The following is a 61794-nucleotide window of genomic DNA, read 5'->3' on the forward strand; positions in this document are numbered from 1 at the left end:
TTTAGTAAAAGTAATGATAATAGTACCATTAGTTTTGATTAACTTATTAAAATATACAAATTTTATTGCACACAGTATAAATCAGTATTGCATATATATATAGTACATTTATCATTTGTTGTGGTATAAATATTACTTTCCAAAAGTAAATGATACAAAATCCTACTAATGTGCATCATTTTGTTTTTGGTGAAAACTAAAAGTATGAGCTTAAGTAAAAATATTGTCTTTTCATATATACTTAACGTTAATTGCTAAAAAAATATAGTTATTTATGAGGAAGACTTTGTCTTTAACTTGAAAAGATTGCTTACATCCGAACTTCATTTCAGAGCCAAAATCTCAAGTTCCTCAAGTATTTAATCTATTTTATTTTATTTGCACCCCCTAACACTCAATATATATAGTGGTCCTGAAATTAAATTTTTGATGTATGTTGGTACAATATTATTGGTATACGGATTTTCTAATATAACAAAAAAATGGGTCTCAATCAATCAAAAAAAGTTTCAAATACAGATAGCAAAACACAAATAGCAAAACGACCAAGTTGTTGTAAAGTGAAACATATGACTAGATCTAGGAGTTAATCGGATGATATGTGTTCGGAAAAACATGCCACTACATCTAGGAGTTCATCGAATGATATGTGTTTGGAAAAATCCGCATCAAGTTCGGATATTGATGATATGGGCATGACACTGGGGGGAAGATAAGCCGACCCAGATGAAGAAACGTTGCCAGGTACGACCGTCGACGGTTTACTGGTAGCTCCGGTGGCGGCTCCGGTAGGTTTTCTTTGAACTGGTTGTCGATGGTAGTGGTGGTTTTGGATGGGTGGTGTTGATGATGTTATGACTGAATAAGATGATTAGGGCTTGATGATGATGATGTAGATGAAAAAAGAAAGATAGATCCAGGGGTGATAAATGTATAGATTAGGTGTGAGAGATGGAGTAGGTTGTATTTGTTTTTTTTGTTACATTAGAATATTACACAATCAGATTTGTTTTGTGGTTCAGTATTTTGTGGTCCAACATCTAAATATATTGTAAAGAGAGGTGCAAATAATTATAAGGTCTATTTAATCTATCTATTTATAGTTAGTTTATTATAAAAATATTAAATAAATATTCATTGAGTCAGAAGTCAATACTTATAATTAGAGTAAGCAAAAACCGAACCAGAAAACCGAAAAACTTAAACCACCAAAACCAAATGAAATCGACTGCTTTGGTTTTTTGTTCTTTCATAACTAGATGGATTGGGTTGGGTTTTAGTTTTATGTGCAAAATACCAATCAAACACCAAATTGAATCGATGCAAATATATTTTAATTTATGTTATATTATATCATATTACATTTATATTTATTGCTTATAGCTAGGCCAGACGGTATGCCATGGGGAGGAGATAAGCAATAAATAAGTACCAGAAGAAATACCACTCCGCCCATCTGGCACCGGCTAGGTGGTAAGACAAATCGTGAGGGTCGTGCCTATTATGCTCGCTTTTTTACCGTTATAGTTCCTCTTTTGTCTTTAACATCATCATGAAACTTTATAAAGTTGCACTTTTAACAGTGAGAAGAAGTTGCAGGTATATAGGAAAATTACGACGACTTCTATATTCTTGTTTTTTATTCTTTTCTATTAGAATATAGGTAGGATTTATAATTTTTTTAATATAGGAATAAACTAGATTTTAGACCCGTGTCCAACACTGGACATGAGATTTACGATATTAACAATATTAGATCTTCATACATTTAAGTCGTAAAAGCTTACAATTTTAAAAAAACACGGTTTTAAGTGTTATATTTTGCAAGTTGTAGTACAATAATCATAGGTACCTCACTGTCATTATTAGCCTAGACATATTGATGAAATTGTTTGTCGTAGTCATTCCACAAGGCACATGCTATATATAATAATTTATCCATTATAATATATTTTGAAACAGATGTACTCATAATGTGATATTATTAGGAAAAATAATTAAGAATTAATATATAAATATATGTATTTAATCATGATGCACGTTCATAACACGCATATGTTTATTTTCAATCACTTGTTCTATGATAATATGATAACAATTAGGATTATTTTTATATTATTTGATAACAATTATGACTCTTCTAATATTTGTTAATAAGTTATTAGGTTTTCAAATAACTTTTTGTAGAAAATATTCCATATGTTAAATTTATTTAATTTAATTAAATGATTGTAAATTTTAAAAAATTCTCTCAAGTTGATGGCTAAAAATAAATATAATTAAGTATTTAGGGCTAAAAAATGTAAATTATTGATGGAAAATAAAAAAATGTAAATTAATGAGACTTTTTTTACAAACTAATATAAATATTAATATAATAATATATTTGGATAATAATTATTAGGATTTTTAATTTGTAGTTTATCTAAATGATGACATCAAACAATGGTGACATCATCAAAAGTCAATTTGATGAAATCAAACAATGTAATTGTTTAATTAATCATTAGTTCAACTATCTTATAGTATATATTAAGATTAAGATTAAAATTAAGATTAAGATAACATCATTCATAAAAACTTGAAAAACACATCAAAATACGAAGACCCGACATTGACAAATAGGAAGGCGACTCATACACATTAGTTTAATAAACACTTTCTTACAACAGGAAAATTCGTAGAGTCCCTATACTACCAATAACACCTTTATAAGATTTTGCCTTTTCTATACAAAACGTCATATACGTTTTCATCTGAATAGAGTTCAACCTTGACCTACTTGTCATCCATTAATAACTTTATACTTTAATTTTTTTTCCGACACAACGGTAGACCATCTAACTTTTTCCTTATTTTTTTTTTCCTAATTAAGATTTAGTTGATCAATTAAAGTTATATTTATGTAAATGGATAAAAAATTATTGATTAACAACATTGATATTCTTAAAATTATTCACTTGTTATCTTAGAGTTTTAGTATTAGACTTTGACTAATAGCTACAAGCCTACAACTATATTATTATAGCTTTTAGTAATTCTTTACTCACTAAATCAAATTAGACAGTGTGGTTATGTTCAAATTGAGCTCAAAAAAAATTCTAATTGTATTAGACAGTGTGTGAAAAGAAATACAGTAAAATATCTGCCAAAATGAGTTATGAATTAGTATATGAATAAAGTTGCATGCTACTATATCCTTGTTAAAAGTTCATTATATTTTAACATTAATGGCCCTGTTGAGGTTGTTCCTTAAATAAGATGCAACTCAAAGATATGTTCTTGCAAATAGCCTCTATAAGAGGGTACCCAATGGTTAGTCCCTTGGTTCGTTTGAGGTGGACGGACGAGTCCACACCATTGGGTGGGACTAGTCCTCCACTCGTCCGTCTCACTAGTCCCTGTAGGGACGAGTCTTGTGTGTGTGTGTTTTTTTTTTAAATTTTTAATCCTATATACAAAGAAGAAGACAAAAAAATTAGTGGGTCCAAGACTAGTCCTTGAGGAATGAGTGCATTGGGTGTATTTTGGGGGATTAGTCTTTGGAGTGTTTTTTTGCTAATGTGGTGCTAACAGGGACTAGTCTTTGGAGGATAGTGGTCACCATTAGGTACCCTCTAAGATTCGAGCTTATCAAGTAGCGTCAAAAGCGTTGGATCTCTCTCATCAGTGATTATTTATGGCTCGATGCTCGGATGAAACTTTGTTGTGTAACTTTGCTAATATCTCGTCGCTTTGTCCCGTGCTGATTTTCCCCCTTAACTTCTGGCCGCTGATGCAACCCTTGCGTGTATCTGTCAGGAGATCAATATAATATGACAAAAATAAATTTCTAACAAGTAACAAATGTTAGTGATTTGTGATTGTTTGGTCATTTTGACTTGCAGCACTCAAATCCCCATGTACACCTGTACAGGCATAACGAGTAAAGTTGGTTGTTTGCTGAATCAAAATATCTAGAAAATATGTATTGACACTTTGACAGCAAAGGTGGCTAGATAGAATGATATTAAACTACTTCAAGATGTATTGTGGCCCTTTTAACTTTCTGTTAATGTAAAACATTCATATTGTAAGCAGAGGTTAGAGACCACACATAAGTGACAACTTCCAATATACAACCCATATGCAACATTTACCAAAATTTAGCAAAAACCTACTAATAAATTAACAAATTTAGAACAGTGAGCCTAAGTTCAGATAGAAAGCCAGGCATCTAGTTTCCACTGGAGTTATCATGTGGTGCTCCACGTTCACTGAACATCTGATATGCAGATCTTAGAACCCCATGAGGCTCACCTGGCATAGGACCTCCAGATCTTATCTCTGGTTCACCTGCAGGGTTGTTACCCGGCCTTCCCCGACGCATGTCCCCCATAATGCCTATCTCTGGTTCACCTGCAGGGTTGTTACCCGGCCATCCTCGACGCATGCCCCCCATAATGCCTATCTCTTGTTCACTTGCAGAGTTACCCGGCCTTCCTCGACGCATGTCCCCCATAATGCCTGGCAAATCAAAAGGATCTGGCAGAGTGTTCCTAAACAGACTGTAAGGGTGAATCGGACTCCATGCACCCTCACTTGTTTCCATCCATGAGCCTGAACTCTGATACAAATTTAGTAAGCACCAATCAGTATCAATGAAACAGAAGACAAATCTTCAAAGTGGTAAAAATGCAGAACCAAAGAAACAGAAGATAAATACTTGTCAACCCACTACAACCAACCATAGAGAGGGGGGCATTTGATATTTTGATCGACATAGTTTTTGACTAAAGGAATAAACTTGTCAAAGAAATTAAAATGAAACTGAATCTAGTTGACTCCTTGTTGGTTCGATAGGACTGCAATACAACTCATGGTGAATTCATGCTTGGTTTGCAGATGCATTTTTATAATTGACGTGTTAATGCTGCCTTCCAAGTTATGTAGAATAACAAATTAATGATAACAGTAATAAAACTAAGCGGGTTAGGGTCATTAAAAGGTCAACATGACTAACACATTAGATAAATGAATTGATTTTGGGTTGGCATTCCAAATCCAAACCCGTTCACCACCCGTCAGCCCATTTACCAGTAAGAAAGTTGGATATTATTACTTCATTTGTCTACTCCCAAAAACTGTGATATATCATGTCCTGAATAGGCTATGCTATTTCTCACCAACGGAACTGATTTATCCAAAACAGCTATTGTGGCAACAATGTCCTGAATAGGATATCTAAGATTAAGATAATTAGCATTCATGTATATGCCAACCATGATTTTATTTGTGTTGGAGTTTGTATCAGATAATAGTTCAGCTTAAGTTTACAAGTCTGATTCGTAAGAAGGTTTAAAATAATGCAGAATCTAAAAACATCAAAATTGGCAAGTATGTCCTTAACAGTTAGTTACATTTCAAATTCGAACATATTTTCTTGCAAACCAAACATATGATAGGATTTCAAATACCGGATCCCTGAGATTATATATCCACAAACCAAACGCCACCTTAAAGATAAGACATCTTTCATTTGTCAATAACTTTGTATATTTGCTTCAGGAACCAAAAAGAAGTGTATGGTGTATACAACATTATTCAAAGAGCAAGTGTCCTTGTTATGAACTTTAAGTGTTGATAATTTTGCTAAAAGTACACCATAAAAAGCAGAAGTCAATTTTGAAGAATGTGGTTTTCGTTACCTGGCCGTGCCCTTCTAGGAGTTTCTGCCCAGCCACCTACAAATATCGAGAGAATATAAAGCTCATATGACACCGGTGAAATATAGCATCCACAAAAGGATAACTATAAAATCAAACAAAAGGATGAACCAACCGCAATATTTCGCTTTATAGATTCATTATTTGGATCCAATTCCAAGGCTACAGAAAACCCATAAGTAAAGTAAACTTGTCAGCAAGTTCATTAGCTGAAACCATGACAAAAACCATTTTCATGGTAGCTTATGTTTACTATATTCATAAATTCTATGAAAATCTTATTCAACATAATAACTGAAAAAGTCATTGATATAATACTTTACAAACCTTTCATATATCCTTTATCGACGGCGTCTAAGTATTTCCCTTGAGCATTGTAAATAAACCCTAGACGACTATAAGCCTTGCTGTAGTTTGGGTCGATTGCAATTGCTTTACGACAATCCTGGATTGCTTCTGTGTACTGAGTGATCTGGGTGTAAGCAGCTGCCCTGAAAGAGTTCCCATTCACCATAAGTTGAATACAAGATTAAAGTTTTAAGGCATAAAAAATATCAAAAATAATGTCCAACAACTAAGTAAATAAAGTTACCTGTTGCAATAGTAAACAGCATTATCGTTAGAAATTGCTATAGCAACAGTGTAAAGCTCAATTGCCTCAGTGTACAACTTTGATTGCATAGCCTTGTTACCTAGATACAAACAAATTAAATACATGAACATAGTAGATAGATTCTTTACCATTATTACTTTTTTTCTTAATTATCTTAAAATATTTTAATTAATAGTATTTGAAGTGTCATTTTACAAAAGATGAATTGATGTTAAGACATGGATGATTGGAGATGGACATTTAAGACATACAATATTTACAATTTAATATGAACCTTGATGGGCCGGGCCATTGGGGGCAGGTTTATAAACGACAGAAAAAGAAAAAGAAACAGAGTCAGGAAGTCCAGGGGTGTTAAGTGTTTTATTTTATTAATTATGTCATTACGTGTTCACCAAGTTAGGTTAATTAGGACAGCTTGGTTAAATAAGGCCTGCATGCCATTACTTTTATTTTAAGAGTTTATTATTATTGTTCTGTGGAACTTGGTGAGTTACTGGAGCTCGAATCCAACCTTTTATTGAATAGCCGACTTATATCGGCTATTGATTGTGTTTATCTCTTTGTGTTTTGTTTTTCTTGCTGGGATTCGGGTTAAATACCTATCACAATTCAAAAGGTTTGACTAAAGATTACCTTGTAATTTAAAGTTATCAGCCAATGTTTTAAGATCAAATTCCTCGCCTCCGGATTTTTTCATTTCCTTGAATAAAAGAAGTGTAGATCAGAACATATAAACAAAACAGCAGTAAGTTACAACAAAATGCTTCACCAGAATATATAACAATAGTGATAAGATAAAATTCCTTCTAAAATCAGAACCCCGCTCATAACCTCTTAGCATAAAGTGTGGAATGTTGTACTTACACAAATTTGATACAGGTAAAATTTTCACAATCAGAACTATATATAACTAGTGAGTAATGTTTTGGCAGAACAGAGCATCTTGTTCACATAATCACGTCTCTTCCAAGTTCCAAGAAAGCCTTTTTTTTGTCAAAAGGTAAAGTGTCTGAATGGATCAATATTATATGAAAAGTAGTCATATAATTCAAATAAAACTAGTTTGTCATTGACCTTCAAACATGAAAGGCACCATCAAACTTCAGAACTAGCATGAGTTTTTCACTTTGCCAATCTCAAAGAAGTATTCTACAACATCATTATACTGTGACAGATAAAACAGTATAGTACTTTCCAAGAAGACTAAAAAATGAATATTTTTAATTAAGAATATATGTAACAACCATGTAATTTACCAATGATGACAACATTAAACTCAATATGCACAACTTCTTTGTATTGAACACATTCTTTGAAAACACAGCAAATTGAGAAAAGCTGTTATTGTAAATATATTTTAAACTTGATTAATCACTGGTAATACATGTATCCTACTACAATTCAAATTCACATTTTACCAAAAATTATGGCATTTGCGAACTTAAAAGAAAGAAATAAACAGAAGTCCGGGTCAAACTTGACGGAAAACACAAGTGTTGATAGCAGTCGCTTGATAAGTCATAATTGATGATATAAATCTTCTCACAGAAAAATATGAACGCGTAGAGTTTCCCTTAGAAACTAAAGACACCATATAGTTTGTATCACTTCTCAAGGATGAGAGGATCCATACACAATTGGTGGTATTTAGTTTGTGGCAAAAAGAAAATTCACGGTAACCAAGCGAATTTACCAACATAATGACATTACAGCCCATGATAAAATATTTGAAGTTGATATCATACCGTCAATGCTTTGTGAAACAAGTCTGTAGCTCTATCCAGCGCCTGCTCATCATCTCCATTGGCTGTAGTCCCAAAATAATGAGTCTTTTCAAGGGCCCCGAAAAATTGACCAAATAGTTCATCCTCAGGTACCCCTGTCAATCATGCAGTATACGTTAAGTTGGTCATTTCTGGGGAACAATTTTACTAGTAAAGAAAATTAAATTTGTAGAAGTACATGTGTCCAACGCAAAATTTTATAAAATATGGACTAAGATGGTACCATCACGGGGATTTAATTCTAAGTTTAGACCATCCTTAACCCTTCACCCTTTTCACCTACACTCATGCCACATCAGCATCACCTTCTTACCACACACACCTTCTCTTTTTCCCCTTAACCCTTCACCTTCTAACTTAATATCCCACTATGTGTCTATACCCCACAATATCGTACAATACACCCAATCATAATAAAATAAAACATAAAAGAATAAAATAAACCAATTCACCTATCCCTTTTCACCTCTCTATTTCACCTACACCCCTTAACCCTTCACTTTCTCACCACCCTTATTTACCCACCCCTTTCACCCTACCCTTAACAACGGTCTTATAGATCTAATCGTCAAAAAGCTCACTACAAAGTACAAACAACCGTCCTTTAATGCCACATACAAGGCATATGATGTGGATATCTTTGAAACTATCAAGTTAGAAAACAAGACATTGCGACCTTCTCAACTTGAAATATGATAAAAGTTGATGTCTTCATGACAGCAATATTTGTCAACTTGAATCTACCATCTAAGATTATAAATTCTGAACTGTTGACATAGTTATATCTCTTTCTTTCTGTGTAGAACTATGTCGTTTCACTATACTTTGTTGAAACCTTGAAAAATAGGGCCTTATTGTACTGTAGGATGTATAGCAAATGACACACATCTACTGTAACATAATACAATGACCACATAATCAAGCTAATTAAACTTTTCTCACTGCGGCTCGTTATCAAACTTTTTATTACCGCAAAAGACATTGAAGATTAATATGCACACTAATTCTAAATTTAGGCTAAATATTATTTTTGAAGGCCGCCATTCTATTATATATTCAAAATGTATATTTAAAAGAAAATAGTATATAACATATATGCTAATACAGAAAACAATCTCGAAATAACGACATTATACATAAAAAGGAATCAACCTGTGGTTGGAGTATCTGCGAGAGTTCTATCATCAGCTACATTATCAGTACAAGATAATGCACGGGGCGTATCAGGTCGAGATTCGCCATGGATCCGATCTGAATTTATCTCACTATTCTTTCCTTTCTGTGAGCTGAAAAGCTCAACCAGAGAATCAGATTTCGGCACACTCGAAGTAGACGATGAACCGATCTTAAAAGCCTCTGATAAACAGTCTCTTGCAACCTCGAGACTTTCGACATCACTAACAGAACTAGGTTCAACTGTAACACAGATTTTACAAAAATTTAAGCCTCTAATTTTAACATACAATTATTAGCCTAATTTTCAGTTAATACAATTTCTATAAATTTAATAAAAAAGGAAAACCCTAATTCACCAAATTGAAATTAATACTCATAAAAGATACCGAATTTTACATTGACATTAAACAAGATATATAGATATAGAAATATATATATAAATAGTGAGAGAAAGAGAGGCGAACGAACCAGAATTAAGAAAATCAAGAAAAGAAAGGACGATGCGACGACAAAGAGGAGAATCCGCCTTCAAATTCGCCATTTTTATCAATCACCTTTTTTACACATACAAACAAACAAAACAAAAATTGGGCAAGTACTGTATATAAAATGCCTGCTGGGTTTGGCTCGGCTTGGCTTGGCTTTTTAGGAAGGAGTGTTTGGCTCCCTTTTTACTCTTTTCTTTTTGTGGTTATGTAAATGAAATCATGGTTTTAAGTTTTAAAACTTGTTTTTTATATGTATTTCTAGTTAGAGTAACAAATCTTTTATCGATTTATTGCCCGCTCGTGACTACTCAATCAATATCTTTAAAATATTTGACCGGTATTGGCTTGTTATAAGATCATTCATTATTCTGATGACGATAGAAGACAAATGATTTTTTTTTTTTCATTAAAAAATTTGTGAGTTATAGATTAATGATGTGTTAATTGTGCATTTGAGATGTTAGGCTATATCCAATGGTATCCTCATGTCAGTTTGCAAACTTGTGGGCTAACCAAGATCCAGTTTGTCTCTGTTGTAGCTCCAGTTTGTTTGTCAGTTTGTAAGGTCAGTTTGTATAGAAGCAAATTGATAGCAAACTGTAATGTGAGTCACATTTTTTTGTTTTGTTTTTCGTTATATCATGTGTTTTTTAATTGATATGAAATTATGAATGATGATGTAGTAGGAACAAACTGAGTTTCAATGTGTTAGGTTGAAAGCAAAATAAGTTCAATTTGTTGGTTCAGTTTAATGGAATAGTTTGCTGACCAGTTTGTTGAGCAAATTGATAATAGATTAATTATTTGATGTGTTGTTGGTGTGACACACGACAAAGACTAGTTACTCATAACTTAACAATGTTTAGAACATTGCTAGAAAAGTGCTCACAAACCTCCATTATTGATTAGTACTTAGTAGTAGGCTTGTTATTCATTGGATAATGAGTCAACATCAAGATTTGTGAGTGGGATGACAGGTTGAATATCTGGGTTTTAAAGGATGTTTTACCACCTCTGGCTCTACATTTTAAGCAAAGTTGGTCTACCGCCACCATCTTTGGGAGTCTTGATTCAAAATTTTCAGCTACAGCTCATCATAAAATTCACATCTATACTTCTACAAAACACAAACTGGATCGAAGTGCCATCCTTTCGGACCAGACATTCAGGTGTGACCAGACTTTTCAACTGAATGTAAAAGCAGGCTCGATCAAGCCTAAATGGCCTAGCCGCCTAGGTTTATTTAGCCAATCTCAGTGCATGACTGAGGACGTGTGGTCTTTGTGAAAGGACGTACATCTCTAGTTTAGATCTAAGATGTCAAAAATAAGGATTAGATCATTGGGTACCATACATTCATACCCCATATGTATCAATGTGAATTTAGAAAGTAAGGTTATCAAAATAAAAAATTCATTAGAATTCAAAATCAATACATGACAATATGCAAGTTCACAACTTCTAACAAACCGACGGTAGTAAACACATAGTTCTGTTAACACGCTTCCATTCAAAATTTTCTCCATGATTGTACATGTACTCTTTTTTGGTGGTCTTAATTATCACGATCAGCTTCACAATCTTATGCTCGTCAACCAATACAGCTTGAATACTCCTGCAAATGTCAGTAAATTAGTGATTGAATACATCTAATAAACATATCCATGTCCAACATACAAAACCTATAATCATAAATACCACAAACATCTCCAAATCTGATCCTATAAACCTACGACCATATATCACATAAAGATATCCATATCCGATAATATTTACCGACAAGACTCTACGATACAACATGTAGGTGATATCAGTACAGTTTAACCAGTTTAGAAGTATGTGAACCCATGAATAAGCATGTGTAATGATACAGTCTGTATAGGTACTGCTGATTATTGGGATAGTAAAAACAAAATGTATAGTTTTAGTCCCAATGCTGGAAATTTTATTGCAAAAAAACCTGATTTGACTTCATCGGTCAAGAAGAACTACATACATTTATAGGCAATGCCAATATATAAAAGATATATAATATATTCACTTGTTAAAATTTTAAGTACGATTATATTCACTTATGAGCTGTTGAACTTGAATGAAAAATATATGATGATGGAGTTACATGACTTCCCGAATGCATTAGGATCTATGTAAGATCAGCCTACTATTTTCCATCAAACCCAATCATATACGTTAATAACAAGAAATTATCATGACCATTTGAAACATAAAATAAGCAGCAACCAAAAAAAGTCACAAATCTAAACTAGCTTTCAACTGCACTTAAAAATCTAACTTGAAACCAAAACTTGTTCTTACAATTAGTATATGCAGTTTCCCTAATTCTATCAAAACTTTATAATTACTGAATGGTTCAAAACCAAGCCTGCTCCCTAGCACCAACCAAAGCACAACGACTTTGGCCACGATGGAGGATAAAATTCTTGGCAAAGTGGTCTTACTGGCATACAAACACCGACATACAATAGTTTAACAATCCGCATTATTAAACAGCACACTTTGCATTTAATTATTAATATATTGACTAACAAACCATCTCACCAGTGATTTCACTATGAAATACACATTATAATCACTAATAACATAACAACATGATCTCTAAATTGTTCTTCAATACATGGGTAGCTTACATGGGTAACTTCTATAGAATATCAAATGACCACAGAAGGTGGAAGTTTGGCTAAAAGTATTTGTAATTTTACTTTTCTGTTCGCAGAGCCTACAATTCTACCTCCAAAAAGCAAACTTAAATGAAGCATATTCATAAACAGGCCAATAAGTAGCTGCAAATTTCCATCAGTGTCCCTCAACTTCACAACTCCCCGCTACAGATATCACAAGTCTTTTAAACAAAAGACACAAACAGGAAACCCCTAAAATCACCGGAATTCTTATATTTAACTCCAACAAAATGATATCTAATTCTAGCAGATTCACACCATCGTTTAAGAGGCCTAAAACGTGCTATAAACCTATGAGCTATTCTTTAACTCTAAAATCAACAATAATCTTTCTCCACATGTATACTTTTAGTCCCATTACTCGAATGACTTGAAGAGACTCCTGGTTTGTTTTCGTGGGTAAGTATAAAACGTTAATGCCAAGATAAAGAAAATATATAGTTTGTCAAGAGTGAAGTACGATCTATGTTCACTTCTGAGCTCTGGAAACCGTATGAAAAATATCTGACGATGAAGCTACAAAATGACACCGATAGATGTAAAGACGATATCAACCAAACCTGAATGCCTTAACAGTAAACAATTTAATCAGTATCAATCATACACTAATAACTGGAAACCATCATGCGCCCCCAAAAAACAAGCGACAACAAAGTACTCGATTTAGGTGGGAGTCTGCCTAGAAATGTTTCTAATTTATTCCCCTCTTTACATATCCTACAATTTTACCTCCAAAACCAAACTTTTAAAGCAAAATATTCATAAAAGACTAACATGTAACTGCAGATTTCCATCCGTGTCCATTGACTTCCATTACATAAATCACAAGACTTTTCAAAACACACGATATAATCTAAGTTCTTATGTTTAACTTCAGCCAAGTACTTTCTAATTCTAAGCTATTCATGTTTGTTATCTAAAATGCCTACAATTTATCATGAACCTATGAGCTATACGAGACTCGTAAGGTGTAATGCATTTTACAAATTACGCATAAGAATAATATCATCAAAACTCATATCAAAATCAATATAATCAAAACAAAAACAACAACTCACAAATGAATTTAAAGATCATCCTGGCTCCTCAAATACTCCCCAGTATCCGCCTGCCGAATAACCACAAGTCCATTCGGGTCCATCTTCCTACAATCCTGAGTCGACTTAGCCGCAATCCCAAACCCCAACGGAACATCCGACATAGAATAAACAACAACACCATCATACGCACTAATATTATCCGTAATCCTTCCTACCCCACCTTTCACAACATCATTTCCGTACAAAAACGTCATCTCTGACGTGGGTTTTAACCAAACTTTATGTTTCGAATTAGCAGCTAACAAATTCAAAGCTTGAATAGTCAAATGAAACTTTCCACTTTTAGTAAACTTACCAATGGTGGTCCCCATGGCAACAAGGTTTTCTCGTTTAATGTTTGTCGCACGTTTGACTAGTGATTCGGAGACATAATAGACGCGGTTTTTGTGGAGACGGAAACAGTAACGACCTGGTTCGGTTCCTGGACCCTCGTGTGATGGTGCTTCTACTAAGTTTTTGAGATTGTTGCCTGTGAATTTGAAGAGCTTTTCGAATACTTGTGTTGTTTCTGATTCGTCTAGTGGTCTCATGTTTGTTTATTGGGTTGTCGGAAAAGTATAGATACAGAAATTGATTGGTATAAAAAAAAAGGTGTAGACGGCGGTGGATACAGGGGTTTTGTGTAAGTGTTTTGGGGTTTTGCTGGGAGTGAAACCTAAACCCTAGATTTTTAGATTTTTTTTTTCTCTTTTTCGATAATATAGTATCATTTTATTTGGTCTCAAAAGTAGTTTGTTTTTCTTTTTAGTCTGAAAACAATTATTTTTTTATTATTATTTTTTTTTTTACAAAAATATAAATATATATTTTTTTTTAATTTCCAGTAATGCATCAACCAATGTATGAATTTTAGAAATATAACTTTAGTTCAATGTATGAATTATCTAAATGTTATTTTGTATTTATTTTATTACATTTTAACAATGAAAAAAGCATAAAATAAACATGTCTGCATTAAAACAATATTAAAGTCAACTAACAAACTAAAATTTGTAATAAGTAGTTACCCTAATGTTTACCAACTTGGGGATGTTTGGTTTTTTAGAGCTTTTAGAAGCTTAAAGCTCTAAACTTTTAAATATAAATTAAAATGATAACTTTGTGTGAATATATTTTTGAGATAAAAACTATCACTATATCAAAAAGATTTTAAAAACTTTAAAATAAAAGTCTGTTTAAAAAGGCTTTTAAAAAAAGCTCCAACTCGTAGCCTCAGTCTCAAGCTTCTACTTTAAATTTCTAACCACATCTTCAGCTTGAAGCTTTTGTATTTGAAGTAGATTAAAGTTGTAACACCCCGTAATTTAAGGTATTATAATAATAATAATACTATTACTTTTACTATTATAAAATAATTTTGTTAGAAATTAAAATATGATAGGTGACGGTATATAGAGTCGATATTATACTATTTAATAGCGGATACTTTAAGTATCTAGACTTATGTTTTAAAGTAACGGATGTTTAAACAATTTGTATTAGAGGGATTAGGAGTGTAAATACCCGTTAAATTAGTAGATAAACATGATATAGTGGAGCTTTATGGATTATACACGTATACACCTACATACATACTTATTAGACTTCATCTAATACTCCCTCCAAAGAGAGAAACGCAGGAGAATCAAGAAGAAAAGAAAGGAGGGCTGAATTCATGTTTACTTTATCATCTTTATATTGATTTCAAGTGATATTCCTATCATTTAATTCAAGTAAGTTGTTGTTCATAATTCTTAAACAAAAAGTCTTGACTTTTGATGAGATATAGAATAAAAGAATGGAATTGAGCTAAAAGATTTTAGGGTTTTGTTTCTATGATGTTAACAAACATATAGGAACCATCAATTTTAACTATTGTAAGAATTTTTATGAAAGATGATTTTATGACCTAACTATGATTATATGAAAAATTATGGTTAGTGAAACAATAGAAGTTTTTCATAAATTAAAAGGTTTAATGAGCTTATATGATGATATTAATGTTGTTTAGTTAGTGGGTTATGGTAGAAAATTCACCAGTCAAGATTATGAGTTAACTAGTAAGTTGTACATGAAGTTTGACTTTTAAAACTCAAACTGTTCAAGTTAAGATTTGTGGTGAAATTTGTTTAAGAGAAGTTGTTATGGTTATTATAATGATGTTTATATGTTAATTGTATATGTTAATTGTATAGGTGAGTAATATGGGGATTAGACGGGTCACATGACCACATGACCCCGAGGTGTCATGTAGTCATGTGATAGTTACAGTTAGACTATATGACCCCGAGGTGTCATATAGTTCTTTGATAGTTATGTTACGTGTAATGCAATAAGAGTTGTTTGCATCATAGGGATATTCTAGCTTTATTGCTAGATTAAAGTTGTTATGTGCTAAGTTGTTATATGTGTTGCATATGCATGGATCCGTTGCAAGATAAGAGTTGTAAATCCCTATGTTTGCCATTGATAAGATGTTGATATGCTTGTTTAATTGCTTATATTGCTCACTAAGCTTTTTGCTTATTTCTTTAGTTGTTTAACTTGGTAGGTGCAAGCGGGTCATGTTTTAAGAAAGAACACTGGGAAGGAAAGGCTAGTAAGGAAGCTTAGGGTGGATTTACTTGTGCTAGTAGGTATATGAAAGTCTCTTTTTGGATTGCTGAGTTGATGTCCAACTTGAACTAAATCGCCCTTTTTTTTGAGTTAGTATGTAATGGAACGGGTCGTCCCTATTTTGATTAACCTTGTTAGTCAATGACAAATTGGAGTCTTGTTGTAAATTATGGTAGTTAAAACACTCCTACAATATTTTCAAGTAAGTTTAAAGGCCATGTAATATGGTCATGTAGTTTATGTATGTAAAAGTCTTAGTTTTACCCACTTTGCACATCATTGGGTAAAATAACCTAATTAGGTCTTCTTATGGGTCAAAAAGGATATTTTGAGTTGAATGTATTCTAATTATGGTTCAAATGAGATCTGCACTTTAGTAGGTTTATGTGTAGCCATTTGGTATAAACTTTGGTTAGTCAAAGTCATATTACGCCTAGGTTAGTACCATTGACCCGTTTGACCCGTTTGAATTAAATTTCAAGAACAAAAGGCTCCATCAGGTCACATATAGTATTTTAACTAAATCTGTAAGTTTTGGTGTCTTGAAGTTGATTTTTAGTCGATTTAGGGGTCGTTGACCATTTTGGGGGGAAATGTCAAAAATGACTTTCGGGTCAAGTTTGAAGGCCTGTATCTTTGAAATGGTTCAGTTCTGGTCAAAGTGGTTTACGGTTTTGAAAAGTAGACTTCGAGGGCTTCGAAATGGTATAAGATATGTTTAGTTTTGTCAAAAGAAAAGTAGCTAAAACTGTGTCGTAAAACAGCCACTGAGGGCTGATTGTTTTCTGATTCAGCAAGTTGCTGTATTTTTCAGCAACCTTCATGTTCCTGGGCTGTTTTTGAACTGCTGTAATTTTGTGTGTCTTGTTTTGGGTGAAACCAAAAACAGGTATTGAAAGTATGGTTGTAGCTCTTTAAACGGTACAGGTTTCATGCAATACAGATGTGTTTAAATGTGTCAAATATAAGTCACAAAACTGCTCGTGGGAACAGTTTTCTTGTAAGTCAATTGAATTTAAAATGGTTATAACTTTCAAACGGTAACTCCGTTTTTAACAAATGAGCTATCCACGGAAAGGGAAGAAGTCTACTTTTTAATGGTCTTTGTTTTAAAGTCTATATCTGATTTATATATAATATATAAGTTGTTGTCGGTTGACCGTTTCAAGTTTGTATAATAGTCGGGACCTGTTGTATACGTATGTATTGATAAGAATACACATATTTCTGTTATTAAACCATGTTTTTTTTTAAAAAAAAAGTTAGGCGTTTCAAAAGTGCCGTCCTAGAATAAAATTAGGATTGCATATCATATTGTATAATGATATATACACACCAAATTGTTTGGTACTATTAATCACCTAATTATCCACCTAATTAGACCATTTGGGCGTACACATTTTTTGGGTTCAAACTAGGGATGAGATTTTGAACCGAAAACCCGTGACCCACCAATGACCCGCCCGTGTGACGGGCCGGGTCACGGTTTTTGATTTTCGGTTCTCAGGCCGGTCCGGGTCAGAAACCGCAGTTAGCCGGTTTGACCCGGTAAAACCCGTGACACAATAACAAGTTATACAACATATGGGTTTAAGTAATACTTTGGTATTTTGGGCTAAAAGGGAGTTCTTCGGCAGATGGGGTTTTAGTGATAGTCCACTAAAAAATTGAACAGGACAATATAGATAGATACATACACAATTAAGGATTTGTAAATATCTTTATACTCTTTTTTTTCTTACGGTACATCACTACATCACACAGAGAACAAGAAACCTAACCTCCATTGGGATTGTTAAAAAAAAACCTTTTCTTCTTCTTTCACAATTCAAAACAGAAAATATTGAAGATTGATGCTTCTTGTTTGATCATATTTTGTGATTCTAAAGCTACGTCAATGTCTCAATCATCTTCTTCCATGGTAAGTATTATCTTGTCTCAAAATCAAGATTTTTTTCTTCTTCATGTAATCTTTCTTTCTTAAAAAACTGAATATTGAAACCGAAAATATTTGAAGGAATTAATTTTTTTCCATGCTTATTTATGGGATAAATTTGAAAAAATTATCTTGTTTCATGCTTATATACATCCGAAAATTTTGTAACCTAATTTTACGATCCGAAATTTTATTATTTAGATGATTATATTTCATGTTTATCAACTGATTATGAAATATGAATATATTTTTTGTAGATATGGTAACTATTAAGATCCAAAAATTATATATCTTTTTTAGAAAAGAAAAAAAAGAAGTTCATGTTTATTAGTTAAAGACTTAAAGTTAGTAGCCATCAGCCATGCATAATAGTTTTTTTTTATTATTTTTTTTCCGAACACAGTAGCATAACCAGTAGCATACTTATCTTTTTTTGATTTTGTGTTTGTATTTGGGATGGTGATGAACACGTAGATGAAGTTAACTTATCATCAGGCGAGGAAGTACCTGCAACCAATAATCCATCAACTGCCAACAAAAAAAAGATAAAAAGGAAAAGGGCCGCGAATGTGAGTCGACCAGTGAGGATCTACGTCTCAAAAAGTAAACCGCAAAGAAAGCGTAAATTGAAGGCAGAATGTTGGGATCATTTTGAACCGTATACCGATGTTGAGGACGGTTTTTTTAAAGGTCGTTGCATATACGGTCAAACATCATATAGAGCCGAAGGCTCTTCAAATGGTACGTCCAATTTAAACTGTCATATGAATAAGTGTACTTTAAACCCGAATAATGTTATTTCAAGCAATCAAAGTAACATTTGTTTTTCTAAAACGGGGAATGGGGAAGGTTCTAGTGTTCAAAAATGGGAGTATAACAAAGATAGAATTTGGAAGGCGGTCCTAAATTTGTTTGTGTTAGCCGAATTACCCTTTTCTTTAATTAGACACCCGACTATGATAGAACTCGTTGAGTCATTGCCCCCCGTTTACAAGTTGCCTTCTCGTTGGACCGCTTTAAAAGGAGTGACTAAATATTTTCTTGAAGAAAACAAATGAAATTGTTTGACTTTTTAGGCAAGACTAACCAAGGTGTGCACTTGACAACCGACACTTGGACTTCGTCCAATCAAAGAAAGAATTACATGGCCTTGACCGCACACTTTATTGATGATGATTGGGTGCTACATAAGAAAATCATTAACTTTAGGGTCGTTCATAGTCATAAAGGTGATGAAATGGGGCGGGAGATTTTAGATTGCATTAGCGAATGGAAACTAAAAAATGTGATGACCGTAAGTGTCGATAATGCCACCACTAATGATAGGGCCATTAAGTACTTGCAAGATAGGTTGCCGGAAATGTATGATAAGGGGAAACACTTTCAAGTTAGGTGTATGGCACATATACTTAATTTGATTGTGAAAGATGGATTGATTCTTCATCATAAAGCTATTGATGGTGTCCGTCCGGCCGTTAGATATATCAAGAATTTCACACAAAGAATCGATAGTTTTAAGGAATGTATCATTCAAGCAAAATGTGAGTCTAAGAGGTTCTTATGTGTAGATTGCGCAACTAGATGGAACTCAACTTTAGATATGTTGAAAACGGCATGGGAGTTGAGAGATGCATTTCCTATATATGAGCGTAAAAATTCATGAAAGTGACTTGGAACATGTGGTTAAGGGTTCGGATTGGTTGGGTCATTGAAACATTTGTTAATTTTTTTTGAGAAGTTCAAAGAATCAATGGAATTGGTCTCGGGGACATCGTATCCGGTTGCCCATCATTTTTTTATGGAAGTTATTGATGTTGATTCTCATCTTCGGGAATGGGAAAATAATGTGAAGTTTTGTGTCATGGTCGGTAAAATGAGGGAGAAGTTGAAGAAGTATTGGGAAGATTTCATGAATCTCAACATGTATACTTACTTTGCATTGATTTTAGATCCTTGTATGAAGATGCAAAGCGTTAGAAATGGGATTGAAATTTTGAAGTCTTATGATTGGAAACCGGAAATTTTGGATGATGAGTTTGATAGTATGGTTGATGATAAGAAAGGTGTAATTCAGAAGGCATTTGAGGACTTGTTTGCTCAATACAAAGCAAGAGAGGGTGAAAGTTCAAGAATTCAATCAAAGAAACCGGTAAATGAAGTTGCACCAAGTAAAAGCAAAGTTGTGAATGCTTTCTTGTTTGGAAGAGAGGGTGGGTCATATAAAGTTGCAACCGAGTTAGAGAAGTATCTAAGCGAGCCACATGAGGAACTTCATCCCGGGTTTGATATACTTCTTTGGTGGAAACTTAATGGTCAAAGATTTCCCATTTTGGCAAAGATGGCGAAAGGTAACTCTATTTAATTTTTAATATGATAAATGTATACTACTATACTTTGTTAGTTTATAATTTCTATGTACATTGTAGATATTTTAGCACTAGAAGTGTCTACCGTGGCCTCCGAATCCGCCATTTAGTACTAGTAGTCGTATCTTGGATTAGGGATGAGCAAAAAAATCGTTGACCCGCGCCCAACCCGGAACTGACCGGCCCGAAGCCCTAATGGGCCGGGTCACGGGTCAAGCTTTTGGTGATTTCGCGGGTCACGGGTTGGACGGGTTGGGTGAAGGCAAAAACTGAAAAAGTGTGAAGGAAAGCCGCGACTCGTCCGAACCTGACCCAACCCTTCATGGGCCGGGTCACGGGTCACGTTTTCATGCTCTTGGGGTCGCGGGTCGGGCCGGGTTTTGACCCGTGCTCATCCCTATCTTGGATCCATATAGGACTAGGTTGTCTACTTCTTTGGTGGAAGCTTTGATATGCACCCAAAATTGGGTTAAAAACAAGGTTGTGGTCAACATGGATGATGAAATCGTCGATTTGCAAAAGGATGCAGATGTGATTAGAGGTAATTTAAATCATAAATCAAATTTGAATTTACATATATGTTTGTTTTATAAATTTGTTTGTATGTTTGTAGAGATGGAAGAAGAAGCTAGGAGGATGACCATATCATCATACAATTTGATTGAAGATCATAGTTTGGCAATATTTTTGATGCACTACATTGTTGCACTATATTTTGATAATACAATGTAGTTTATGAATGTAGTGCATGTAATATGTATGTTTATTGGCAACTTATGTAGTGCTAAACTTTAGTTTGTAGGCTAACCACAACCTTTTGGAGTTTTGGTCGTGTGACTGATGAATATGGCATTCTGTGACTTAGAATTCTGTTCTGTAATCAATGTAATGTTACAATATATGCTGAATATTGCATTCTGTGGTTAATGGAGTTTTGCAGCCCATATTTGAAAGTATATGGCCCAACAGGTTTTTATGTTCAACAAATGACTACAGCCCAACAGGTTAATGTAGCCCAGCAGGATATGTAAACAACATTGTCGGGTCAATAGTGATAACCCGAACCCGACCCAGTTAAACCCGGGCCCGACCCAACCCGCCCGGGGGGTTGACGGGCCGGTTCTCGGTTCCAGTTTTTGTGAATTTTCGGGTTCACAGGCCGGGCCGGTTCTGGACCCGTGCTCATCCCAAACATAACCAGGTGTCCAGGTGGACCAGGTCTAACTGTCTAAAGAAAGGCTCTAATTATTATCATTTGGGCCAGTGGATTTTTTAGGCTTAACTAGGCCTAGCACATCTTATAACCGATTTGGGGCTTCTTCGTTCCAAGGCCTTTTACCCAGACCCCATCCAAACTGTCAAATTACTGAAATTAGTGAATCAAAAGTATCCACATACAAAGATTCCCTCTAATTTGTTATGTGCACTTTTTTTTAAAGAATCTAATAATAGACAATCATAAACATAATATAGAAAAGTTTTTCCGTTTTTTTTTTTCAAAACTTTCAAAACTATATAACAAACCTAAAAATTTGATGACGACACATAATAAAATCACCTCTCTCTAGTCTCCACTTTCACTGTTAATTTGACACATGTCAGCATCAAATTTTTAAGTCTCATAAATTTATCAATTTAGATAGGGGATTTGAATATAAGGCTGTTAGGTAGTTAAATTTAGGTGTGGAACACTCACATATTGTTTTTCTAATCCACAAAAATCAGGGGGGCCATGTGATTTAATTAAAATTCAACAAATATTAAAAAAATTAGTATGTGAGGGTTTCCACACCGAAGCTTAGGTGTCTGACAACCTTATATTCACTTTTCTCATTTATATATATATATATATATATACTATTTCTTTTGAAAGCCTTATATATACTCTAATAAAGCTTTCCGGGCAGCAAATGAGGACCACACCAAATCACATTATTAACATTTAGAATAAAACCAAACATACTTGAAGGCATCTAGTTGAAGGCTTGAAAATATCAAACATACTTGTTAATCTCAAACCAAATGCAAGTGTTTCCTAGCCCAACATCACTGACTTACAAAACATGAAAATGAAATCTCACTAGAATAATCACTTAGAAAATGGAAGTATCTATATAGATACATACTACAAAGAAATAGATTGAAAATGATAGCATCTTTAAAGTAATCGCCATGAAAATGAAACTTTATTTTACAAAATCTAGATAGCTGACTAATCATACGCAAACCACATGATATATATATGCATCGCTTTATACTACTCACATCTTGTAGACTGTTGTCACAAACTTCTTTGGATCCATGGAGAATTTGTACTATATTGTTCTGGTTTTTATCATCTTATACATGATTACTAGACATTTCATTCATAAGTTTCTTAAATACCCTCCAAGGCCATTTTTGTCTATACCCATAATTGGGCATTTGTATCTTGCAAAGAAGCCAATGCACCGGACCCTGGCCAAAATTTCAAACAAGTATGGTCCTGTCGTGTTTCTTGAATTTGGTTCACGCCAAGTCCTCCTTGTGTCATCTCCTTCTGTAACTGAGGAATGTTTTACAACCAACGATTTGGTCTTTGCAAATCGGCCAAAGTTGCTTGCAGGGAAGTACCTTGGTTACAATTACACTACGCTTACGTGGTCCTCATATGGACCACATTGGCGGAACTTAAAAAGAATTGTGACGCTTGAAGTCTTGTCAAATAAATGTATTCAGATGTTTACAGATATTCGTCGTGATGAGATTGTTGCTTTGATTTCTAGCTTAAGCAAACGGTCTCAAAAGGGTCAATGGGTGGTCGTGGATATGAAGTCGTGGCTTTTTAAGGTGACTTTGAATATGATAATGAGGATGATCACGGGAAACAAGGATGAACCCGAGGCAAGAAAGTTTAAAGAAATGGTGGAGGAAAGTTTTGCGTTAAGTGGAGCGTCCAATATTGTAGATTTTGTGCCAATGGTGAAGTGGATGGGTTTGAACTCGATGGAAAAGAAAATGGAGAAACTAAATCAAATGAAGGATTCTTCTGCTCAAGAACTGGTTGAATTGCATAGAAGAAACAGAGCTGGTTCTTCTTTGGAAGCAAGTACGACAATCATTGATGTTCTCTTATCCCTCCAAGAGACCGAACCAAAATACTATACTGATGAAATTATCAAAGGCTTAATTTTAGTAAGTTTCTCTCCCTTCTAGTTAAGTGTTAAATCCTACATCATGACCTGCTAACGTGAAACTATAAGGGTCCGTTTGGTTCCCAGTATTTATGGGAATCTGGTGGAATGAAATTTGAATTTTCTCCTTAATTGTCATGTTAGGTTAACATAAGAAATCTAAAATTTCATAGAAATTAAAATTAAAATTTCATTCCACCAGATTCCCATATATTCTACACTCACCAAGTTTTTTCAATTTTGTTTGCATAGGTCATGATATCAGCAGGGACCGATACTACAGAAGGAACGCTAGAATGGGCTTTATCGCTACTATTGAACCATCCAGATTCTCTAAAAAAGATGAGTAATGAAATTGACAACAACGTTAGTTCATCAAGACTTATGAACGATTCTGATCTTTCTAATCTTCCATACCTTAATGGAGTTATAAACGAAACACTCCGTATGTGCCCAGCTGCTGCACTCATTCCACCTCACGAATCTAAAGAAGAATGCACAGTAGGTGGTTATCGTGTCCCATCAGGAACTATACTTTTGGTCAACCTTTGGGCTATCCAAAATGACCCGAAGTTGTGGAAGGAACCCACAAGATTTATCCCAGATAGGTTTGTTGATGTTGAAGGGCAGAGAGATGGGTTTAAGTTTATGCCATTTGGGTCGGGGCGAAGAGGGTGTCCTGGTGAAGGATTGGCTATGCGAATGGTTGGGTTAACTTTAGGGACACTGGTTCAGTGTTTTGAATGGGAGAGAATCAGCACTGAGAAAGTAGACATGACTGAAGGGCCTGGTCTAACAATGCCGAAAGCCCACCCTTTGGTTGCTAAATGTAGACCTCGCTCACACATGGTGAAACTTTTTTAGTTCATAGCTAGACACAATGTTGTTGACAGTTCTAGCTGTCTGAAAAGTATTAAAGTGTTCTAAATTGCAATTTTAAGGTGACGTTTGATTTAATGTTAGTACTATACTGTCTTTGTTTCTTAATTCAAAGTGTTCACTACATAATAACCTTTGTAAAAATTTATCAAATATACAAAATTGTTTTCTATGATACAACTATTAAGGTTTACTTTATACGGTAATAAAAGTTTGTTATTGTCTTTTTTTGCAAGGAATCTCCATGTTTACTCATTATATAGCAATGTAGCATCATTTATCTTTTAACCATCTTCCATGCCAAAGAATGGTACTTGAAGTAAGAAAATTTTCTTCAAATGGTGTGATTTCATTTTGTTTTTGTTAAACAAGTTTCTTGATTTTTTTTTTTTGTGAAAGTGGGTAATCCGGCACTCCCACTGCCGGACTCGCTATTCTCAAACGAGACCGGCATTGCCAATACCGGCCTCGGTTTGATTAGCGAGACCGACACTCCCACTATCGGCCTCGGTTTAAAGACGACAAAGGGAGACAAGGTGCAGGTAGGTGCAGGCAAGGGGACGAGAAGGTGCAGTAGGAGACAAAAAACATTTAGTATGGCGAACCTAATTTATTTAAACGAAAGGCAATTACATAAATCCTGACATTTAAAGGTTGCAATCGTTACGGTGGACCGAATAGAATGGCGAACCAAATCGGGAATATGAAGAGGATACGTCACTGTCACCATCATTACGGTGAATGTATTCACTGTCCTTAGAGGTCCCGTTCATAAATCTCAGCCTCATACTCCGACTTTTTCTCCTTCAAATGATCGACTAAAGTTGACAGCTTATTATTACACTTGTTATCATCAATACCGTGAACTCAAACCCTCTCATGTGCTCCAAGACGCTGAGATTTGGGGCTGAAGATGAACCTGCCATTTTTTTTTAGAAAGAAAGAAGGAGAGATGTGTCGACAAAAATGCAGTCTTCAATGTATATATAAGCAAAAAGTAGTCAAAAAACAAAAAAAATTCGAATGCCTCGTCCTCTTGTCTGCACCTTCTCCTCCTCGATGTACTGGCTTTGTCGTCTTTGAACCGAGGCCGGCAGTGGGAGTGCCGGTCTCGCTAGCTAATCAAACCGAGGCCGGTATTGGCAATGCCGGTCTCGTGTGAGATTGGCGAGTCCGACAGTGGGAGTGCCGGATTATCCATTTTCGCAATTTTTTTTTTCAAGAAACTTGTTTGACAAAAACAAAACAAAATCACACCATTTCAAGAAATTTTTCTTGAAGTAAACACTTGCATTTGTATTTTAGTCTTTCTTGTTTTGTATATCCTAATGTGGATATCATATTTGAACTTGAAGAAAACACTTCTATTTTACGGTGAATTTCGTTTGAAGTTTCGTATACGATTCGATAGCGAGAGGTCTAACATACATTGTCTTAATTGAGTCCGTGCTAGAGCGCTCTCTCTCAAAGCGGAAATGTCTATTTTAAATACCTGATGAAAGAAAACTCAGTACTAATCTGCCGAATACACGACGATAAATAGGGGTAAACCAACCTAGGTAAACCTAGACCAAGCCTTCATAGAGGGACTCCTATATTTCAAAGTTGGCTGAATTGGGAATTTGAAAATGAGACTTATAAATCACCAAAGAAATTCTAAACCACTACAGCAACTTATCGTTAATTTATGAGAAATGATATATCTACAACTACTTTTAGCCATTCACAATAATACATGCATTAAACAGTTGTATACTATGTTGTAAAATATATACGATTGTTGTAGATGGCTAAAAAGTGACGTATATATATCACTCCTCTTAATTTATGTCCATCTAACATTTCAGGTTTCCCAACTTCAGGTTAATATATTTTATGGATGGCTTTTTGTTTTCTTTTTTGTATGTGTGTCTATGGATACATGCTTTAACTAGTACGAGAGCAAGTACCCGCGCGTTGCCGCGGTGAGATGGTGGGTGATACCTAGGTCATAGAGTATGATAGGTTATAGGATTTGATATGTCATAGAATATGATAGTCAAATGCTTTAGCCGTATGGACTCCGCCCTCGGATTTAAAAATTTGTTGAAAGTATATCGAATGACATCTCTAATGAAAGAGCATGAAATTTTAAGAACACCCATACAATTTTTATAATTTATCGATATACAGTTTTTGAGATAAAAGATTTTGAATGAATTGGAGGAATAAATGATTTATGGAGGAGAGAGAAAAAAGATGATTGGTTGAGATTTGAGGAGAGAGAAAGGATATTATAGTTATTTTTAATAAATATAGAATAGATAGGAGAGACATTTTGGGGAAGTACTTAAAATCAATATTGAAAATTTCAAGTTAAATGTTGAAAATCTAGGGAAAATCTGTTATATAATACGAGAGTAAGTACCCGCACGTTGCGGCGGTGAGATGGTGGGTGATAGCTAGGTTAGAGAGTGTGAGAGTCAAATGCCTATGGCCTCCGCCCTCCGCCCTCGGATTTAAAAATTCGTCGAAAGTATATCGAATGTCATCTTAAATGAAAGAGCATGAAATTTTAAGAACACCCATACAATTTTTATAATTTATTGACGTATGATTTTTGAGATAAAAGATTTTAAATCAATTGGAGGAATAAATGATTTATGGAGGAGAGAGAAAAAAGATGATTGGTTGAGATTTGAGGAGAGAGAAAGGGTATTATGGTTATTTTAGATAAATATATAATAGATGAGAGAGGTATTTTGGGAATGTACTTAAAATCAATATTGAAAATTTCAACTCAATGTTGAAAATCTGAAAAGAATCTGCTTTATACTATTATAATATAGTATAGATGGTATAGATTAAACAAAAATGTTTAATATTAGGGTCGTAAGTCAATTGAACACAAACGAACGAGACTATATTCACGGTTTGTTTGTTTAACTCAATAAACAATTCACAAATGTGTTCATGTTCCTTCATTTGCTTTTATAAAATATAAACATTTTTTTTGGGGTAAAGGGTTACCCCGACGACTTTGTATTATAACAACTATCAAAACGGTTCATTACAAGTAGCATGGTGGACCTACCATACTAATTTATACTATACATATGTTAACAAATAAAACCTAGTGAATCAAAGCCAAACACCAATCTACCTTTATGCTAATACCAATTGACATAGCATACACATTTGATTAAACCAAAAGGTAAAGGAGACAATCAGTCATTGATAAAGACAGAATCACCACAGATACCCCACGCCTCAAACATATGGATCACCCGAGTAGTCTTTTGGAACTTGGATGTCATAAGCTTTAACCGAACAGTAAATATAAACATACGCGACAAACAAAATTATGTTTTAATCTATACCATATTATAATCAAATTTGGGGTTTTGTTGAATAATAAGATTCATCTTTCAATATTGAATTTTAAGTTTAACTATTTATCAAAACCACGTTACATCAATAACCTACCCTATTAGCCGCCACAACCACCACCACCAACCGACGTGCCACCACCATCACCACCACCAACCGCCGCCATCACCTCTGCTACCGCCGCAGCACACCACCACTCTTCACCGCCATCATCACTTCGTCGTATCTCGCGCAGGTACCGTTCTAGTTTTAGTAGCATATATATACTGTAACCCATTGAGGCCATTGTACATACTGTGTACGATTAATACGAGTATTTATTGAGGAGATGTCACCACCCAAACAGAAAACAAGAAGTGGCGTTGCCATAATTAACAGTAAACAAAAAGTAGACTATAAAATTATAGTAGCAGTAAAACATTAAGAGGCCGGGGTCCAAAATACATTCATCTTCCTCGTTTTTATCGGCAGACAGAGAGATAGGGATAACAAACAAATTAAGTGTTTTAACCGAAAGTTTCGTCAGCTTTCTCGAAGTTAAAATCCATTGAAGGTAAAATCCTTGCACACCCATTTACCTTTTTGTACTAAAATACTTGTGATATATACACGTCTATCTATATGTATATTTAGTTTTACTATTTGTTGGAGTATCAAATATGTATTCATATGACTAGAGATAGGTAAAAATAAAAGTTCCGACTTAAATATATGGTGAAATTATCATCACATGTAAAACTTAATGAAAATGTCCACAAACATATGCTGCAACAAATTAGAAACGCATTTGGGGTTAAGTTTTGCTTTTTTCTTTTTTGTGGGCCAAAAACAAAATTCTACAGACTAAAGTAATACTTAATAAATTCAGTCACGACTTAATTAAAAATACTTAATCCATTAAGTTATCAAAAATGTCTGTTTTTTTTATTTAATAAACAAAAAACAACTGTATTGACTTAATCTATACAAACATTATTTATCTATTCAGTCACTTTATCAATTTAGTCACTTTATGGTTAAAAAAACAACCAGACCTAAGAAGTACTATTCAGTATTCACTTATTTTAAAGTTCATTGTATTCCATCAAGTTCTATTTTCATGTGTGTTTGTGGAAGAGACACAGACTTTGTTTGGCGCCAAAAGAGAAGAAGCAGGTGACTGAGTTTGGAGGGAAATCAACCCAAAATTGGATAGAAGATTTGATATGCAAAATTCTTAAGGCCCGCCCTTTCGGTTCTTTTCCAATCACTTCAAAAACTCAGGTTTTATAAATAAAAAAAATTCCACTTCGTTTTTTTCCTTTCTTTTTCAACTCAAGAACCTAGTGTAAGCTTGAAGTTATTTATAAACTTGACATATTCACATTCAAAATGACACATCCATATTGAGTTGTTATATATAAATTTCATTATTTAATACGAGTATAATATAATTATAATTGTAATCATATATAATATTATTAGATAAATATTCATTTGAAAATTAAAATTTCCATGAAAACTTGAAAACTGGCTAAAATACCCTGTGATATGAACCTAACACAATGTGTTCTCTAAAAACACATTGTGTTAGGTTCCAAGAACACATTGTGTTAGGTTCAGATCACAGTGTATTTTTGATAGTGCGTAAACACCATAATATTAGTCAAACACACTGTGATTTGAAACTTACATAAAAACACATTGTGTTAAGTTCAGATCACGTGTGTTTTAGCCAATTTTCTAATTTTCACGAAAACTTTAATTTTTAAATGATCACAACCCAATATAATTATAATATTATAATAAACCTTTCATCAAAACCATAATTGAATCCATTTTATGATAGTATAATATGATTGTAATATTATAAATGAAATAGTATAATACTACAATATACTAAATAAATATAAACCTTGCACTTATAATACAATTATAAAATTATAAATATAGTTATAATATTACAATATGATATAATGAAGACGGGTGAATCTATTTAATTTTGAAGTAAATAAATAAGATAAAATATTGACCGTTAGATTATGATTATGATGAATAAAACTGACGTGCGAAAATTCATAAATTATAATTATAATATAAGTATATAAATCTAATGCACAAAAGTTCACAGTATAAATGTTTAAACATTACATAAAACTGCATGAGAGATAAAAGTATAAAACCAATTAATCATGAGAGCTTCCATGATTTATCAGTTGTCAAATATAATTTTTAGTTAAGAGAAAATGGTTATTTTTTATATTTTATTTAAATAGATGTTTTATTTGAACATGAACTATGTGTGTTCGAGAAAATGATTTGATACTAGTATTTAAAAAAAAAACTAAATGGAAAATTGAGATCAGCCACTAGCCCACCTGATCATCTCTACTCCTTAAATGAAAAAAAACCCACCATCAGTAACAGAAAACCTCCTATAGTGTCGGCTCAAGGTTTTGGGGGACCTTAGATGAGATCAAATCCAAAGGCCTAATTCATTAGAATACTAATTAAAGTAAAGAAAGAAAGAAAAAAAAGAAGAGGTAGCTAAACGCCTAAATTTATGTTGTTGAATTATTAGTGAAAAATAATATATAGATTGATACAAAAACCAATACGGATGCTCCTTCAATGCAAATTTGTATAATGGGACTTAGCCCAAAATTTATATATTATTAAGCCTACATTACAAAAAATTGTTAAATTTTTGGGGAGCCAAAACTATTGCTTAGACTCAAATAACACTTAGAGCCGGCTGTGCTCCTATCCCAACATAACTCCATTTTTTTTTTTTTCAAAAAATGTGAGACTTGAACAAATGACCTCCCTGTTATTAAACTCGTTGGCTATGTATCTCGTATAACTATTTTTCCTTTTTTTTTTTTTTTGAATGTAAAACTTGAACCAATGACCCTCCCTATTATTGAAGTTGTTGGGTAAGTACCTCATCTCATATAACCACCGGCACCGAGGATCATTGATATTTAATACTAGTCAATACTCTATGTGCTAGCTACTTGTCTTTATAACACATGACAATAGTTTGATTCATTATTGTCGACAAATTATTTGCATAACGAGTTTCTTGTATTTCCCATATATGTTTTAATTCTGTTAGAAAGATACTATATATAGTTTAAACTTTGATGTTTATGATGATCAGTGCATCTTCTTCCTCGGGAAAAATGGCAATTGAAGTCAACATTATTTACATTTGTATTCCAGTCCTTGTGGTTTTGTATCTCCTAACAAAACATGTATCACACAAGCTCCAAAATCTGCCCCCTACACCCTTTCCAGAACTCCCTTTAATAGGCCATCTTCACCTTGTTAAGAAACCTCTCCACCGTGAGCTAGCCAAGATTTCTGACCATCATGGCAAAGTGCTTTTTCTCCGCTTTGGATCACGTCGTGTTCTTCATGTTGCTTCCCCTTCAGCAACAGAGGAATGCCTTTCCAAAAACGACATTATATTTGCCAACCGACCACATCTTTTTAGTGGCAAGTATTTCGGCTACAACTACACTAGCCTCCCTTGGGCCCCTTATGGTGAGCATTGGCAGAATCTTCGGCGTATTTCAGCTATTGAAATCTTATCATCCAAACGCCTTGACTCACTTTCTCATATCCGTCTTGAAGAGATCCAGTCACTGACCCGCAGATTGTTTTTGACTGCCAATAAGAATCCAGATGAAATTTTGAATGTGAGAGCCGAGTTGTTTGGCTTCATGTTTAATGTAATGACAAGGATGATGGCAGGAAAGACGTATTTTGGTTTGGGCAGTGAAAAACTAGCAGAAGCAAAGAGGTTCCGTGATATGGTTGCAGACACTGCGAAAGTAAACGTGCAATCAGCTATGGCAGATATGTTGCCTATTTTGCGGTGGTTTGTTGGTGGAAAATTAGACAAGAGGTATAAGGCAGTGCAGAAGAGGCGTGACGATTTTATGCAAGAATGGATAGATGAACTTCGTGCAGAAGATGGTTTGGGTAACGAAGACACGAAGAAAACATTGCTGAAAGTTTTATTATCTCTGCAAAATGAAAATCCAGAATACTACACTGACGAAATGATCAAAAGTCTCTCACAGGTATGTTATAAGAATGTTCTTACAAAAATATATTTGGTGGTTTAAAACCTTTTACTAAAAAAAAAAAAAACTTTGGTTCATGAGATATATACGATTTTCTCAAATGTAGTATCTTATGTGGATTTTTCTCTACAGGCCCTGTTACATGGAGGAATCAACACTTCAGTGGTGACAATGGAATGGGCAATGTCACATTTACTTAATAACCCAAACGCATTAAAGAAGGCACAGATAGAAATTGACTGTGTTGTAGGATGTGATCGCCTAGTCAATGAAGCAGATTTGTTAAAGCTTCCTTACTTGCAGTGTATCATCAAAGAGACAGTAAGAATGCAACCACCATCGCCTTTACTTCTTCCTCACGAGTCATCCAAAGAGTGTACTGTTGGAGGTTATCGTATCCCACAAGGTACAATGTTGTTAGTAAATCTATGGGCGTTACAAAATGATCCCAACATCTGGAATTCACCCGAAACATTTAAACCTGAGAGGTTTGAAGTTATTGAGAATATTGTCAAAGTAAAAGAGGGAATGACTATGAGCCCATTTGGGTCAGGAAGGAGGCGATGCCCTGCTGAGAATTTGGCAATGCGGATAGTGGGATTGGCATTAGCGTCACTAATTCAATGCTTTGATTGGAAACGTGTTAGTGAGGAATTGGTGGATATGACCGAATCTGGTGTGTTCAGTTTAGCCAGGGCTCAACCTCTGATGGCTAAGTTTCAGACTCGTTCGAACCTTGCGCGTCATCTATTTCATGTCTAGCTAAGATGGCTCATGGTTGGCTTTAGTTTGCGTGTCCCTTGATCTGTAGTGGAAAAGCTTAGAAATAAAATGAAGTCCATGTCCATTGTATAACTTTTTCATTTGAAAACCATTTTAATGATGCTTATATACAATGCTTAAGTCCAGCTATTGAAAACAGCTTCCTATATGCTTCATATTGTTTGACTATGGCATATATGGTGTCATAAGCCATTCATTTGGATCGTTTAATAAAGGGAAGTGATATTTGTACCATTTATTTTGATTGGTGTACCACAACTGTGTATTACCGGCTTGTACTGTCAGTTATACAAAATGTACATTGTGGTACATTAATCAAAGTTAGTAGTGCGAATATCACTTCCCTTTAATAAAAGGGCTCCTTTTGTCAGATTGAGATCACCTAAAGTTGCTTTCAACTTTATTGGTAAAGTTGGAAGCATCTTGATCTTTGGATTGAAATCAAAGGTCAAGATTCAAAATTCATCTTTGAATCTTGACCCTGGTTAGGATCTACAACTTTACCAATAAAGTTGTAATTAACTTTAAGGAATCTCAATTCCTTTTTGTCACACATGGATTAATAAAATGGGATCCTATTGTCACACATCAATTGGGTGACTCTAAGTGAGATACTCATTAAATTTCTTTTTATATGGTGGGACACCCATCGATTGACACGACTTTATTAACAATTGAGTTACTTTAAGTAAAACACTCACTAATTTTCCTTTTATAAGGTGTCACACCCATCAATTAAGACGACTTTGTTGGCAATTGGGACGACTTTATTTTCATTCCATGGTACTGTCAAATAATTGTTTGTTTATTATGCTTTTTATTTATTTATTTTTATAGTTTTTTATAGTTTTTCATAGTTTTTTTGCTTTTGTCTTCTCTTCTATTCATTCATCTTATACCTCGCAACATTACTTGGATTTTGTCATATTGGATGTCGTTTTGATTTTTTTTTTTTCCTTTCAATTTGTCTAGGCTTTTTAATATATTCAAACCTTTTACTCAACATTTTATTTTTCATTCGTTTTTTATTTATAGTTTATTGCATAACGTAAATGTTTGTATAGATATTGCAAACTTTTTGACACGGTTTTCTCGCAAAAACATTTTTCGTTTTATTAAGGTTATTTCTTGGTTTTTATCACACTTTTATTGCTTTTTAGATTTTTCAAGTAAGTTCAACTCAAATAGATTATCATAACAAAACCGTATTACCACGACAACTAAAGCTCTGCAAAGCGGGGTGCCAAACCTCGCTAACTAACCATTTATTTCTCACTTGTAAAAGTGAAAAAAAAAGTATTTGTATATACATGAATAAAAATGAAATGTTCCGTATCATATTTGACAATTTTTTCTTTTTTAATTTTTACATGTTTTTATAGACAATGCTTTCATAGATTTGTCGATTCAAAAAGATAAACCCCGGATCTATGGATAAAAATCAAAAACTTACTCACATGCTTGAATATCAAAATTTAGTAGGAATCGTCATAAAAGTAACATAAACTCATCTTGTGAGTGTGATATATATATAGAAGAAAAAAAATTTAATCCAAAAAATAAAAAATAATGGTGAAATCCAATTGTACATATTTAATATTCAAGGGTAAATTACAAAAAACATACCTGGGGTTTGTTCGAAACTACACTGGTCATACCTACAATTTAAAAATTACCCGAGTCATACCCACTGTTGTCAAAAACTTACACTAACCATACCTATCGTTGACGGCCGTCTATTTGACCGTTAAGTCAAGTCACGTGTCATGCATGTGAGGTATCAAAACTGTAATTTCGTGCATACTTCAGGTACTATCCTTGTAATTCACTATAAAAATAATTATTAAGAATTTTAGAGTTTTATTTATACTTCATTTATTAAGTTGGGTATATATGACATTTATTATGAAACAATAATTTTTATAATGAAAATTATATCGAGAAATATAGTTGATACAAGAATGCATTTATTATTAAACATGTCATTATTATTTTGTTATATGTGTATAGTGAAAATAACAAGGATGAAAACCATCAAAACCACTAAAATTTTCACTTTTATATTGTTGTTATTATTATTATTATTAATTTATGATTTATTCTTTTTTTAAAAAAAATCTATTTAAAAAAGTATATAATTTTAAAAAACAATATAATTTTTTCGTATGGTTTGTTGACATCCCCCTCAGATTAGAGGGGTAAAGCAATATCGAATACTTGTTACGGTTTTAGAATATATCTCAAAGTTAGCAATTTATAGTATTTTGTGTTTAAAGTTCCAGAGTTAATCGTTAGTCTAATCTTAGAATTTCTAAGCCTAAACTTGTATCGTATGATGACATCCTTTTATAATTTTAATTTTGAAATAGATTTTTTTTAAATAAATAAATATATATATATATATATATATGTGTTTGTGTATGTGTGAATTTAGTATAGAATATTTACCCACTTTTATAAATGAAATATAAATATAAATATCTTAATAATTTTTATTAGGGTGAATTACACAAATGATACCTGAAGTATACACGAAATTACGGTTTTGATACATCACATGCACATCACGTGACTTGACTTGACTTAACGGCCAAATTGACGGCCGTCAGTGATATGTATGGTCAGTGTAAGTTTTTGACAACGATGGGTATGGCTCGCGTAATTTTTAAATTATAGGTATGACCAATGTAGTTTTAAACAAACCTCAGGTATGATTTTTGTAATTTACCCAATATTCAATGAAACATATAGATGAAAATTAGCCAAGGAGAAAAAACATAAAATTTACAAACGACATGAAAACAGAAAATAAAGGTAAAAAATCCACTAAATTTGAATAGATATATGTAAATTCCATATTTGTGGGACATATATATACAAGTTTTAGGTAAAATAAAACAAGTATTAAAGTAAAACAAATAAAACAATAAGTTTTTCTTCATTGAAATTCACCGTGCATCATGAAAATTATCGTGCATCAATTGGTTCATGAATTTTCGTGCATCAATTTAACCATTATCTAAGGGTCAATATCTTGTCCTATTTGTTTTACTTTAATACTTGTTTTACAATGCTCAACCCCTATATATATATATATAGTGTGGTTCGGTGTACACATTTGTCCATCGATTTTTGAAATTTATAACGTTTTTGGATGGTACACATGTGAATGTCCCTATTTCCACATGTGTAGATATTTTTTATAAACATAGTTTACATGTGGTTAAAGAAACAATCATATATAATTATCACTAAATATATCTATATATATATATATATTAAAAGAGTAGTTATCCAAGCGTTCTAAGTCATTCTTCTCAAGTCAAAGCTATCCTTAAACATTGTCACGTAGGATTTATCCTATGTGGCATCTTCATACTTTTTTTTCACAATATTTAATATTATTTATTTATTTATATCAAAAAACAAATCTTTCAAAATTACATAAATCCAACATAATACGGAGTGTAACTCATTATTTACGGTACAAAATATATGAAAAGTGGAAAATATATGTATTTCATTAATTAGATCCTAAACATAAATCCTCTGCCATATTTAAAAAAGATTTGCCCATGTTCCATGACTTCCATCAAGGAACTACCACAAAATTGATTTGTTGATTAACTAAAGTTCTCATTCGAGTAAATTTTCTTCACGTCATTCATTTATATTATCTAACTTTTTGACTTTTATCAAACTAATTCTCATGCTTTTTGCTTTTTATGTATACGGTAATCAATTACACATAAATTATGAATCATTGAAGTAATTTTATTTATATTTAATAAATGTAACTCAAAAACTCGCCTTATTAAAATCTACCTAAAAAGCCGCACATCGTGCGGGTAAAAAAACCCTAGTATCTTATATATAATCAAGAAACACAAAGCTGAAAATATTCATTTACATAACACATTACAAATCAATTATCACTTCAAAAAAATTATTATGCGACACTTTAGAATTGTATATTAAACATCATGATCTTTATTATAGATGAAATTATGCAAATAAAAACAGATTAATTAATTAAAGAAGAAAACAAGACAAACTTGATAATATGATAACCACCCATGCAATAAATTCGTAACCGTATGAGATCATTAAGGGCATTTCCTTTTTAATTGATAGTTATTTAAATTGTATTTATAAAATTACCATGTTATCCTTAGAGCTTTTAACTAAATACTCCGTATTAGTTCTCACGGTTCTTGACAATTTAGTAGTTCTCATTTTATCTTTTCACTATATATATATATATATATATATAGTGAAAAGTTATTTTGAGAACCTTTTTTTTTTGCGAGAACTTTTGAGAACTTTTCAAATCAAGCCCAACCGATTATCATTCTTTACATGAAAATTGTTTTTTGATTGTTTATAGAATAACTTATGCGTGATTTTGAAGTTTTTAATTGTGTGGAGGCATTGATTATCATCCGTTATACAATTATGTAGAGATTTAGATTCTTAATCACATGTGCACGAATATTGCTATGATTACATGTGATCGACTTGCATACATGTCATCATAGCAATATTCGTGCACATGTGATCAAGAATCCGAATCTCCACATGATTGAATAACGGATGATAATCCATGCTCCACACAATTATAAACTTCAAAATTACACATAAGTTATTTAGAAAACAATCAAAAAACAATTTTCATGTAAAGAATAATCATTGGTTGGGCTTGATTTGAAAAGTTATCGCAAAAAAAAGGTTCTCAAAATAACTTTACCCTATATATATGTGCGTGCACATTATATATAGATTATGTTTGACAATATCCCTGAAAATATATAACTTTTTTGATGGGAAGACAACTAGCAAGAGGGTAAGTGTTAAAACGGATACAAATTCAGAATTTAACAAGACTAAATATTCTTGATGATGATGTAATTTAGAACTTTTTTTAAAAGATAAAAAAAATTAGTTTATAATCTAATAAAAATAAAAATAAATGATGATTGATCTTTTAATTTTTTTTTAACTTGTATGTACTCCTAGGCGTGTGTTTCCAGTATCTATATATCAACAATTATCAAAAGCATTAAACTTAGAATGGTTATTTAAAACTTTGGTGGCGTTGAGAATGTCATCCCTCTAGATATTGCCTTCACGGTATATACTACTATTGACTACGGGACCGCCTTTTCCAACCCAATGATTCGTGCTCCATTGCAAATGGAGACTCAACTCTTCCTAAGACTCTAAGAGTCACCACAAAGTATATATTCTGGTTTATTACGGTGAACTGTATACTATTTGGTTTGACTATAATCTTCAACCTTGATCCTCCTTGTACAGACACAATATAGGTTGAATCGGCTCAGCCCATGTTTGTTACAATTCTTGTAAAAGAAACCATAAATGCAGATTTAGTATCAACCCGCGTTACCATAGATGGATAATTAAGCTCTTTAAGCATAAGGTTCTTGGAGTTAGCCTTGTTAGATATGTTACACCAATTTTCATGGTATTCTTCCATAAAAGTTCCATAAAATTTACCTATCATATGTTTCTAAGCATGTTTTTGTCATTTCTTTCCAATAACAAATTGGTAATTCTTTCAATGGGAAAGTATTAACAGAACCACCTTGCAACATGTTGTTGAGCCAATTAAATCCATTAACTATCAATATGTTTTAGTTTGTTTCCGGTCATTTTCCTTTCTTCATTGTAATTCATTTCAAAATATTTCTAGGATCCATACTATATCTTTCCTTTTTTTTTTTTGTAAAACAAAACTGTTAAATTGAGGGTGCAAGATATAAGTTCAAACATTATAATAATACTCGTCACTAGAGCTGTTTCCTTTCGGAAAAAACATGAAAAGCATCAATTGAGGTTGGATCAACATCTAACTCTACAAAAAATCTTACCCCATCCAGATAGAATAGTATTGACCTTGTTAGCCATTTCATCAACGAAAGCATTCATTATATCAGTAAATGTGCAAAACTATGTACGAACTTTATACACAACTAGTCGTGCATAAAAACGCCTCTTCTAGCAACACCTTATACTATACTGTAAGAGTGTGCATCTTTCACATCATTGCCAACTTAAGTTTTAAAAAAAGAAAAAAAAAACATAATGGATACTCTAGAGTTTAAGTAAAAAAAAGGGAAAAAAAGGAAAAGAAAAAATAAAATAAGAATTAATTTTCGAGTTTAAGTTAATGATAAGAAAAATAAAAAGATTCATAGTTATTTTTGTTTGGTTTTCTTCTTTTAAAAAAATGAAAGGAAAATATAAAAAAATGATTATTTACTTTCTAATTGTTAAGTTCTTATTAAAAAGAAAAAAAAGGAAATAAGTAAAGGAAAAAAAAAAACAAAAAGAAAAAAAATATATTCTCAGCCCCAAGCTTTCCTTGCCAATTTTGAATCAATTTGAAAAAACAAATTTTGTGATTAAAAACCACTACATTTCTATTTCATTTATGTTTTCAAATAAAACTCAAAATATAATTTCAATGTTTTAATAAATTAATAAGGAAGAAACATTAAAGAATTTTAATTAACGTACATAAAAACCCCGATAAACCGACAAACATATTTTATGGCGTTTCGCATAATAAAAAGATTTAATAGCTAGAAATGTCATTTACTCACTTTTAAAAATATGAAAAAAAAAATGAAAATAATGTGAGGTATAATAAAACTTTATAATTTAATTTTATTTTATATATACCCTTCTATAAAAATTATTCACCCTTTATAAATAAAAAGTGTTACTCAAATGTTACATACGAAGGTATTAAATTGCTCTTAATAAACACCTAGTCACCTACTATGGAATTTTTTTTTTATAAATTACCAAATTTGTCCTTAATGAATCAATATAATATTAATATAGTTATTGTTTATTTTTATACATCTTATTATTCTTTCACATTTTTTTAATTGTTATTACTACATATTTAGTTATCCTTTTTAAAATTTCGGTTTGAGTATTTGACATATATTTTAGTCTAAAATATTGTCCTGTATTTCGCGACAACATGCGGGTACAAAAATTAGTTTGTTCTAGTTTAACATACCAACTCAAGTAAATTATTAAAGTACGTATATTTTCAGAATTTAACTAGATTTTAGTATTAGTTACATGAACTTGTACCATATGGCATATGCACAAGATTTAGTAAATAACATATTACTTTTTGAAAAATATATACTTTTGAGTTAGTTACAACATTCGTCCAAAATTACGGTTTTTATCTTTTAAATTTCATAGATTATTATATTAGTCCAAATAAATTTTCTAAAATTTCTTCCTCCTTGTATTATTCTAAAAACAAAGGAAGTATGTGTGAAAAATACTAATGAGCCACTTTATTTTAGTTTTGGGCTTGACTTATAAAAATTGATTTAGGCCTATTTTCATATTCTTAATCTGGGCTTGTCAATTTGAGTTTTATATATTAATTTGTTTTGGGCTTTAGATTTGATGTTTTGATATTTTAATTTGTTTCTTATTTATAAATATGACTTATTTTAAGTAGTTATTATCATTTTTTTAAAATTTTTACATTTTTAAGATTATTCTACCTTATTACATGTAACCCATAATATATATTCACATAGATGTACACCTAATCAGTAACAAATATTAAATTGTACTCCGTAATATTTATTATGTTTTAAATAAAATACTAGATACTTTTTTTGAAGGTGAATTTCGATGGTAATTTCGTGTCGTGATTTGACAGTGGGAAGTCTAACATACGTTGTGTTAATCGGATCCGCGCTAGAGAGTTCCCTCGAAGTAGAAATGCCTATTTCAAATACTCGATGAGGGGAAAAAACGCTATTAATACGCCCGAAGACACGACGATTAATAGAGGTAAACTCTGCCCTCTGAGACTTGAACATAGTTATATAGAAGACCATTGACCTAGAATCTTATTAACAAAACAATAATTTAACGTGGAAATAGGGAATATATGGTGGATCACTAGATTGGTAGTAGTGCAAAAGGGTCAAACTGAAGAAAGGGAGGGACAGTCAAAAACTGAGAGTCTGAGACTACTTCAAGGTATTACCATTTACCTTTTGTACTCTATAATTCTCTTATATCCAGTAAAACTTCTTAATTCATAAGGTCAATTTGTTACTAGGATTTATGTGTATCAATTTACCCCTACAACATTACCAATTTACCATTAATGAAAATCATCTCGCTCGATCCCTTTTTTTTTTCTCTTGAATTAAAAAAGAAGTGAGAGATGGAAGATTGGGAAAAGATTGAGAGATGGGGAGAGCTGGATCTAAAATTAGGAGACTTAGAGATAGAGATGGTGTTACCTCCACTCTAAATATTAAGTCTAACACTTTATTATTTATATAACTACTTTATTTTATCACTAAGTGCCGTTTTTCACGGGTTTTGGGTATCAATACTGTCTTCGTCGTTGCTGTGGTAGGGAAGTTGAGATGTAGACAACCTTACTTCTACTTAAGGTAGACAGGTTGCTTCTGGTTTCACCAAAGGTCAAAATGGACCTCCAGCCTTGCTCGAAAGAGGCAAGGGTTCCAATCACTAACTTAATGTTTAACATTATCTTCAATTACAATTTATATAAAATGAAATAAACTTAATTGGTATAACGGATAAATATTGAACACCACTAACGAAAAATATTTAATCCTACTCCTTTGCGCGGATACAATGCTTGTAGTACTATAGGTTAATACGTGAATATTATGGCAAAAATCATAATTTCAAATGCGTTTAATCTAAGTTTATAAGAACCACCAAACAGAGTGTTACATACAATTAACATGACCCGTGGTTGTTTTATAGTTTTATACCATTTTCATAGATCCTCTAAGAACAATGTACACTTTCGTTATGGTGGTAATCTATGACGACCATATATATGTATATATGAAGATGGCTGCTTTATCAAGCCGCCTATATTTCCCTTAACGAATACATATATCATCATTTTATTGGATAGTTACTTGTTCGATATATATGTTTCATGTGTGATTATGTTAATCATCTTAGAAAGCTACTCTTGACTTTTAACTTAGATATATTTATTACCAGTGCATCTTCTCCGATCCTCACCAACAATGGCGCTTGAAGTCAATACTTACATTTGCATTCCAGTCCTTGTGGTTTTGTATCTCCTAACGAAAACTGTACTGCATAAGCTCCGTGGTCTTCCCCCGGCCCCTTTTCCAGTACTCCCTGTTATAGGCCATCTTCATCTCCTTAAGAAACCTCTCCACCAGACGCTCGCCAAGCTTTCTGAACGTCATGGCAAAGTGCTTTTATTCCGCTTTGGATCACGTCGTGTTCTTCATGTTTCTTCCCCCTTGGCTGCAGAGGAATGCTTTTCCAAAAACGACATTGTGTTTGCCAATAGACCTGGCTTTCTTTGTGGCAAATATTTTGGGTACAACTATACCAGCCTCTCTTGGGCACCTTACGGTGAACATTGGCAGAATCTCCGCCGTATCTCAGCCACGGATCTCTTATCATCCACTCGCCTTGACTCCCTTTCTTATATCCGCCTTGAAGAGATCCAGTCACTGACACACAGATTGTTTTTGGCTAGCAATAAGAATCCAAATGAGATATTGAATCTAAGATCCGAGTTATTCGGTTTTGTATTTATTGTAATGACAAGGATGATGGGAGGAAAGATGCATAATGGTCTAGGCATTGAAAAATCAGATATAGCAAAGAGGTTTCATGATATAGTTGCGGACACAGCGCAAGTCAATGCGCAGTCAGGTATGGCAGATATGTTGCCTATTTGGCGTTGGTTTCTTGGCGGAAGACTAGAGAAGAGGTATACGTCAGTGCAGAAGAGACGAGACGACTTCATGCAAGAATGGATTAATGAAATTCGTGCAGATGTTTTGCGTAACGAGGAAGAGAAGAAGACATTCCTGAGAGTTCTATTATCTCTGCAAGATTCAGATCCAGAATACTACACTGACGAAATGATCAAAAGCCTTTCACAGGTATCTCATAAATGCTCCTACACAAATCTAATCAGGTTAAGTGAGATTGCATAATACATATAAAAATATAAAGGTCAAGTATAATTTATATCAGGTTTACTAGCATTTCATGTCATCTTAATAAAACTCACAATGTTTTTTTCCATTACAGGCCCTGCTGCATGGAGGGATCAGCACTTCAGTGGAGACAATGGAATGGGCAATGTCACTTTTACTTAATAGCCCACACGTGTTAATTAAGGCACAGGCAGAAATCGACAGTGTTGTAGGCTGTGTTCGCCTAGTCAATGAAGCAGACTTGTCAAAGCTCCCTTACTTGCATTGCATCATCAAAGAGACATTAAGGATGCACCCGGCAGCCCCGTTACTTCTTCCTCATGAGTCATCAAAGGAGTGTTCACTTGGAGGTTACCGTATACCACATGGTACTATGCTGTTGATGAATGTGTGGGCCCTACAGAATGATCCCAACACATGGGATTGTCCTGAAATATTTAAACCTGAAAGGTTTGAAATTAAAGATAATATTGCCAAGCCAAAAGAGGGATTGACTATGATGCCATTTGGGTCAGGGAGGAGGCGATGCCCCGGTGAAAATTTGGCAATGCGTATAATGGGATTGGGATTAGCATCACTAATTCAATGCTTCGAATGGAAACGTGTTAGTGATGAACTGGTGGATATGACCGAATCTGCTGGTTTCAGTGCACCCAGGGCTCAACCTCTGATGGTTAAGTACCTTACTCGTTCAACCATTGCGAGTCATATAATTCATATCTAGTTCATGGTTGGCTGTAGTTTGCCTGTGTCTTTCTGTAGCGAAAATGGAGAAAACAAATGTCTATCTATTACCTCCCCTTCATGTCTCCATTCTGATTGATTCACCTATTTCTTCGTGCAAGCCTTTGGTTCACCCCTTGTTGTATTGCATTTCTGCTTTTCTGCTTCAGATAGCCAGGGTCTGACTTAGATTTCCTGTGAAACCATTGTATAACTGTTACATAAGAAATGTGTGTCAATGATGCTTATTTCCTGCGAGTTCATTGCATATCTGGATATCCGGGGTCTGATTTAGATTTCCTGCTAGTCCAGTCATCTTTCAGGTAAGTCTCCGGTTATTAATTCTATTCGTCTTTAATAGCCAAAGAATATGTAGAAAGTTATAGAATTAGACTTGTGTTGATGAAAATACAAAATGCAAGTTCGGGTCGCCTATTGTGATTTATGTAGGTCATATATATTAGAGTTGAGCCATATAGAAATGTATATTAGAGTTCTGACAACATCTAAAGAAGTCTGGGATGCTATTCTCATGTGTCGAAATCTTCTGTAATCAGCATACAGATTTACAAAGCCCTCCATGCATATATGATAAATTTAAAGTTTGTCTTTAATAATATGTTTGGTTATTTATGCTTAAAGTTCGAGCTAATCCAGCAGATTTTAATGGTTTTATAAAGCTATATAGTACATCAGATCTGTGTGTGCCATATGTTCAGGCAAACAGAGTGAAATATCTTTGCAATTCATGTAAAGCTGGTCATGTTTTGCATTTGGGTTGAGACAAGATAAGTGTCCTGTATGTTTTTTTGTTAGCCATTGGTTTCTACATACGTATTAAAAGTTTCAGCAGTTATAGAGTTTTGCAAAGATACAATGCTGAAATGAAACGTCTAATTTGGTTAGAGATGCTTGTGTAACTTTTTTAGGCATACTAAACTATCAGGGCAAATTTGTTGTGGATCTTTAGGAATAACATAAGAGGGTCTTAAATGATCTTAATAAAGTATGTTAGAGCTTAATGGACCAGATTTAGGATACTTTGAGGTTTTCAGCATGCTACCTACTTGTATAAGTCACGGTATCACGAAGTTGGTTGATCGCCAATTGTTAATTAACGTGACAAAAATTCCCATTACATATAAAACTACCATTTTGTGAAACAGGGGTGTTATATCCGATCAACATGACCCATGGTGTTTAATTTGTTTTTTACAATTTTCCATAGCTAAAGCCTCTAAGAACTATTGTACATTATCTGTACAAGAACTGCTCTCAATAACTTTCTGTATCTAAAACTTATAAATTAGTATAACCTCTTGGTGCTATTACTTAATAACAACTTTAGTATATAGTACTAGGAATAGTCTATAACATGTTATATTTGACAATTGCCACCTTATGTTCCTGCCTTCATTTCTAAATTTAAAAATGTAATTGTCATTGTTATTATATACATATATCAACAGAATCTTAGGTAGTTGGTTTAGGTAGTTGTTGTTCATAGATTGTTTATGTGACAAGTGTGATTATATTAATTCTCTTTGAAAGATAGATCAACTATAAACTTAGAATTATATCATCATTGCTTCTTGCCATCTTCTTCCTAACCAAAAATGACACCTGAAGTCAATTTTTACATTTGCATTCCAGTCCTTGTGGTTTTGTATTTCCTAACAAAACATGTACTGCACAAGCTCCATCATCTGCCCCCTACTCCTTTTCCGACACTCCCTCTAATAGGACATCTTCACCTCCTTAAGAAAAAACCTATTCACCGGACGCTGGCCAAGCTTTCTGACCGTCACGGAAAAGTGCTTTTCCTTCGTTTTGGATCACGTCGTGTTCTTCATGTTGCTTCCCCCTTGGCTGCAGAAGAATGCCTTTCCAAAAATGATATTGTGTTTGCCAACCGACCTAGGCTTTTTAGTGGCAAGTATTTTGGATATAACTATACTAGTCTCCCTTGGGCACCTTATGGTGACCATTGGCAGAATCTTAGGCGTATATCTGCCATGGAAATCTTATCACCCACTCGCCTTGACTCACTTTCTCATATCCGTCTCGATGAGATCCAATCTCTGACACGCAGATTGTTTTTGGCTGCCAGTGAGAAACCAGATGCAGTGTTGGATTTGAGAGCCGAATTGTTTGGCTTCATGTTCAATTTAATGACAAGGATGATGGGGGGAAAGACGTATTATGGTTTAGGCAGTGGAAAACTGGATGAAGCAAAGAGGTTTCAGGATATAGTGGCAGACACATTGCAAGTGAACCTGCAATCCAGTACGGCAGATATGCTGCCTATATTGCGGTGGTTTGTTGGTGGAAAATTAGACAAGAGGTATAAGGCAGTGCAGAAGAGGCGAGACGATTTTATGTAAGAATGGATCGATGATTTTCGTGCAGATGGTCTGAGCGATGAAGAAGGGATGAAAACATTGCTAAAAGTTTTACTATCTCTGCAAGATGCAGATCCAGAATACTATACTGACAAAGAGATCAAAAGCCTTTCACAGGTATATCATACGATGTTTTTACACAAATAATATCGGGTTTATTAAGCCTGGATAATGGATAAAAGTATAAGAATTTAAATAACAAAGATTAGGTATAAGTTATATAAAACATGGCGAATAAGAACCTATCCTTACGAATGTATATAGCATCTTATGTGAAGTTAATAAACTTCAGAATGTTTTCGTTCATTACAGGCCCTGTTACATGGAGGGATCAGCACTTCAGTGGAGACAATGGAATGGGCAATGTCATTTTTACTTAATAGCCCACATGTATTAAATAAGGCGCAGGCAGAAATCGACAGTGTTGTAGGTTGTGATCGCCTAGTCAATGAAGCAGACTTGTTAAAGCTCCCTTACTTGCAGTGCATCATCAAAGAGACATTAAGGATGCGCCCTGCAGCCCCCTTACTTATTCCTCATGAGTCGTTGAAAGAGTGTAGAGTTGGAGGTTACTGTATCCCACATGGTACAATGCTTTTGGTTAATGTGTGGGCCATACAAAATGATCCCAGCACATGGGATTGTCCCGAAATGTTTAAACCTGACAGGTTTGATGTTAAAGATAATACTGCCAAGCTAAAAGAGGGATTCTCTATGATGCCATTTGGGTCAGGGAGGAGGCGATGCCCCGGTGAGAATTTGGCAATACACATAATGGGATTGGCATTAGCGTCACTGATTCAATGCTTCGATTGGAAACGTGTTAGTGATGAACTGGTGGATATGACTGAATCTGGTGGGTTCACTGTAACCAAGGCTCAGCCTTTGGTGGCCAAGTATCAGAACCGCTTAACAGTTGCCCGACATCTATCACATGTCTAGTTAAGAGTCATCATGGTTTGTTTCAATTTGGTTTGTCCCGTCCTGTAACGAAAATAATATAAAAGCAAATTCCCAAGTCCGGTGTATGATATCTACATGACTACATGTATATGTGCTTATGTATTGAAATTTCACTGATTATTGTCCCTTTTGTGGTATATATCGGGTTATTAATGGTTTATTATTTATCGATGTATGTGTTACAAACCTGAAAAGCCATCATACAAAACTTGTCAATTGACATGGGCCTTAATGTTTTTCTGGCATGCGCTACATATAAATGAAACTGCTGGTAAAATGATCAAACAATCTGCTTTTTATTGAGCAGAATAACCACAAATCCACAAGGGATCAAAGCACAATGTTAACCAAATGTTCATTATCTTAGATATAAAATGGTCTGAATAGTCTAGATTCTAGAATCAGACACCAAGTTAGAATGTTGGACTATTATATTGTCAAATGGACAAATAAGAACTACTATCGGGCCACTGCTGTTGAGTGTTGAGTTGTAGCTTGTGGTAAAAGATTCATATGGTCATATGGGATTATGGATTATTAGTTTTTCTTTTAAAATTGTAAGGTTTAACGCATGTCTTTTCACATGCTTAATTTCGAGGAAATTTTTTTTGGAAAACCATTATCTTCATTTTTTTTTTGAAGCATTTTTCAAATTTGAACTTAAGATCTCAAGCTCTCAAGTCCCCCAAATATCAATCTATCTATCTATCGGTGGTTGGTGTATATGGACTTTTAGTTGAGTCAATCTTAATTTTGTATGTTTAAGTCATATCAAGTAAATAACTTTTAGTGTATACCTTTTTCACTTACATTTTTTCTGCCACATTAATATAATCTTTTATTTTCCATTTAATCATTCACTTTCTAAAATTAATAATTCATTATATTTCACAATATCTCACAATATACTCAATGAAAATACCACAAATAATACAAACAAAACAAATGACCGTTCCTATCACCCACCTTACAATATACTCAATGAAAATACCACAAATAATACAAACAAAACAAATGACCGCTCCTATCACCCACCTTAAGTGAACTAAATCACTTACCTCATTTTCACCTCTCTACTTCACCTATTGTTTCATTTATACCCCTTAACAATTTATCTTTTCATCATCGTTTTTCATCTATACTTTCTCCTTGAAAAGGCTCTTAAAGTCGTTTTGAAATTTGTGTTGTATGTAAATTTTGAAATTTGGAAAATGATATGTTTACAAAATTGGTCATCTTGAAATTAATTAATTTTCTTTTTGAATGGCGATGATGTATGCGTTCACGTAAATTATCGTTTTGTGATACTTTGCATTTTCAACTTTGTATATTGGTAACAAAACATTTTTGCAAATGAAGTAAAGCAAAGGTTTTACACGTATGGATTAATGTATCAACTATTTGAGTTAACATACGTAAATAATGCAAATGGCCTTGCATCCGAGCAGGGGCGGTATCAGTCTAAAATCTTGGAGGGGGCAAAAATTTAAAATTCATGAAAAGCAAATTCAAAAGGGGGCAAAATATTAATTAGTACCGCCCCTTCATCCGAGAGTGGGGTGTTTAAGGTCGCATACTCGCGTGGGTCATTTGCAAGAAAGATGACGATGTTAATTTTATTGTAAATTATCGTTTTATGATACTTCGCATTTTCAACTTTGTATATTGGTAACAAAACATTTTTGCAAATGAAGTAAAGCAAAGGTTTTACACGTATGGATTAATGTATCAACTATTTGAGTTAACATACGTAAATAATGCAAATGGCTTTGCATCCGAGCAGGGGCGGTACCAGAAAAAAATATCGGAGGGGGCAAAATTTAAAAATTCATGAAAAGCAAATTCAAAAGGGGGCAAAATATTAAAAACCTATACAAAAATTTTAAAAATCCATGAAAAATCTAAAAATACTTGACAAAATTTAAATTTCGAGGGGGGCATTGGCCCCCTCCCCCTTTTAGTACCGCCCCTGCATACGAGAGTGGAGTGTTTAAGGTTGAATACTCGCGTGGGTCATTTGCAAGAAAGATGACGATGTTAATCTTATTGTAAATCTTTCAACCTGTTTTGGTTTTCAACCGGTTTATTTCATGACAGCAAAAATATATTTTGGAAAAATTTACATATATATCCTACTTAAGAGACATGATTACATATTTATCCAAAGTGTAAGTTTTTAATGCATAAATACAATGTTTTTAAAGTATGCTTTTGATAAATATGTAATTATATTTTAAAGGTGGGATATATATGTATTTTGAGCCGGTCTATTTATTCATCTCATCATTGTCAGCATTTTACCCTTAGTCATCATTATTACTCTAAGAATAAGTTAATGTGATTAAAAAAAAAAGTAAGTAACTGCTCAGTGTCGCTTTCTACGGGTTTTGAGCCCCAATACCTCGATGGTATAAGGGGAGGTTAAGATGTAGGCAAATCTTACCTCTACCTAAGTAGAGAGGCTGCTTCTAGTTTCTACCTAAATGGTAGAAAAGGTCCTCCAACCTTTGCATTGGATGAGGATCGAACCCATGACCTTTGTCTCCAGAGGCAAGGGTGTTTACCACTAATCCAACCATGTTGCTTGTTAATGTGATTAAAAGTTATAGGTTATTTTGAAAAATAATTAAGTGATTGTGACGCATTAATGAATAAATTTAACGTCGTTTATTAATGAGCACTTACCTGACAAAGAATTTAAAAAAGACGTCTGTTATCCCGACCATATTTTTGGTAACCCGACCAGACTATTAATGACAGGGGGTCCGCTTTTACTCTATCAGATTTGCCATTATAGACAGGGGGCCCACACTATTTTGGAACGATATGGTCGAGATACCAAAAATTTGGGTAAGGATACACCAGGCGTTTAAAAAATTAGGCCATTAATTACAGAAATAAATGCAAAGACCAACTCAACTTCATCTTATTATGTTATTGTTATATTATTATACGAGATGGGTACCCGTGCAATGCTGTGATGGTGGCGGCAACAAGTAGTGGTGGTGGTGGTGGCGGTGGTAGTAACGATGTGGTTATTAATCAAAAAGTAATTGATGTGAATGGTAGTGTAGTTAGTTTATGGTTAATGAATGTATCTTTTGTAAATAATTTTATTAAAAGTATTATAGGGATTTTAGATGAAAACTTTTTAAATTAACGAATAAAAAAAAGAGATAATTTAGATAAATATGGTTGGAAAATATTTTCGGGATATTTTGAGTAGATTTAGTGTGTGAGTTGAGAATGTGTTAAAATTTAAGAGTATTTTAGGTATTTTAAAGGTAAAAAGTTAAGAAAAGAGAATGGGTAGTTTGTTTTATAATGGAGTATAGATTAGCTAATAATATAGCCTAATAGGCTAATAGTCAGAGACATTTCCGGTTTTACCTATGGTTTTCATTTCGATCCTCAATGATGGCAACCTAGCTTGCGGTTTTTCCCTCTGAATAATTGTAACATCCTATAGTTAACATTTTGTTATATAGGGCACGTGCAAAGACTTCACCATTATACTGTGAGATTTTCCTGATCTCGTATATGAATGTTCGAAAAAATTATATTATTATATTATATTATATTATTACACTTAATTCATACATGTATAATATTAGAGTAAAACAAATAAGACAAGATTTTGACCCTTAGATCATGATAAAATCAATGTATGAAGATTCACGAAACACAAGTATATAATTGATGCACCATGATTTTTATGATTCACGGTGATTTTCAATTGAGAGAAATTAATTATTTTATTTGTTTTAATTTCATACTTGTTTTACTTTACCTAGAATCTATATTATATGTACACATAGTGTGTAAGAAAAGATTCATGTGAGAAACATTTGAATTGGAATAACCATGAGAACCTCCAAATTATAACTTGATGTTCATATGTAAATGTATAGCTCAGTGGTCGAGCACCAGTTTTACATGTTAGAGGTCTCGAGTTCGAGACCTGGAAGGACATTTGAAGGAACTTCACAACAAAGTCCTCTAGTGAAGCAGGTTTGAGTCATGTAAAGGGTGCAAGGTTTTATCCCAATTAAATGTCGTGTCTTCAGGCGGTTTAGTTGGGTGTTTCTCCTCCCACTAGGTATTGAGGGTGAGGGGCTCTCTAGCACGGACCCGATTAAGACAACGTAAGCTAGATCCTCTATTGCGAGCAAATGATCCATACCTTTTTAAAAAAATGAGAACCTCCAAATTATAAATTGAAATGTATATGTGAACAAGTTGATTTACATATAAACAAATCATGTTATACTTAATATCATCTATGTTTATACGTGAACAGTTGTCACGTAAACCTTGACTTATATATTTATATTCCAAATGACAATGTACCAATCACCAAACTTTTTCGTATCCTCTGAATCTATGCTTTTAGGGTGGATGGTATGCCTGTCTAGTTCTCCCCAGTCATCAATCAGGTGCCTATTTTTCCCCACTTACAGGGAATGTCTGCCCTGTTCCTCCTCTCTTTTATTTTTTCTTTTCTATCTACTTTAATTTATAAAATAATATTTAAACTAATACAAGATACTAAATTAAACAATAGTTTTCATTAAACTTAAAAGCTAACAATATTTTTCATATAAACGAGATATGTCACCCGGGCGTTGCCCCGGGATACATTATATTTGTTAACGATTTAATAAAAAAATATTATTCAAGAGATAATGTGTTATAAACTTATTGAAGAAAACATGTATTATTCAAATTATTAAAAACTGACATTTGTCAGTTAAAAAATGAACTGTAAAAGTTTTGTGTGAAAGTGAAAGTCGTTTGCATAAAAGTTTAGTGCTAAAAGGGTAAGAGACTTAAATGTTGTGGTGAAAATAAAAAGAAATCAAAAGGTATAAAAATTTAGTGCTAAAAGTATAAAGGGTTAAAATGTTGTGGTGAAAATAAAATGCATAGAAAGTTTATTATACTTTACAAGTTTTCCCGTACATTTCTTTTTAATATATGTGTTAAAAAGTTTGCTGCTAAAGTGTAAGAGGTTAAAATGTTGTAGTTAAAATAAAAGATTATCAAAAAGTAGAAAAATTTAGTGTTAAAAATTAAGATATTGTGGTGAAAATAAAAAGATTAGAAAGTTTACTAAGAATTATAAAAGTTTTGTTCTAAAAGTGTAAAGAGTGAAACTATTGTGGTGAAAATAAAAAATAAAATAAAAAGTATACTATTTTATACACGTTTTCCCGTACCTTAAATATAAGAAAATTAAAAACTATGAAAGTTTAGTGCTAAAATTGTAAAGAGTTAAAATATTGTGGTGAAAATAAAAAGAATACAAAGTTTACTAAAAAATAGTATAGTTTAGTGCTAAAAGTGTAAATATTGAAAGTTTTGTGTTGAAAATAAAAAGAATAAAAAGTTTACTAAAAAAGTATTATAGTTTAGTGCTAAAAGTGTAATAATTGAAACTTCTGTGATGAAAGTAAAAAGAATAAAAAGTTTACCATTACTAAAAAATATTATAGTTTAGTGTTAAAAGTGTAAAGATTGAAATTTTTGTGGTGAAAATAAATAGAACAAAAAGTTTACTAAAAAGTATTATAGTTTAGTGTTAAAAATGTAAAAATTGAAACTTATGTGGTGAAAATAAAAAAAATAAAAAAGTTACTATTCTTTACACGGATAAAGTTTGTTTTTAATATATATTATAATATAATATAATATAATAGGGTTAAAAACAAAAACAATACTGATGTAAATAGAAGAGGTCACACTGATCCTAAATAAATAATACTTTAAAACCTAGTTTATAAAAGGATAAAACTTTAGGGGCTCAAAGCAAAAATTGATTTATATATATTAATTACACTTTGACTTTGTTCTTCGTCTTCCACCGGCAACACTAGCACATATATATATATACACACATAATATACATATATATATATATATAACTAAAATTTAAAAAAGAAAAAAAAAGTTGTAGTACTTTTAACAGTAAAAAAACGGTAATAAAGGTGGGCACAAGAATAAGCAGCGTGGTCTCTATTTCACTCCCCACCTCACCGGTGCCGGATAGGCGGGACGGTGTGTGCTCCGGTGCCTATTCCATGCCCGATACATATGGTCCAGCCTGATACATAGAGAGTTGTACCATATCACATAACTAGAAAATATTTTCATTTGTACAATCCTCAAGACCCCACAGATGTAAATGCCACAACCCGCATTTAACATTTTAACGGTAACGGGAAGTCTCTATTTTTAACTCACCCATTCATCATCCTTCCTCCTTCCGCACTAATTTATATTTACTATTTTTGCATGTATATTACATCCTCCTCCTCCTCACGCTCTCCATATACTTCTTGCTTACTAATTAATTAACTCTACATACAACATATACATATTATCTCTACATATAACATATACATACATACATAAGCTATATTGATAACATACATACATACAAAATCCCCACCCCTTATTTCTCTCTCTTTAAATATTATAAATTCATAATCACAATAAAAAAATAGCCTCAAAAACACAATAACAAGAAAGCTAATACGTTATCAAAGTATAGATACATTTATTTGTATCTATCTATATACTCGTATTTTTTGAAAAAAAAAAAGTGTGTGTTTGATTTATTTGTAAAAAAAAAGTCCATTATCAATTAATACACACACAGTGATGGAGCAAAAGCGAAGCATACCATCGCATTACGCAATTGAACCGCCGTGCGCTGTCAACGGAGACGACGGCGATACGCCGACGAATGATCGCCATCCGGCGACGTATAGTTACCCTCTTTCAACCGATGCTGTATGTGATGTGTTTTCTTCACTGAATATCGCTCCGGGTAACCGGATGTACTTTTTGGAGAGTTATTCCGGTGAATATGGCGGTGCCGGAGCTTCGATAGACGGCGGTTTTGGTGGAAATAGGATTTATTCCAGTGTGGGCCAGTCTACACATCTTATGGTGGACCCTCATCATCAGTATAATAAAGAAGTAGGTTCTTCTAAGTTTGACCCAAGGTCTGACTTTGTTGACCAAAGGTTTGACTTGCTTAATAAAGAGCAACAAAAGCTTAATAGTCATTATCATTATTCACATTCTGGAACTCTTAATGGTACTATGAACAACTCTTTGCGTTTTTCGAGATTCGTTATCGATGATAATAATGATAATGTTGCAAGTAGTAAGTTAACGAATTATCAACTTTTAAGTAGAATGTGTTTGAAAGAATTGAGGGGTAAGATTGTTTGTCTAGCTAAGGATCTAAATGGTTGTAGATTGTTACAAGCAAAGTTTGAGAATCCAACCAAGGAAGAGATTGAGATTGTTCTGTATGAGGTTTTGGATTCGATAACCGATTTGATGAAGGATCAGTTTGCTAGCTATTTGATTCAAAAGCTTATTGTCGTGTGTAATGATGATCATAAACTAAGGATACTTCATTCCTTGACTAAAGTACCTGTCGAAATGGTTCTCGTTTGTATGAACCCACACGGGTATTTTTCAAGATTTTTTTTTAAATTTTTTTTTGTTGAATGTTATGTTAAGGATTTTATAAATTTATGTATGATTGTGCAGGACTAGAGCAATGCAAAAGTTGTTGGAGAACTTGACAGTGCCGTGTCACATAGATTTAGCGACTCAGGCTTTACGTCCTAGTGCAGCTAGATTGGCTAATGATGCACATGGTCATCATGCTATCCAGTATTGCTTAATTCATTTCTCTAGTAACTTTAGTGAGGTATATGTCATGCTTTCTTATACCAATTGTTGTTGCAAAATACATCTGATTTCACAGTGCACCGAACGTGTTTTGTGTTTGTTGTAAGTAAAGTATCCTTTGAACAAAGAGCAATCAACTAACATTGTACGTTGTTTTCTTTGGCAGCCTATTCTGAATGAAATAGCGCACAAATGTTACGAAGTTGCGACAAATAGAAGTGGATGTTGTGTGCTGCAAGCATGTATGGAGCACTCGCACGGTGAAGTGAGAAACCATCTGGTTGCAGAGATTTTAGCCAATGCAATACATCTAGCAAAAGATCCTTACGGGTTTGTGCCTCCAATCCTTACTTTATAATCTCTTTCAATTCTTCCTTCATCTAATACTAAACGTAATGTTTAGAAACTATGTACTACAACACATGGTGGGGTTGAATGTACCAGAGTTCACTTCACGGCTTGTGAGGCAACTTCAGGGGAACTTTGCAGCACTTGCTTGCAACAAGTATGCCAGTAATGTCATTGAAAAGTGTTTGAATGAATCAGGAGAAACTATCTCCATAATAATCGTTATGGAGCTAATCAGAAGCCCAAATCCCTCACAACTTCTAATAGATCCCTATGCAAACTTTGTGATTCAGTCTGCATTGACAGTTTCCAAGGTTAGTTCTTTCCATATTTCTTAATCTCAACAGGTTTATGAATCAAAAGTTATTATATATGACTGACTAGGTGTATTGATTATGGTGATCGCAGGGGTGCGCATACAATTGTCTTGTGGAGCTTATCTCGGACAACATATATTCTATGAGAAGCAACCTTTATGGTAAAAAGATACTGGCATGGTTTGAGAAAAGGAAGATCTTGGGCATATAGAAGTGTTGTGAATATATGAATGAATGTAGTTTATCAATATGTGTTTCATATCCATATATGTATATGTTGTGTTTGTCACAAAAATTGTTTTCATTATGTGTTAAAGTTGTATACACACAATCCCTTAGATTCAAAGTTGAAGTTAAAGATAGTGTTGTTATTACATTTTACTAATGGCCAGGCATGTTTCGCTTTATATTTTGTGGTGGAAATGTGTTACGGAGTATTTCCCTTTCAAAGTAACTTGATAATAATGTTGTTTTAATTGAACTTTGTAGGCTTTGGATTAATTCTGCACGATCATATATTGTGTATGGTCAAGGAAGATGGCCATATATTGTTTGATATAGCATCATTATTGATGATATCATAAAATGCTAGTAGAATCAATCATACCTCAAACTTTCAAGGGGCCAATAACTCACTGTAATACTCAAAACTACTTTTTATATGTGAAATACTGAAATTCGTTGTTTTTCCAAAAGGATGGAAGGTGGTTGGCCGGTTGGGTGATTCATACAAAAAAATTAAAACATAGCCCACTATATCTGGTGACTTGTAAAAACTCAAGCATTTTCACGGTAAATAACTAATTAATGTATTTGATCATTTAGTTGTACTGCTGTTTCATTAAGAACAAATATGAGAGATTGAGTCATTGAGCGTCTTCAATTTAACAATTTTCGTTAAAACTTATTCATTTGACTTGATCCAATTTTTCCTTAAAATTATTTATTGAGCAAAATAAGAAATGGGGCACATAGATTAAGTTGGTCATTCGTAATTACTATAAAAAGTAGCTTTTCATGCAATAATTAGTTTCAATTGTCCCCGCAAAGGTTGAAGGACTTTTTTTACTATTTAGGTAGAGAATGGAAACAGTCTCTCTACTTTCGAAGATGTAAGGTATGCCTATATCTTAACCTCCCCATACTCCGTTGAGGTATTGGGGCTCAAAACCCACGAAAGGCAGCAATGAACGATTTTTTTCTTTCTTTTTGGTCGGGTGACAGGTATATACTTAATGTTTTTAAGAGGCGTAAGTTTAAATTATTTTATAGAGCCCTCAAAATCTATGGGATGTATCAGTGCTAGTTACAAACCAAAACGGCAAATAGGACATCCAATCACTCCGAATTTTACACATATGTAAAACTGGTGAACTTGGGGGTACTAAACTCATAAAGTGGAGACGGAGATTCTATGTTGGATTGTATTTTTGGATTTGACAGAAAATCACTCCAAATATTGTTAAATAAAAATGTAACAAAATCAAAAGTAAACATGAAAATAAAAGGTTGTACTAATTAATAAAATTGAAGGGCTCCAGTTCGACACATGGGAAAGATATTTTAAGGAATCTCAGAAATAAGTCAACCAGGGAGCAGATTTGAGTCCTGCTGAGAGGGTATATTTCTATTTTAATTAAATGTCGTGCATTCGGGTAGTTTAGTAGGTGGGTTTCTCTTCCTACTAGATATCAAGGGTGATGAAACTCTCTAGCGCGAACCCGATTAAAACAACGTAAGCTAGATTCTTTGTCGTGTGCAACACACTTTTTAAAAAAAAAATGTTTATGTCTATGTGAGGTCTTTTTGGAATTGATGTTATTGAGCTTTGTAATTTGTATGGTTGGGTTAAGCCTGATAAAATGGTCCTTCGTTATTGGGCCATCTCAAAAGATATTCTGGGCTTCGCATATGAGAACGGATAAAATAAAAAAAACAATAATGCCCATAAACTTTTAACTAAAGCCATTTACAGTCCTTCTACCTTCTAAAAGTCTTGCAAGGGGTTTAATCTGCAACATTCAGAAATGGCGGAAGACGAACAACGGCAGCAGCTACTGTGCGAGGCGGCTACAAATGGTGACAGTAAAAAACTTCAAACCCTAATCGCATCAGGAGCTGACGTCACTTACTTCAACAAAGATGGCTTCACTCCTCTTATGCTCGCCGCCAAAAACGGCCACGCCGACATTGTCAAAACCCTCATCGACGCCGGTGCACCGTGGAATGCCTTATCTCCTTCCAATCTTTCTGCCGGTGACTTCGCCATGGATTTGGGTCACCAAGATGCCTTTGATATACTTCTTAATACTGGTAAATTTTATTAATATGTTTCTTTATATATATATATATATAGGGTAACCCTCTGGTGAGAACACTTATCTAAGAACGGTGAGAACACTTAAAAACATCATTTTGATGCATTAAAAGTCCATAAAACTAACATAGTGCTTAACTAATTATCATTATTTTAAGTGTTTAACAACACATTTATCCATCAAAATCGAAAAAATCACGTTTTTTTTTGTGCATCCATCTTGGATGCATATTCATCAATATGATGCATCCAACAAAAAACGAGATTTTTTCGATTTTGACAGATCAATGTGTTGTTAAACACTTAAATAATGATAATTAGTTAAGCACTATGTTAGTTTTATGGACTTTTAATGCATCAAAATGATGTTTTAAGTGTTCTCATTTGTTCTCATTTTAATTTCATTCTCATTTGATTGTCACCCTATATATATATATTATATAAGTATATTTTTGTAATTTTTTTTAGTGTTAATTTTATTAAAGTTTACATTTTTAGAAGTGGGTTTTATTTGTAAAACACAAAACCATCTCTAAAACTTAATAATTGGGTTGTTAATTATTTTGCGTTTTTTTGTGTTATGAATACGAGCTATGAGACAAGTTCAGTGAGCTTGTTAACAAGAAACTTTTAGCTTTAAAATTACTTAGTTAAACTGATTCCAAATAACTAAATGGGCGTCAAGCTCGAATAGTTACTAAATGTTCCATTTCGACTTTGGACATTATCGATAAAAGTTATTCGTGTTCTAGGTGTATAATTGCAAAACAAGCAAAGCCTGAATTACATGTTACTTGTATCGGGTCGGGTTGTTAACACTTAACACCTTTAGTCATATGTACAAAAAGGACGATTACTAAAATGGGGCATTAGGTATGCAAAAAATGAGAAAACCAAGAACTCGTTAAATAATATGTTGATTAGGCTGTATAACTGAATGAAGTTAGAATTTGGAAAATTGACATGTTGTTTGTATGTATAGGGATACAAGCTGAATTGATACTTGGTACAATTGCACGAAAAGAGAATAAAGTTGGTGACTTGGATAAAGACTACTTAGAAGATAGAGTAAGTTTTAGTGAGGATAAGATAATGGATGCTAATAGTAAGGCTGTCATGATGGCTTGGGAAAAACCATTAATGGAGGCTCATGCAAAGGCGGTTTGTTCGGGAGGTGGTCATGTTCTGAATGTTGGGTTTGGAATGGGTCTTGTGGATACTGCTATTCAGCAGTATGGGCCGGTGACACATACCATTGTTGAGGCTCATCCTGAGGTTTATAAACGGATGTGTGCTTCGGGTTGGGCTGACAAGGAAAATGTGAAGATCGTGTTTGGTCGATGGCAGGATGTTCTTCCTCAACTTGGAACTTATGATGGTATCTGATATCTTTGTTCCTTCTTTTATATATATATATATATATATATATATAGGGTAGAGATCCTGGAAGAAGGTGCCTTAAGGAGAGAAGGGAGAGTAGGTCTTATAGGCCAATCAGAACGCAACATGTTTCAAAATGGAAAAAAATGCACGGTGGCATTTTGGTAAATAAATCAAACTTTTCTGAAGCTTGGTCAGCCTGGGTCTGATCAGCTTGGGTCTGGGTCAGCTTGGGTTTTGATCAGCTTGGTAGGTCAACTTGGTCAGCTTGGGTTCTGGGTTAGCTTGGTTGGTCAGCCTGGGTTCTGGGTCAGCTTGGGTTTTGATCAGCTTGGTTGATCAGTTTGGTCAGCTTGGGGTCTGGGTCAGATTGGGGTTAGCTTGGGGTCAGGTTGGGGCCAGGTAAGGTCAGGTTGGGGTCTGGGTCAGGTTGGGTCTACTTGGTTAGCTTGGGTTGGGTCAGCTTGGCACAATCTACACAAATGTAGATTATGGGTTTTGGGTCAGCTTGGGGTTGGGTTAGGTCAGCTTGGTTAGCTTGGGTTGGGTCAGCTTGACCCAATCGACACATAATCTACACAAATGTAGATTATGGGTTTTGGGTCAGCTTGGGGTCAGGTTGAGGTTGTGGTTGGGTCAGGTTGGGTCATCTTGACACAATCTGTTGCACAAATGTAGATTAATCTACACAAATGTAGATTATGGGTTTTGGGTCAGATTGGGGTTGCGTTGGGTCAGCTTGGGTTGGATCAGGTTGACACAATCTACACATAATCTACACAAATATAGATCCCAAGCTGATCCGGAACCCAGGCTGACCAATCAAGCTGACCCAGAACTTAGGTTGACCAACCCAACCAAGCTGACGAACCAAGCGGATCAGAACCCAAGCTGACCCAGAACCCAGGCTCACCAAGCTGACTCAACCAAGCTGATCAGAACTGACAAAAGTTTGATTTATTTACAAAAATGTCATCGCGTTTTTTTTTTAAAAGCCACATGTCATGTTCTGATTGGTTCATAGGACCTTCTCTCCTTAAGACACCTTCTCATTTGATCTCTCTCATATATATATATATAGGGGAAAGATAAAATGAGTCCAAAAAAAGTCCATTGATTTTCTTCCATCTCTTCCAATTCCAACCACCTCCTACCACCACCACCATCATCTTCGACCACCACTATGATCATCCGGCAACGGCGACCATCTCCGGAGAGACTTACACATGTGTAAGTACAACTTATGTACACAACAATGAAGGTTAAAGGCGGAGTCCGTCAATCCATGGCACTATGGCAGTGGCCAAGGGCGGAGTCCGTTAGGTCGATCACCCATCACCGGTCACCCCCTATGACCTATCACCCTCTATGACCTATCACACTATGACCTATCACCCCCACCAGCTTTGGTTTATGAATATCCTTAAGGGCGAAGCCCGCTCCGAATCATAATTTTTGACAACCACCACCAGCCACTATCATCGCCGGAAAGTTAACTTACACATGTGCAAGTCTCGCCGGAGATGGTCGCCGTCACCGGAGGATCATGGTGGTGGCCGGAGATGATGGTGGTGGTCGGAGTTAACTTACACATTTGTAAGTTACGTGGACTTTTTTTGGACTCAAATTAGCTAGACTCAATTTATCCATATATATATATATATATACTTCACTATATAATTAAGCTTGTAGGGAGCAGAGTTGCATGTTCTGCTTTACATGTAATCTTAAAAATTGTTTATGAAAAACAATACATTGTGCTATTTGCTATACTTCATAAAATAGATAACCTACAAAACTAATATAGAAACTAAGGAACCGATGATTCAGTTGTAACACATAGTTCCGGGGTGTTTGGATGTACGTTTTGAAAGTGATTATGATATTTCCTAATTCATCATCATCTCCATTCACTAGAACATGTGTCTTCTTGTCCTTGTTATGGACATCTTTGGACACATATTCTATATCCTTTTTTTTTTTTTGTGAATTTGATAGTTAAACTCCCAAAGAGGATATTATGTGAAAAGGAACGAGAGAATGAGAGATTTTGTTTAATAGGAGTAGAATTAGAAAGAGCTCAATATAAAACTGTTTTACCAAAACCAATTATTTGACTCTTATGTGTTAGGTAATAAAAAATGTAATTAGTAATTGAAAACACTAAAAACTGTAATCAGATGTTCATTGAAAAGGCAAATCCAAATGCCCCCTGAATATTCGTTTTTTATTTTTACATTCTGCTGATATACAACTGACACTGAGAAGAGTATTGAAGCAGTTACCACTGCCACTCTAATTTTATGGATTCAAATGGACAGGTATCTTCTTTGATACTTACGGGGAATACTACGAGGATCTAAGAGAATTTCATCAGCATCTTCCGACTCTATTGAAGCCTGGAGGAATTTACTCGTTTTTCAATGGGCTTTGTGGAGGTAATGCTTTCTTTCATGTTGTTTATTGTCAGTTAGTATCCCTAGAACTTGAAAGTTTGGGTTATTCAACACAACTTATACCATTACCCGTTAAGGATTGTTTGGGAGAAGAGGTATGGGAGGGTGTCAAACACAAATATTGGCAGTTAGATACATATTATCTTCCTGTTTGCCAGTCTTTGGAAGAATCTGAATGATATAGCTTGTTTTTTTGTAGAATTATTGTACTTTTCATGTTCTCCTATAGATCTTTTTTTTTTTTGAACGGTGCTATGTAGCTTTTACTAGAGATATATAGTATTTATTCTTAGTGGAAAGAGAAATCATTTGTTTTACTTTCAATGTTATGTTGTCTCTTCTGTCTACACTCTACAGGGTATGTACTTCATATCTGTTTATGTT

General features: G+C 33.7%; 7 protein-coding genes and 1 pseudogene across 7 annotated transcripts; 6 read left to right on the forward strand and 2 right to left on the reverse strand.

Annotated features, from left to right (window-relative positions):
* Window positions 1–4004: 4004 nt before the first annotated feature.
* On the reverse strand, window positions 4005–9861 carry LOC122579739 (small glutamine-rich tetratricopeptide repeat-containing protein). Its single transcript, XM_043751964.1, has 9 exons — window positions 9750–9861; window positions 9258–9521; window positions 8067–8200; window positions 6955–7021; window positions 6298–6397; window positions 6033–6196; window positions 5821–5867; window positions 5688–5723; window positions 4005–4606 (listed from the first exon to the last, which is right to left on the reverse strand). The coding sequence occupies exons 1-9, from the start codon at window positions 9820–9822 to the stop codon at window positions 4217–4219; spliced, it is 1275 nt and encodes a 424-aa protein (XP_043607899.1). The 5' UTR covers window positions 9823–9861; the 3' UTR covers window positions 4005–4216.
* A 1304-nt stretch (window positions 9862–11165) lies between these two features.
* LOC122578851 (60S ribosome subunit biogenesis protein NIP7 homolog) lies at window positions 11166–14253 on the reverse strand. Its single transcript, XM_043750899.1, has 2 exons — window positions 13527–14253; window positions 11166–11384 (listed from the first exon to the last, which is right to left on the reverse strand). The coding sequence occupies exon 1, from the start codon at window positions 14096–14098 to the stop codon at window positions 13535–13537; it is 564 nt and encodes a 187-aa protein (XP_043606834.1). The 5' UTR covers window positions 14099–14253; the 3' UTR covers window positions 11166–11384; window positions 13527–13534.
* Window positions 14254–22766: 8513 nt separating this feature from the next.
* On the forward strand, window positions 22767–24502 carry LOC122610594 (cytochrome P450 81Q32-like). The gene is made up of 2 exons (XM_043783570.1): window positions 22767–23639; window positions 23891–24502. The coding sequence occupies exons 1-2, from the start codon at window positions 22767–22769 to the stop codon at window positions 24500–24502; spliced, it is 1485 nt and encodes a 494-aa protein (XP_043639505.1).
* Window positions 24503–31050: 6548 nt separating this feature from the next.
* On the forward strand, window positions 31051–32721 carry LOC122610595 (cytochrome P450 81Q32-like). The gene is made up of 2 exons (XM_043783571.1): window positions 31051–31956; window positions 32092–32721. Exons 1-2 carry the CDS (start codon window positions 31051–31053, stop codon window positions 32719–32721), a joined length of 1536 nt encoding a protein of 511 aa, XP_043639506.1.
* Window positions 32722–40683: 7962 nt separating this feature from the next.
* Window positions 40684–43792, forward strand: LOC122578375 (cytochrome P450 81Q32-like). Its single transcript, XM_043750323.1, has 3 exons — window positions 40684–40791; window positions 41809–42734; window positions 42886–43792. The coding sequence occupies exons 2-3, from the start codon at window positions 41835–41837 to the stop codon at window positions 43513–43515; spliced, it is 1530 nt and encodes a 509-aa protein (XP_043606258.1). The 5' UTR covers window positions 40684–40791; window positions 41809–41834; the 3' UTR covers window positions 43516–43792.
* A 1186-nt stretch (window positions 43793–44978) lies between these two features.
* On the forward strand, window positions 44979–47039 carry LOC122578374 (annotated as a pseudogene).
* Window positions 47040–53542: 6503 nt separating this feature from the next.
* On the forward strand, window positions 53543–54698 carry LOC122610596 (putative pumilio homolog 8, chloroplastic). The gene is made up of 3 exons (XM_043783572.1): window positions 53543–54366; window positions 54449–54611; window positions 54669–54698. Exons 1-3 carry the CDS (start codon window positions 53543–53545, stop codon window positions 54696–54698), a joined length of 1017 nt encoding a protein of 338 aa, XP_043639507.1.
* Window positions 54699–57237: 2539 nt separating this feature from the next.
* On the forward strand, window positions 57238–61727 carry LOC122579428 (protein arginine N-methyltransferase 2). The gene is made up of 3 exons (XM_043751601.1): window positions 57238–57570; window positions 58557–58952; window positions 61276–61727. Exons 1-3 carry the CDS (start codon window positions 57285–57287, stop codon window positions 61587–61589), a joined length of 996 nt encoding a protein of 331 aa, XP_043607536.1. The 5' UTR covers window positions 57238–57284; the 3' UTR covers window positions 61590–61727.
* The last annotated feature ends 67 nt before the right edge of the window (window positions 61728–61794 follow it).

The sequence above is a fragment of the Erigeron canadensis genome, chromosome 8 (assembly GCF_010389155.1).
Source record: "Erigeron canadensis isolate Cc75 chromosome 8, C_canadensis_v1, whole genome shotgun sequence".
Lineage (NCBI taxonomy): Eukaryota > Viridiplantae > Streptophyta > Magnoliopsida > Asterales > Asteraceae > Erigeron > Erigeron canadensis.

Coding starts and splice junctions, on each gene's coding strand:
- LOC122579739 (XM_043751964.1), bottom strand. CDS start 9,822: ATGGCGAATTTGAAGGCGGATTCTCCTCTTTGTCGTCGCATCGTCCTT. Junction 8,201..9,257: donor CGCAGATACTCCAACCACAG/GTTGATTCCTTT, acceptor CATGATTGACAG/GGGTACCTGAGGATGAACTA. Junction 6,398..6,954: donor TGATAACTTTAAATTACAAG/GTAATCTTTAGT, acceptor GTTTGTATCTAG/GTAACAAGGCTATGCAATCA.
- LOC122578851 (XM_043750899.1), bottom strand. CDS start 14,098: ATGAGACCACTAGACGAATCAGAAACAACACAAGTATTCGAAAAGCTC.
- LOC122610594 (XM_043783570.1), top strand. CDS start 22,767: ATGGAGAATTTGTACTATATTGTTCTGGTTTTTATCATCTTATACATG. Junction 23,640..23,890: donor TTATCAAAGGCTTAATTTTA/GTAAGTTTCTCT, acceptor TTGTTTGCATAG/GTCATGATATCAGCAGGGAC.
- LOC122610595 (XM_043783571.1), top strand. CDS start 31,051: ATGGCAATTGAAGTCAACATTATTTACATTTGTATTCCAGTCCTTGTG. Junction 31,957..32,091: donor TGATCAAAAGTCTCTCACAG/GTATGTTATAAG, acceptor TTTTCTCTACAG/GCCCTGTTACATGGAGGAAT.
- LOC122578375 (XM_043750323.1), top strand. CDS start 41,835: ATGGCGCTTGAAGTCAATACTTACATTTGCATTCCAGTCCTTGTGGTT. Junction 42,735..42,885: donor TGATCAAAAGCCTTTCACAG/GTATCTCATAAA, acceptor TTTCCATTACAG/GCCCTGCTGCATGGAGGGAT.
- LOC122610596 (XM_043783572.1), top strand. CDS start 53,543: ATGGAGCAAAAGCGAAGCATACCATCGCATTACGCAATTGAACCGCCG. Junction 54,367..54,448: donor GTTTGTATGAACCCACACGG/GTATTTTTCAAG, acceptor ATGATTGTGCAG/GACTAGAGCAATGCAAAAGT. Junction 54,612..54,668: donor TCTCTAGTAACTTTAGTGAG/GTATATGTCATG, acceptor CTGATTTCACAG/TGCACCGAACGTGTTTTGTG.
- LOC122579428 (XM_043751601.1), top strand. CDS start 57,285: ATGGCGGAAGACGAACAACGGCAGCAGCTACTGTGCGAGGCGGCTACA. Junction 57,571..58,556: donor TGATATACTTCTTAATACTG/GTAAATTTTATT, acceptor TTGTATGTATAG/GGATACAAGCTGAATTGATA. Junction 58,953..61,275: donor TCAACTTGGAACTTATGATG/GTATCTGATATC, acceptor TCAAATGGACAG/GTATCTTCTTTGATACTTAC.